General features: G+C 50.1%; 2 protein-coding genes across 2 annotated transcripts; both read left to right on the forward strand.

Annotated features, from left to right (window-relative positions):
• The first annotated feature begins 331 nt into the window (after positions 1 to 331).
• LOC140076283 (microfibril-associated glycoprotein 4-like) lies at positions 332 to 39,895 on the forward strand. Its single transcript, XM_072122842.1, has 6 exons — positions 332 to 485; positions 565 to 658; positions 21,246 to 21,397; positions 21,481 to 21,577; positions 38,815 to 38,997; positions 39,261 to 39,895. Exons 1-6 carry the CDS (start codon positions 480 to 482, stop codon positions 39,506 to 39,508), a joined length of 780 nt encoding a protein of 259 aa, XP_071978943.1. The 5' UTR covers positions 332 to 479; the 3' UTR covers positions 39,509 to 39,895.
• A 10,725-nt stretch (positions 39,896 to 50,620) lies between these two features.
• Positions 50,621 to 52,434, forward strand: LOC140076284 (microfibril-associated glycoprotein 4-like). Its single transcript, XM_072122844.1, has 6 exons — positions 50,621 to 50,711; positions 50,824 to 50,917; positions 51,039 to 51,196; positions 51,494 to 51,590; positions 51,676 to 51,870; positions 52,083 to 52,434. Exons 2-6 carry the CDS (start codon positions 50,827 to 50,829, stop codon positions 52,343 to 52,345), a joined length of 804 nt encoding a protein of 267 aa, XP_071978945.1. The 5' UTR covers positions 50,621 to 50,711; positions 50,824 to 50,826; the 3' UTR covers positions 52,346 to 52,434.
• Positions 52,435 to 72,089: the final 19,655 nt, after the last annotated feature.

Consider the following 72,089-nt stretch of genomic DNA (forward strand, 5'->3'; position numbering starts at 1 on the left):
CCTTCATTGGAAACTTACCCCTGATATCCGGTATTGGGGAAGAATTGGGTCTTCTTTATACATGGATATATGGTTATCCAGGGGTCCCCCGGTGGGTCAGGCTCTGGCAGCAGAAAACAACCCAATAGCGTCTCGGGTCTGTTCCCTAAGGTTTGGTGGCAGGTGGGACCATGAGTAAGGTTCCCAGGTGGGCCGGTGGGACCCTGCACAGTGATTCCATAACTTGGTGATGCCCTTCCAGGATGTTTTCTATTATTTTGTGGTCCCCTCCTTTCCTGGCTGGCAGCCTGAGGCTTGGGTTATCTGCTGCAGAGGATACATGTGTATAGCGGGTAGAAGGTAGTGACCCAGCCCTGTATCCTGTGCACTCCCCCTCCTCATTCCTCCCCTCACCAGCTGCAGCCGGAGGAGGGCGACCGGCCGCTCCATATAAATACAGGACCTGATCCAGCAGCCGCACACTACACAGGACAGCGGACATGGAGGTAAGGGGGGGCTCCGGGACCCTCAGGTGGGGACCCTCAGAGGGGCTGTGTGGCTGACCAGTGATGTGTTGTGTTGCAGACTGCAAGGCGCCTCGGACACCTCCTCCTCCTGCTGCTGGTGGTCCTACGCTCGGTGGGGAGTCAGTCCACAGTGAAACAGACAGAAGAACATTGTAAGTTTCTCCATCATCCCATAGGACAAGGCTCCGGGGACTGTACCTAACTCTGTGCTGATGTAGCAGAGCTGAATCTGTCATTACAATGTTTACAGCTAAATTGTCATTCCTCATTATACATCGCTACGACTTGGTGGCGCCATATCTGACAAACTCAGCTTCACTACATTAGACAAGTGTAGTCGTCCTAGATGACACAACTCTGCTACCTACATGTCACACACAGCTCTGCTACCTACATGTCACACACAGCTCTGCTACCTACATGTGACACACAGCTCTGCTACCTACATGTGACACACAGCTCTGCTACCTACATGTCACACACAGCTCTGCTACCTACATGTCACACACAGCTCTGCTACCTACATGTGACACACAGCTCTGCTACCTACATGTCACACACAGCTCTGCTACCTACATGTCACACACAGCTCAGCTACCTACATGTGACACACAGCTCTGCTACCTACATGTGACACACAGCTCTGCTACCTACATGTCACACACAGCACTGCTACCTACATGTCACACACAGCTCTGCTACCTACATGTCACACACAGCTCTGCTACCTACATGTCACACACAGCTCTGCTACCTACATGTCACACACAGCTCTGCTACCTACATGTCACACACAGCTCTGCTACCTACATGTCACACACAGCTCTGCTACCTACATGTCACACACAGCTCTGCTACCTACATGTCACACACAACTCTGTACCTACATGTCACACACAGCTCTGCTACCTACATGTCACACACAGCTCTGCTACCTACATGTCACACACAGCTCTGCTACCTACATGTCACACACAGCTCTGCTACCTACATGTCACACACAGCTCTGCTACCTACATGTCACACACAGCTCTGCTACCTACATGTCACACACAGCTCTGCTACCTACATGTCACACACAACTCTGCTACCTACATGTCACACACAGCTCTGCTACCTACATGTCACACACAGCTCTGCTACCTACATGTCACACACAGCTCTGCTACCTACATGTCACACACAGCTCTGCTACCTACATGTCACACACAGCTCTGCTACCTACATGTCACACACAACTCTGCTACCTACATGTCACACACAGCTCTGCTACCTACATGTCACACACAGCTCTGCTACCTACATGTCACACACAGCTCTGCTACCTACATGTCACACACAGCTCTGCTACCTACATGTCACACACAGCTCTGCTACCTACATGTCACACACAGCTCTGCTACCTACATGTCACACACAGCTCTGCTACCTACATGTCACACACAGCTCTGCTACCTACATGTCACACACAGCTCTGCTACCTACATGTCACACACAGCTCTGCTACCTACATGTCACACACAGCTCTGCTACCTACATGTCACACACAGCTCTGCTACCTACATGTCACACACAGCTCTGCTACCTACATGTCACACACAGCTCTGCTACCTACATGTCACACACAGCTCTGCTACCTACATGTCACACACAGCTCTGCTACCTACATGTCACACACAGCTCTGCTACCTACATGTCACACACAGCTCTGCTACCTACATGTCACACACAGCTCTGCTACCTACATGTCACACACAGCTCTGCTACCTACATGTCACACACAGCTCTGCTACCTACATGTCACACACAGCTCTGCTACCTACATGTCACACACAGCTCTGCTACCTACATGTCACACACAGCTCTGCTACCTACATGTCACACACAGCTCTGCTACCTACATGTCACACACAGCTCTGCTACCTACATGTCACACACAGCTCTGCTACCTACATGTCACACACAGCTCTGCTACCTACATGTCACACACAGCTCTGCTACCTACATGTCACACACAGCTCTGCTACCTACATGTCACACACAGCTCTGCTACCTACATGTCACACACAGCTCTGCTACCTACATGTCACACACAAGCTCTGCTACCTACATGTCACACACAGCTCTGCTACCTACATGTCACACACAGCTCTGCTACCTACATGTCACACACAGCTCTGCTACCTACATGTCACACACAGCTCTGCTACCTACATGTCACACACAGCTCTGCTACCTACATGTCACACACAGCTCTGCTACCTACATGTCACACACAGCTCTGCTACCTACATGTCACACACAGCTCTGCTACCTACATGTCACACACAGCTCTGCTACCTACATGTCACACACAGCTCTGCTACCTACATGTCACACACAGCTCTGCTACCTACATGTCACACACAGCTCTGCTACCTACATGTCACACACAGCTCTGCTACCTACATGTCACACACAGCTCTGCTACCTACATGTCACACACAGCTCTGCTACCTACATGTCACACACAGCTCTGCTACCTACATGTCACACACAGCTCTGCTACCCACATGTCACACACAGCTCTGCTACCTACATGTCACACACAGCTCTGCTACCTACATGTCACACACAGCTCTGCTACCTACATGTCACACACAACTCTGCTACCTACATGTCACACACAACTCTGTACCTACATGTCACACACAGCTCTGCTACCTACATGTCACACACAGCTCTGCTACCTACATGTCACACACAGCTCTGCTACCTACATGTCACACACAGCTCTGCTACCTACATGTCACACACAGCTCTGCTACCTACATGTCACACACAACTCTGTACCTACATGTCACACACAGCTCTGCTACCTACATGTCACACACAGCTCTGCTACCTACATGTCACACACAGCTCTGCTACCTACATGTCACACACAGCTCTGCTACCTACATGTCACACACAGCTCTGCTACCTACATGTCACACACAACTCTGTACCTACATGTCACACACAGCTCTGCTACCTACATGTCACACACAGCTCTGCTACCTACATGTCACACACAGCTCTGCTACCTACATGTCACACACAGCTCTGCTACCTACATGTCACACACAGCTCTGCTACCTACATGTCACACAGAGCTCTGCTACCTACATGTCACACACAGCTCTGCTACCTACATGTCACACACAGCTCTGCTACCTACATGTCACACACAGCTCTGCTGCATCTGGTAAAGCTCTGACACATGTATCTTCTATGAGCAGAATGATGGGAGTTGTAATCACAGGAGTAGGTGAGTAGTAGTCCAGGCCAGACATGGGATGTAGCAGAGCTGGGACTCGGGGTAATGGGATCTCACTATGACCTCATACTCGTCACTCACATCTGTGCAGGGGAGAGACGCTCTGCAGCCAAATTCCAGCACATCGCAGCATAAGCCTGACACAGAGCGTTCCCTACCTGAGCCCCCGGCGGGGCGGGAGGTTTGGGGGGCCCAGACTTTCCTTGTACCTCCCCGGCCCCCGCACCTGTTCTCCTGTCCCCAGTCATAGAGTATTTATCCAGTGAGGTCATGGCTGGATTTCGAGGGCTCGTCCATCTCACTCAGGTTTATTATTTGTTACATTGGGATTATTGTATCCGCAGGGGTGGGGGAGATGGCCCCGGGGTGTAGGGATATTATGGCCCCTACAAGTCTGGAGTCACCTCCTGCATCCGGGACTAGAATCAGCTTCCTGGGGAAATGGAGGATGAGGCCCTTCTGCTGCTTTCAATCTGCAGGTGTAGGACCTTTGGAGGTCCTCAAATGCCTCTTGTGTACATGTCTGTTCAGAGCAGGAACCGATGTGAAACTTTCTGTATTATAATCCACTAATGCTGCCACCAGCTAACTACATGGAGCCTCCACCACTGAAGAGTGAGTATCATCGTGCTATAGTCACTACCAAAGCTGCATCCACAGTCTGGATCATAGAGAGGAAGACTGCAGCCAGTGTTATGTACTGTCCCTGGAGAGATGTGTAATTAGACCTCACACTGCTGTGCTCTGTGCTCTCTGCAGCCAGTGTTATGTATTGTCCCTGGAGAGATGTGTAATCAGACCTCACACTGCTGTGCGCTGCGCTCTCTGCAGCCAGTGTTATGTATTGTCCCTGGAGAGATGTGTAATCATACCTCACACTGCTATGCTCTGTGCTCTCTGCAGCCAGTGTTATGTAGTGTCCCTGGAGAGATGTGTAATCAGACCTCACACTGCTATGCTCTGTGCTCTCTGCAGCCAGTGTTATGTATTGTCCCTGGAGAGATGTGTAATCATACCTCACACTGCTGTGCTCTGTGCTCTCTGCAGCCAGTGTTATGTACTGTCCATGGAGAGATGTGTAATCAGACCTCACACTGCTGTGCTCTGTGCTATCTGCAGCCAGTGTTATGTATTGTCCCTGGAGAGATGTGTAATCAGACCTCACACTGCTGTGCTCTGTGCTCTCTGCAACGAGTGTTATGTATTGTCCCTGGAGAGATGTGTAATTAGACCTCACACTGCTGTGCTCTGTGCTCTCTGCAGCCAGTGTTATGTATTGTCCCTGGAGAGATGTGTAATCAGACCTCACACTGCTGTGCTCTGTGCTCTCTGCAGCCAGTGTTATGTATTGTCCCTGGAGAGATGTGTAATCATACCTCACACTGCTGTGCTCTGTGCTCTGTGCAGCCAGTGTTATGTATTGTCCCTGGAGAGATCTGTAATCAGACCTCACACTGCTGTGCTCTGTGCTCTCTGCAGCCAGTGTTATGTATTGTCCCTGGAGAGATGTGTAATCAGACCACACACTGCTGTGCTCTGTGCTCTCTGCAGCCAGTGTTATGTATTGTCCCTGGAGAGATGTGTAATCAGACCTCACACTGCTGTGCTCTGTGCTCTCTGCAGCCAGTGTTATGTATTGTCCCTGGAGAGATGTGTAATCAGACCTCACACTGCTGTGCTCTCTGCAGCCAGTGTTATGTATTATCCCTGGAGAGATGTGTAATCAGACCTCACACTGCTGTGCTCTGTGCTCTCTGCAGCCAGTGTAATGTATTGTCCCTGGAGAGATGTGTAATCAGACCTCACACTGCTGTGCTCTGTGCTCTCTGCAGCCAGTGTTATGTATTGTCCCTGGAGAGATGTGTAATCATACCTCACACTGCTGTGCTCTGTGCTCTCTGCAGCCAGTGTTATGTATTGTCCCTGGAGAGATGTGTAATCAGACCACACACTGCTGTGCTCTGTGCTCTCTGCAGCCAGTGTTATGTATTGTCCCTGGAGAGATGTGTCATCAGACCACACACTGCTGTGCTCTGTGCTCTCTGCAGCCAGTGTTATGTATTGTCCCTGGAGAGATGTGTAATCAGACCTCACACTGCTGTGCTCTGTGCTCTCTGCAGCCAGTGTTATGTATTGTCCTAGGAGAGATGTGTAATCAGACCTCACACTGCTGTGCTCTGTGCTCTCTGCAGCCAGTGTTATGTATTATCCCTGGAGAGATGTGTAATCAGACCTCACACTGCTGTGCTCTGTGCTCTGTGCAGCCAGTGTAATGTATTGTCCCTGGAGAGATGTGTAATCAGACCTCACACTGCTGTGCTCTGTGCTCTCTGCAGCCAGTGTTATGTATTGTCCCTGGAGAGATGTGTAATCATACCTCACACTGCTGTGCTCTGTGCTCTCTGCAGCCAGTGTTATGTATTGTCCCTGGAGAGATGTGTAATCAGACCACACACTGCTGTGCTCTGTGCTCTCTGCAGCCAGTGTTATGTATTGTCCCTGGAGAGGTGTGTAATCAGACCTCACACTGCTGTGCCCTGTGCTCTCTGCAGCCATTGTTATGTAGTGTCCCTGGAGAGGTGTGTAATCAGACCTCACACTGCTGTGCTCTGTGCTCCCTGCAGCCAGTGTTATGTACTGGGGAGATGTGTAATCATACCGCACACTGCTGTGCTCTGTGCTCTCTGCAGCCATTGTTATGTAGTGTCCCTGGAGAGATGTGTAATCAGACCTCACACTGCTGTGCTCTGTGCTCTCTGCAGCCAGTGTTATGTACTGGGGAGATGTGTAATCATACCGCACACTGCTGTGCTCTGTGCTCTCTGCAGCCAGTGTTATGTATTGTCCCTGGAGAGATGTGTAATCAGACCTCACACTGCTGTGCTCTGTGCTCTCTGCAGCCATTGTTATGTAGTGTCCCTGGAGAGATGTGTAATCAGACCTCACACTGCTGTGCTCTGTGCTCTCTGCAGCCAGTGTTATGTACTGTCCCTGGGGAGATGTGTAATCAGACCTCACACTGCTGTGCTCTGTGCTCTCTGCAGCCAGCGTTATGTATTGTGCATAGAGAGATGTGTAATCATACCTCACACTGCTGTGCTCTGTGCTCTCTGCAGCCAGTGTTATGTAATGTCCCTGGAGAGTTGTGTAATTAGACCTCACACTGCTGTGCTCTGTGCTCTCTGCAGCCATTGTTATGTAGTGTCCCTGGAGAGATGTGTAATCAGACCTCACACTGCTGTGCTCTGTGCTCTCTGCAGCCAGTGTTATGTATTATCCCTAGAGAGATGTGTAATCAGACCTCACACTGCTGTGCTCTGTGCTCTCTGCAGCCAGTGTTATGTATTGTCCCTGGAGAGATGTGTAATCAGACCTCACACTGCTGTGCTCTTTGCTCTCTGCATCCAGTGTTATGTATTGTCCCTGGAGAGATGTGTAATCAGACCTCACACTGCTGTGCTCTGTGCTCTCTGCAGCCAGTGTTATGTATTGTCCCTGGAGAGATGTGTAATCAGACCTCACACTGCTGTGCTCTGTGCTCTCTGCAGCCAGTGTTATGTATTGTCCCTGGAGAGATATGTAATCAGACCTCACACTGCTGTGCTCTTTGCTCTCTGCAGCCAGTGTTATGTATTGTCCTAGGAGAGATGTGTAATCAGACCTCACACTGCTGTGCTTTGTGCTCTCTGCAGCCGTGTCATGTATTGTCCCTGGAGAGATGTGTAATCAGACCTCACACTGCTGTGCCCTGTGCAGCCAGTGTTATGTATTGTCCCTGGAGAGATGTGTAATCAGAACTCACACTGCTGTGCTCTGTGCAGCCAGTGTTATGTATTGTCCCTGGAGAGATGTGTAATCAGACCTCACACTGCTGTGCTCTGTGCTCTCTGCAGCCAGTGTTATGTATTGTCCCTGGAGAGATGTGTAATCATACCTCACACTGCTGTGCTCTGTGCTCTCTTCAGCCAGTGTTCTGTACTGTCCCTGGAGAGATGTGTAATCAGCCCTCACACTGCTGTGCTCTGTGCTCTCTGCAGCCAGTGTTATGTATTGTCCCTGGAGAGATGTGTAATCAGACCTCACACTGCTGTGCTCTGTGCTCTCTGCAGCCAGTGTTATGTACTGTCCCTGGAGAGATGTGTAATCATACCTCACACTGCTGTGCTCTGTGCTCTCTGCAGCCAGTGTTATGTATTGTCCCTGGAGAGATGTGTAATCAGACCTCACACTGCTGTGCTCTGTGCTCTCTGCAGCCAGTGTTATGTATTGTCCCTGAATAGATGTGTCATCAGACCTCACACTGCTGTGCTCTGTGCTCTCTGCAGCCAGTGTTATGTAGTGTCCCTGGAGAGATGTGTAATCAGACGTCACACTGCTGTGCTCTGTGCTCTCTGCAGCCATTGTTATGTAGTGTCCCTGGAGAGATGTGTAATCAGACGTCACACTGCTGTGCTCTGTGCTCTCTGCAGCCAGTGTTATGTATTGTCCCTGGAAAGATGTGTAATTAGACCTCACACTGCTGTGCTCTGTGCTCTCTGCAGCCAGTGTTATGTAGTGTCCCTGGAGAGGTGTGTAATCAGACCTCACACTGCTGTGCTCTGTGCTCTCTGCAGCCAGTGTTATGTAGTGTCCCTGGAGAGGTGTGTAATCAGACCTCACACTGCTGTGCTCTGTGCAGCCAGTGTTATGTATTGTCCCTGGAGAGATGTGTAATCAGACCTCACACTGCTGTGCTCTGTGCTCTCTGCAGCCATTGTTATGTAGTGTCCCTGGAGAGATGTGTAATCAGACCTCACACTGCTGTGCTCTGTGCTCTCTGCAGCCAGTGTTATGTACTGGGGAGATGTGTAATCATACCGCACACTGCTGTGCTCTGTGCTCTCTGCAGCCAGTGTTATGTATTGTCCCTGGAGAGATGTGTAATCAGACCTCACACTGCTGTGCTCTGTGCTCTCTGCAGCCAGTGTTATGTACTGTCCCTGGGGAGATGTGTAATCAGACCTCACACTGCTGTGCTCTGTGCTCTCTGCAGCCAGCGTTATGTATTGTGCATAGAGAGATGTGTAATCATACCTCACACTGCTGTGCTCTGTGCTCTCTGCAGCCAGTGTTATGTAATGTCCCTGGAGAGTTGTGTAATTAGACCTCACACTGCTGTGCTCTGTGATCTCTGCAGCCATTGTTATGTAGTGTCCCTGGAGAGATGTGTAATCAGACCTCACACTGCTGTGCTCTGTGCTCTCTGCAGCCCGTGTCATGTATTGTCCCTGGAGAGATGTGTAATCATACCTTACACTGCTGTGCTCTGTGCTCTCTGCAGCCAGTGTTATGTATTATCCCTAGAGAGATGTGTAATCAGACCTCACACTGCTGTGCTCTGTGCAGCCAGTGTTATGTATTGTCCCTGGAGAGATGTGTAATCAGACCTCGCACTGCTGTGCTCTGTGCTCTCTGCATCCAGTGTTATGTATTGTCCCTGGAGAGATGTGTAATCAGACCTCACACTGCTGTGCTCTGTGCTCTCTGCAGCCAGTGTTATGTATTGTCCCTGGAGAGATGTGTAATCAGACCTCACACTGCTGTGCTCTGTGCTCTCTGCAGCCAGTGTTATGTATTGTCCCTAGAGAGATGTGTAATCATACCTCACACTGCTGTGCTCTGTGCTCTCTGCAGCCAGTGTTATGTATTGTCCCTGGAGAGATGTGTAATCAGACCTCACACTGCTGTGCTCTGTGCTCTCTGCAGCCAGTGTTATGTATTGTCCCTGGAGAGATGTGTAATCAGACCTCACACTGCTGTGCTCTGTGCTCTCTGCAGCCAGTGTTATGTATTGTCCCTGGAGAGATGTGTAATCAGACCTCACACTGCTGTGCTCTGTGCTCTCTGCAGCCAGTGTTATGTATTGTCCCTGGAGAGATGTGTAATCAGACCTCACACTGCTGTGCTCTGTGCTCTCTGCAGCCAGTACTATGTACTGTCCCTGGAGAGATGTGTAATCAGACCTCACACTGCTGTGCTCTGTGCTCTCTGCAGCCAGTGTTATGTATTGTCCCTGGAGAGATGTGTAATCAGACCTCACACTGCTGTGCTCTGTGCTCTCTGCAGCCAGTGTTATGTATTGTCCCTGGAGAGATATGTAATCAGACCTCACACTGCTGTGCTCTTTGCTCTCTGCAGCCAGTGTTATGTATTGTCCCTGGAGAGATGTGTAATCAGACCTCACACTGCTGTGCTTTGCGCTCTCTGCAGCCGTGTCATGTATTGTCCCTGGAGAGATGTGTAATCAGACCTCACACTGCTGTGCTCTGTGCAGCCAGTGTTATGTATTGTCCCTGGAGAGATGTGTAATCAGACCTCACACTGCTGTGCTCTGTGCTCTCTGCAGCCAGTGTTATGTATTGTCCCTGGAGAGATGTGTAATCAGACCTCACACTGCTGTGCTCTGTGCTCTCTGCAGCCAGTGTTATGTATTGTCCCTGGCGAGATATGTAATCAGACCTCACACTGCTGTGCTCTTTGCTCTCTGCAGCCAGTGTTATGTATTGTCCCTGGAGAGATGTGTAATCAGACCTCACACTGCTGTGCTCTGTGCTCTCTGCAGCCAGTGTTATGTATTATCCCTGGAGAGATGTGTAATCAGACCTCACACTGCTGTGCTCTGTGCTCTCTGCAGCCGTGTCATGTATTGTCCCTGGAGAGATGTGTAATCAGACCTCACACTGCTGTGCTCTGTGCAGCCAGTGTTATGTATTGTCCCTGGAGAGATGTGTAATCAGACCTCACACTGCTGTGCTCTGCGCTCTCTGCAGCCAGTGTTATGTACTGTCCCTGGAGAGATGTGTAATCAGACCTCACACTGCTGTGCTCTGTGCTCTCTGCAGCCAGTGTTATGTATTATCCCTGGAGAGATGTGTAATCAGACCTCACACTGCTGTGCTCTGTGCTCTCTGCAGCCAGTGTTATGTACTGTCCCTGGAGAGGTGTGTAATCAGACGTCACACTGCTGTGCTCTGTGCTCTCTGCAGCCATTGTTATGTAGTGTCCCTGGAGAGATGTGTAATTAGACCTCACACTGCTGTGCTCTGTGCTCTCTGCAGCCAGTGTTATGTATTGTCCTGGAGAGATGTTTAATCAGACCTCACACTGCTGTGCTCTGTGCTCTCTGCAGCCAGTGTTATGTAGTGTCCCTGGAGAGGTGTGTAATCAGAACTCACACTGCTGTGCTCTGTGCAGCCAGTGTTATGTATTGTCCCTGGAGAGATGTGTAATCAGACCTCACACTGCTGTGCTCTGTGCTCTCTGCAGCCAGTGTTATGTATTGTTCCTGGAGAGATGTGTAATCAGACCTCACACTGCTGTGCTCTGTGCTCTCTGCAGCCAGTGTTATGTAGTGTCCCTGGAGAGATGTGCAATCATACCTCACACTGCTGTGCTCTGTGCTCTCTGCAGCCAGTGTTCTGTATTGTCCCTGGAGAGATGTGTAATCAGCCCTCACACTGCTGTGCTCTGTGCTCTCTGCAGCCAGTGTTATGTATTGTCCCTGGAGAGATGTGTAATCAGACCTCACACTGCTGTGCTCTGTGCTCTCTGCAGCCAGTGTTATGTACTGTCCCTGGAGAGGTGTGTAATCAGACGTCACACTGCTGTGCTCTGTGCTCTCTGCAGCCATTGTTTTGTAGTGTCCCTGGAGAGATGTGTAATCAGACCTCACACTGCTGTGCTCTGTGCTCTCTGCAGCCAGTGTTATGTATTGTCCCTGGAGAGATGTGTAATCAGACCTCACACTGCTGTGCTCTGTGCTCTCTGCAGCCAGTGTTATGTATTGTCCCTGGAGAGGTGTGTAATCAGACCTCACACTGCTGTGCTCTGTGCTCTGTGCAGCCAGTGTTATGTAGTGTCCCTGGAGAGGTGTGTAATCAGACCTCACACTGCTGTGCTCTGTGCTCTGTGCAGCCAGTGTTATGTAGTGTCCCTGGAGAGGTGTGTAATCAGACGTCACACTGCTGTGCTCTGTGCAGCCAGTGTTATGTATTGTCCCTGGAGAGATGTGTAATCAGACCTCACACTGCTGTGCTCTGTGCTCTCTGCAGCCAGTGTTATGTAGTGTCCCTGGAGAGGTGTGTAATCAGACCTCACACTGCTGTGCTCTGTGCTCTCTGCAGCCAGTGTTATGTAGTGTCCCTGGAGAGATGTGTAATCAGACGTCACACTGCTGTGCTCTGTGCAGCCAGTGTTATGTATTGTCCCTGGAGAGATGTGTAATCATACCTCACACTGCTGTGCTCTGTGCTCTCTGCAGCCAGTGTTATGTACTGTCCCTGGAGAGATGTGTAATCAGACCTCACACTGCTGTGCTCTGCGCTCTCTGCAGCCAGTGTTATGTATTGTCCCTGGAGAGATGTGTAATCATACGTCACACTGCTGTGCTCTGTGCTCTCTGCAGCCAGTGTTATGTATTGTCCCTGGAGAGATGTGTAATGATACCTCACACTGCTGTGCTCTGTGCTCTCTGCAGCCATTGTTATGTATTATCCCTGGAGAGATGTGTAATCATACCTCACACTGCTGTGTCCTGTGCTCTCTGCAGCCAGTGTTATGTATTGTCCCTGGAGAGATGTGTAATCAGACCTCACACTGCTGTGCTCTGCGCTCTCTGCAGCCAGTGTTATGTATTGTCCAAGGAGAGATGTGTCATCAGACCACACACTGCTGTGCTCTGTGCTCTCTGCAGCCAGTGTTATGTATTGTCCCTGGAGAGATGTGTAATCAGACCTCACACTGCTGTGCTCTGTGCTCTCTGCAGCCAGTGTTATGTATTGTCCCTGGAGAGATGTGTAATCAGACCTCACACTGCTGTGCTCTGTGCTCTCTGCAGCCAGTGTTATGTACTGGGGAGATGTGTAATCATACCGCACACTGCTGTGCTCTGTGCTCTCTGCAGCCAGTGTTATGTATTGTCCCTGGAGAGATGTGTAATCAGACCTCACACTGCTGTGCTCTGTGCTCTCTGCAGCCAGTGTTATGTACTGTCCCTGGGGAGATGTGTAATCAGACCTCACACTGCTGTGCTCTGTGCTCTCTGCAGCCAGCGTTATGTATTGTGCATAGAGAGATGTGTAATGAGACCTCACACTGCTGTGCCATGTGCTCTCTGCAGCCAGTGTTACGTATTGTCCTGGAGAGATGTGTAATCAGACCTCACACTGCTGTGCTCTGTGCTCTCTGCAGCCAGTGTTATGTAATGTCCCTGGAGAGTTGTGTAATTAGAACTCACACTGCTGTGCTCTGTGCTCTCTGCAGCCATTGTTATGTAGTGTCCCTGGAGAGATGTGTAATCAGACCTCACACTGCTGTGCTCTGTGCTCTCTGCAGCCCGTGTCATGTATTGTCCCTGGAGAGATGTGTAATCATACCTTACACTGCTGTGCTCTGTGCTCTCTGCAGCCAGTGTTATGTATCATCCCTAGAGAGATGTGTAATCAGACCCCACACTGCTGTGCTCTGTGCTCTCTGCAGCCAGTGTTATGTATTGTCCCTGGAGAGATGTGTAATCATACCTCACACTGCTGTGCTCTGTGCTCTCTGCAGCCAGTGTTATGTATTGTCCCTGGAGAGATGTGTAATCAGACCTCACACTGCTGTGCTCTGTGCTCTGTGCAGCCAGTGTTATGTATTGTCCCTGGAGAGATGTGTAATCAGACCTCACACTGCTGTGCTCTGTGCTCTCTGCAGCCAGTGTTATGTATCATCCCTAGAGAGATGTGTAATCAGACCTCACACTGCTGTGCTCTGTGCTCTGTGCAGCCAGTGTTATGTATTGTCCCTGGAGAGATGTGTAATCAGACCTCACACTGCTGTGCTCTGTGCTCTCTGCATCCAGTGTTATGTATTGTCCCTGGAGAGATGTGTAATCAGACCTCACACTGCTGTGCTCTGTGCTCTCTGCAGCCAGTGTTATGTATTGTCCCTGGAGAGATGTGTAATCAGACCTCACACTGCTGTGCTCTGTGCTCTCTGCAGCCAGTGTTATGTATTGTCCCTGGAGAGATGTGTAATCAGACCACACACTGCTGTGCTCTGTGCTCTCTGCAGCCAGTGTTATGTATTGTCCCTGGAGAGATGTGTAATCAGACCTCACACTGCTGTGCTCTGTGCTCTCTGCAGCCAGTGTTATGTACTGTCCCTGGAGAGATGTGTAATCAGACCTCACACTGCTGTGCTTTGTGCTCTCTGCAGCCAGTGTTATGTATTGTCCTAGGAGAGATGTGTAATCAGACCTCACACTGCTGTGCTTTGTGGTCTCTGCAGCCGTGTCATGTATTGTCCCTGAAGAGATGTGTAATCAGACCTCACACTGCTGTGCTCTGTGCAGCCAGTGTTATGTATTGTCCCTGGAGAGATGTGTAATCAGACCTCACACTGCTGTGCTCTGTGCTCTCTGCAGCCAGTGTTATGTACTGTCCCTGGAGAGGTGTGTAATCAGACGTCACACTGCTGTGCTCTGTGCTCTCTGCAGCCATTGTTATGTAGTGTCCCTGGAGAGGTGTGTAATCAGACCTCACACTGCTGTGCTCTGTGCTCTCTGCAGCCAGTGTTATGCATTGTCCCTGGAGAGATGTGTAATCAGACCTCACACTGCTGTGCTCTGTGCTCTCTGCAGCCAGTGGTATGTATTGTCCCTGTAGAGATGTGTAATCAGACCTCACACTGCTGTACTCTGTGCTCTCTGCAGCCAGTGCTAAGTTTTGTCCCTGGAGAGATGTGTAATCATACCTCACACTGCTGTGCTCTGTGCTCTGTGCAGCCAGTGTTATGTATTGTCCCTGGAGAGATGTGTAATCAGACCTCACACTGCTGTGCTCTGTGCTCTCTGCAGCCAGTGTTATGTATTGTCCCTGGAGAGATGTGTAATCAGACCTCACACTGCTGTGCTCTGTTCTCTCTGCAGCCAGTGGTATGTAGTGTCCCTGGAGAGATGTGTAATCATACCTCACACTGCTGTGCGCTGTGCTCTCTGCAGCCAGTGTTCTGTATTGTCCCTGGAGAGATGTGTAATCAGACCTCACACTGCTGTGCTCTGTGCTCTCTACAGCCAGTGTTATGTACTGTCCCTAAAGAGTTGTGTAATCAGACGTCACACTGCTGTGCTCTGTGCTCTCTGCAGCCAGTGTTATGTAGTGTCCCTGGAGAGATGTGTAATCAGCCCTCACACTGCTGTGCTCTGTGCTCTCTGCAGCCAGTGTTATGTATTGTCCCTGGAGAGATGTGTAATTAGACCTCACACTGCTGTGCTCTGTGCTCTCTGCAGCCAGTGTTATGTAGTGTCCCTGGAGAGGTGTGTAATCAGACCTCACACTGCTGTGCTCTGTGCTCTCTGCAGCCAGTGTTATGTATTGTCCCTGGAGAGATGTGTAATTACACCTCACACTGCTGTGCTCTGTGCTCTCTGCATCCAGTGTTATGTAGTGTCCCTGGAGAGGTGTGTAATCAGACCTCACACTGCTGTGCTCTGTGCAGCCAGTGTTATGTATTGTCCCTGGAGAGATGTGTAATCAGACCTCACACTGCTGTGCTCTGTGCTCTCTGCATCCAGGGTTATGTATTGTCCCTGGAGAGATGTGTAATCATACCTCACACTGCTGTGCTCTGTGCTCTCTGCAGCCAGTGTTATGTATTGTCCCTGGAGAGATGTGTAATCATACCTCACACTGCTGTGCTCTGTGCTCTCTGCAGCCAGTGTTATGTATTGTCCCTGGAGAGATGTGTAATCAGACCTCACACTGCTGTGCTCTGTGCTCTCTGCAGCCAGTGTTATGTACTGTCCCTGGAGAGGTGTGTAATCAGACGTCACACTGCTGTGCTCTGTGCTCTCTGCAGCCATTGTTATGTAGTGTCCCTGGAGAGATGTGTAATCAGACCTCACACTGCTGTGCTCTGTGCTCTGTGCAGCCAGTGTTATGTATTGTCCCTGGAGAGATGTGTAATCAGACCTCACACTGCTGTGCTCTGTGCTCCCTGCAGCCAGTGTTATGTACTGGGGAGATGTGTAATCAGAAGTCACACTGCTGTGCTCTGTGCTCTCTGCAGCCAGTGTTATGTATTGTCCCTGGAGAGATGTGTAATCAGACCTCACACTGCTGTGCTCTGTGCTCTCTGCAGCCAGTGTTATGTATTGTCCCTGGAGAGATGTGTAATCAGACCTCACACTGCTGTGCTCTGTGCTCTGTGCAGCCAGTGTTATGTATTGTCCCTGGAGAGATGTGTCCCTTCAGACCTCGCACTGCTGTGCTCTGTGCTCTCTGCATCCAGGGTTATGTATTGTCCCTGGAGAGATGTGTAATCAGACCTCACACTGCTGTGCTCTGTGCTCTCTGCAGCCATTGTTATGTAGTGTCCCTGGAGAGATGTGTAATCAGACCTCACACTGCTGTGCTCTGTGCTCTCTGCAGCCAGTGTTATGTACTGTCCCTGGAGAGGTGTGTAATCAGACGTCACACTGCTGTGCTCTGTGCTCTCTGCAGCCATTGTTATGTAGTGTCCCTGGAGAGATGTGTAATCTGAAATCACACTGCTGTGCTCTGTGCTCTCTGCAGCCAGTGTTATGTATTGTCCCTGGAGAGATGTGTAATCAGACCTCACACTGCTGTGCTCTGTGCTATCTGCAGCCAGTGTTATGTATTGTCCCTGGAGAGATGTGTAATTAGACCTCACACTGCTGTGCTCTGTGCTCTCTGCAGCCAGTGTTATGTACTGTCCCTGGAGAGGTGTGTAATCAGACCTCACACTGCTGTGCTCTGTGCTCTCTGCAGCCATTGTTATGTAGTGTCCCTGGAGAGATGTGTAATGAGACCTCACACTGCTGTGCTCTGTGCTCTCTGCAGCCAGTGTTATGTATTGTGCATAGAGAGATGTGTAATGAGACCTCACACTGCTGTGCTCTGTGCTCTCTGCAGCCATTGTTATGTAGTGTCCCTGGAGAGATGTGTAATCAGACCTCACACTGCTGTGCTCTGTGCTTTCTGCAGCCAGTGTTATGTATTGTCCAAGGAGAGATGTGTAATCAGACCTCACACTGCTGTGCTCTGTGCTCTCTGCAGCCAGTGTTATGTATTGTCCTTGGAGAGATGTGTAATTAGACCTCACACTGCTGTGCTCTGTGCTCTCTGCAGCCAGTGTTATGTAGTGTCCCTGGAGAGATGTGTAATCAGACCTCACACTGCTGTGCTCTGTGCAGCCAGTGTTATGTATTGTCCCTGGAGAGATGTGTAATCAGACCTCGCACTGCTGTGCTCTGTGCTCTCTGCATCCAGGGTTATGTATTGTCCCTGGAGAGATGTGTAATCAGACCTCACACTGCTGTGCTCTGTGCTCTCTGCAGCCATTGTTATGTAGTGTCCCTGGAGAGATGTGTAATCAGACCTCACACTGCTGTGCTCTGTGCTCTCTGCAGCCAGTGTTATGTACTGTCCCTGGAGAGGTGTGTAATCAGACGTCACACTGCTGTGCTCTGTGCTCTCTGCAGCCATTGTTATGTAGTGTCCCTGGAGAGATGTGTAATCAGACCTCACACTGCTGTGCTCTGTGCTCTCTGCAGCCAGTGTTATGTATTGTCCCTGGAGAGATGTGTAATCAGACCTCACACTGCTGTGCTCTGTGCTATCTGCAGCCAGTGTTATGTATTGTCCCTGGAGAGATGTGTAATTAGACCTCACACTGCTGTGCTCTGTGCTCTCTGCAGCCAGTGTTATGTACTGTCCCTGGAGAGGTGTGTAATCAGACCTCACACTGCTGTGCTCTGTGCTCTCTGCAGCCATTGTTATGTAGTGTCCCTGGAGAGATGTGTAATGAGACCTCACACTGCTGTGCTCTGTGCTCTCTGCAGCCAGTGTTATGTATTGTGCATAGAGAGATGTGTAATGAGACCTCACACTGCTGTGCTCTGTGCTCTCTGCAGCCATTGTTATGTAGTGTCCCTGGAGAGATGTGTAATCAGACCTCACACTGCTGTGCTCTGTGCTTTCTGCAGCCAGTGTTATGTATTGTCCAAGGAGAGATGTGTAATCAGACCTCACACTGCTGTGCTCTGTGCTCTCTGCAGCCAGTGTTATGTATTGTCCTTGGAGAGATGTGTAATTAGACCTCACACTGCTGTGCTCTGTGCTCTCTGCAGCCAGTGTTATGTAGTGTCCCTGGAGAGATGTGTAATCAGACCTCACACTGCTGTGCTCTGTGCAGCCAGTGTTATGTATTGTCCCTGGAGAGATGTGTAATCAGACCTCGCACTGCTGTGCTCTGTGCTCTCTGCATCCAGGGTTATGTATTGTCCCTGGAGAGATGTGTAATCAGACCTCACACTGCTGTGCTCTGTACTCTCTGCAGCCAGTGTTATGTATTGTCCCTGGAGAGATGTGTAATCATACCTCACACTGCTGTGCTCTGTGCTCTCTGCAGCCAGTGTTATGTATTGTCCCTGGAGAGATGTGTAATCAGACCACACACTGCTGTGCTCTGTGCTCTCTGCAGCCAGTGTTATGTATTGTCCCTGGAGAGATGTGTAATCAGACCTCACACTGCTGTGCTCTGTGCTCCCTGCAGCCAGTGTTATGTACTGGGGAGATGTGTAATCTGAAATCACACTGCTGTGCTCTGTGCTCTCCGCAGCCAGTGTTATGTATTGTCCCTGGACAGATGTATAATCAGACCTCACACTGCTGTGCTCTGTGCTCTCTGCAGCCAGTGTTATGTATTGTCCCTGGAGAGATGTGTAATCACACCTCACACTGCTGTGCTCTGTGCTCTCTGCAGCCAGTGTTATGTATTGTCCCTGGAGAGATGTGTAATCAGACCTCACACTGCTGTGCTCTGTTGTCTCTGCAGCCAGTGTTATGTATTGTCCCTGGAGAGATGTGTAATCACACCTCACACTGCTGTGCTCTGTGCTCTCTGCAGCCAGTGTTATGTATTGTCCCTGGAGAGATGTGTAATCAGACCTCACACTGCTGTGCTCTGTGCTCTCTGCAGCCAGTGTTATGTATTGTTCCTGGAGAGATGTGTAATCAGACCTCACACTGCTGTGCTCTGTGCTATCTGCAGTCAGTGTTATGTATTGTCCCTGGAGAGATGTGTAATTAGACCTCACACTGCTGTGCTCTGTGCTCTCTGCAGCCAGTGTTATGTACTGTCCCTGGAGAGGTGTGTAATCAGACCTCACACTGCTGTGCTCTGTGCTCTCTGCAGCCATTGTTATGTAGTGTCCCTGGAGAGATGTGTAATCAGACCTCACACTGCTGTGCTCTGTGCTCTCTGCAGCCAGTGTTATGTATTGTGCATAGAGAGATGTGTAATGAGACCTCACACTGCTGTGCTCTGTGCTCTCTGCAGCCATTGTTATGTAGTGTCCCTGGAGAGATGTGTAATCATACCTCACACTGCTGTGCTCTGTGCTCTGTGCAGCCAGTGTTATGTATTGTCCCTGGAGAGATGTGTAATCATACCTCACACTGCTGTGCTCTGAGCTCTCTGCAGCCAGTGTTATGTAGTGTCCCTGGAGAGGTGTGTAATCAGACCTCACACTGCTGTGCTCTGTGCTCTCTGCAGCCAGTGTTATGTAGTGTCCCTGGAGAGATGTGTAATCAGACCTCACACTGCTGTGCTCTGTGCTCTCTGCAGCCAGTGTTATGTAGTGTCCCTGGAGAGGTGTGTAATCAGACCTCACACTGCTGTGCTCTGTGCAGCCAGTGTTATGTATTGTCCCTGGAGAGATGTGTAATCAGACCTCGCACTGCTGTGCTCTGTGCTCTCTGCAGCCAGTGTTATGTATTGTCCCTGGAGAGATGTGTAATTAGACCTCACACTGCTGTGCTCTGTGCTCTCTGCAGCCAGTGTTATGTAGTGTCCCTGGAGAGGTGTGTAATCAGACCTCACACTGCTGTGCTCTGTGCAGCCAGTGTTATGTATTGTCCCTGGAGAGATGTGTAATCAGACCTCACACTGCTGTGCTCTGTGCTCTCTGCAGCCAGTGTTATGTATTGTCCCTGGAGAGATGTGTAATTAGACCTCACACTGCTGTGCTCTGTGCTCTCTGCAGCCAGTGTTATGTAGTGTCCCTGGAGAGGTGTGTAATCAGACCTCACACTGCTGTGCTCTGTGCTCTCTGCAGCCAGTGTTATGTATTGTCCCTGGAGAGATGTGTAATCAGACCTCGCACTGCTGTGCTCTGTGCTCTCTGCATCCAGGGTTATGTATTGTCCCTGGAGAGATGTGTAATCAGACCTCACACTGCTGTGCTCTGTACTCTCTGCAGCCAGTGTTATGTATTGTCCCTGGAGAGATGTGTAATCATACCTCACACTGCTGTGCTCTGTGCTCTCTGCAGCCAGTGTTATGTATTGTCCCTGGAGAGATGTGTAATCAGACCTCACACTGCTGTGCTCTGTGCTCTCTGCAGCCAGTGTTATGTACTGTCCCTGGAGAGGTGTGTAATCAGACGTCACACTGCTGTGCTCTGTGCTCTCTGCAGCCATTGTTATGTAGTGTCCCTGGAGAGATGTGTAATCAGACCACACACTGCTGTGCTCTGTGCTCTCTGCAGCCATTGTTATGTAGTGTCCCTGGAGAGATGTGTAATCATACCTCACACTGCTGTGCTCTGTGCAGCCAGTGTTATGTATTGTCCCTGGAGAGATGTGTAATCATACCTCACACTGCTGTGCTCTGAGCTCTCTGCAGCCAGTGTTATGTATTATCCCTGGAGAGATGTGTAATCAGACCTCACACTGCTGTGCTCTGTGCTCTCTGCAGCCAGTGTTATGTAGTGTCCCTGGAGAGATGTGTAATCATACCTCACACTGCTGTGCTCTGTGCTCTCTGCAGCCAGTGTTATGTATTGTCCCTGGAGAGATGTGTAATTAGACCTCACACTGCTGTGCTCTGTGCTCTCTGCAGCCAGTGTTATGTATTGTCCCCGGAGAGATGTGTAATCATACCTCACACTGCTGTGCTCTGAGCTCTCTGCAGCCAGTGTTATGTATTGTCCCTGGAGAGATGTGTAATCAGACCTCACACTGCTCTGCTCTGTGCTCTCTGCAGCCAGTGTTATGTAGTGTCCCTGGAGAGATGTGTAATCAGACCTCACACTGCTGTGCTCTGTGCTCTCTGCAGCCAGTGTTATGTCCCTGGAGAGATGTGTAATCAGACCTCACACTGCTGTGCTCTGTGCTCTGTGCAGCCAGTGTTATGTATTGTCCCTCCACTTCTCTCCGCTCTGAGTGATTACTGTACATTTTAACAAGAAGCTTTTACTTAGAGCCGAAGTGAGGGCCAGGGAAGTAGTTGAATGCAGAGAGCACAGAGCACATCAGTGTGAGGAACGCTCCTAGAGATGACCTGTGTGACCTCTTGGCCTCTGTCTGGTGAGTGTCGCCCCCTGCTTGTCGTTGCAGTATGTTCCACCACTGACCAGTATCCTGTAGATTGTGAAGACGTCTGTGAGAACGGGGATGAGGAGAGCGGCCCCTACATCATCTACCCTGCTGGGCCGGGGGTGGCCGTGCCCGTCTACTGTGACATGTCCACCGATGGTGGCAAGTGGACGGTGAGTTTCCATGGACATTACTAGTCGCCCTCTACGTCTGTCCTGATATAACTCCTCTCTTGTGGGGTCCTGGGGGGCTGCAGGTCCTACAGAAGAGGTTCAATGGTTCCCTCAGCTTCTTCCGGGGCTGGAGCGACTATAAGTTGGGCTTCGGAAGAGCGGATGGCGAGTACTGGCTAGGTAAGTGACCGTCCACCTTCTGCTTGGAGACAACCACCAGTATGGCTGCCATCCCCACCGTCCTCCCTGGGTGCTCCCCAGAGGCTTTCTGTCCTCTGAGATGGGGGAAGTTAAAGAGCAAAGCAAACCCCATAATGCATCAGGAAAACAAGCAAAACATTACCCCACGTCAGAGAAGATACCCCAGAGCATCGCTCCATCCCCAGAGCATTATCCAGAGCATCGCTCCATCCCCAGAGCATCTCTCCATCCCCAGAGCATCGCTCCATCCCCAGAGCATCTCTCCATCCCCAGAGCATCTCTCCATCCCCAGAGCATCTCTCCATCCCCAGAGCATCGCTCCATCCCCAGAGCATCTCTCCATCCCCAGAGCATCGCTCCATCCCCAGAGCATCGCTCCATCCCCAGAGCATCGCTCCATCCCCAGAGCATCTCTCCATCCCCAGAGCATCGCTCCATCCCCAGAGCATCTCTCCATCCCCAGAGCATCTCTCCATCCCCAGAGCATCTCTCCATCCCCAGAGCATCGCTCCATCCCCAGAGCATCGCTCCATCCCCAGAGCATCGCTCCATCCCCAGAGCATCTCTCCATCCCCAGAGCATCTCTCCATCCCCAGAGCATCGCTCCATCCCCAGAGCATCGCTCCATCCCCAGAGCATTATCCAGAGCATCGCTCCATCCCCAGAGCATCTCTCCATCCCCAGAGCATCTCTCCATCCCCAGAGCATCACTCCATCCCCAGAGCATTATCCAGAGCATCTCTCCATCCCCAGAGCATCTCTCCATCCCCAGAGCATCGCTCCATCCCCAGAGCATCGCTCCATCCCCAGAGCATCTCTCCATCCCCAGAGGATCACTCCATCCCCAGAGCATCTCTCCATCCCCAGAGCATCGCTCCATCCCCAGAGCATCGCTCCATCCCCAGAGCATCTCTCCATCCCCAGAGCATCTCTCCATCCCCAGAGCATCGCTCCATCCCCAGAGCATCGCTCCATCCCCAGAGCATCGCTCCATCCCCAGAGCATCTCTCCATCCCCAGAGCATCGCTCCATCCCCAGAGCATTATCCAGAGCATCGCTCCATCCCCAGAGCATCTCTCCATCCCCAGAGCATCTCTCCATCCCCAGAGCATCACTCCATCAACAGAGCATTATCCAGAGCATCTCTCCATCCCCAGAGCATCTCTCCATCCCCAGAGCATCGCTCCATCCCCAGAGCATCGCTCCATCCCGAGAGCATCTCTCCATCCCCAGAGCATCTCTCCATCCCCAGAGCATCTCTCCATCCCCAGAGCATCGCTCCATCCCCAGAGCATCTCTCCATCCCCAGAGCATCTCTCCATCCCCAGAGCATCTCTCCATCCCCAGAGCATCGCTCCATCCCCAGAGCATCGCTCCATCCCCAGAGCATCATCCAGAGCATTGCTCCATCCCCAGAGCATCACACAGAGCATCACTTCATCCCCAGAGCATCGCTCCATCCCCAGAGCATCGCTCCATCCCCAGAGCATTATCCAGAGCATCGCTCCATCCCCAGAGCATCTCTCCATCCCCAGAGCATCTCTCCATCCCCAGAGCATCACTCCATCAACAGAGCATTATCCAGAGCATCTCTCCATCCCCAGAGCATCTCTCCATCCCCAGAGCATCGCTCCATCCCCAGAGCATCGCTCCATCCCGAGAGCATCTCTCCATCCCCAGAGCATCTCTCCATCCCCAGAGCATCTCTCCATCCCCAGAGCATCGCTCCATCCCCAGAGCATCTCTCCATCCCCAGAGCATCTCTCCATCCCCAGAGCATCTCTCCATCCCCAGAGCATCGCTCCATCCCCAGAGCATCGCTCCATCCCCAGAGCATCATCCAGAGCATTGCTCCATCCCCAGAGCATCACACAGAGCATCACTTCATCCCCAGAGCATCGCTCCATCCCCAGAGCATCGCTCCATCCCCAGAGCATCTCTCCATCCCCAGAGCATCTCTCCATCCCCAGAGCATCACCCAGAGCATCACTTCATCCCCGGAGCAACATCCAGAGCATCACTCCATCCCCAGAGCATCGCTCCATCCCCAGAGCATCATCCAGAGCATCTCTCCATCCCCAGAGCATCGCTCCATCCCCAGAGCATCATCCAGAGCATCGCTCCATCCCCAGAGCATCTCTCCATCCCCAGAGCATCTCTCCATCCCCAGAGCATCTCTCCATCCCCAGAGCATCATCCAGAGCATCTCTCCATCCCCAGAGCATCGCTCCATCCCCAGAGCATCATCCAGAGCATCGCTCCATCCCCAGAGCATCGCTCCATCCCCAGAGCATCATCCAGAGCATCGCTCCATCCCCAGAGCATCGCTCCATCCCCAGAGCATCATCCAGAGCATTGCTCCATCCCCAGAGCAACATCCAGAGCATCACTCCATCCCAAGAGCATCTCTCCATCCCCAGAGCATCATCCAGAGCATCGCTCCATCCCCAGAGCATCGCTCCATCCCCAGAGCATCATCCAGAGCATCGCTCCATCCCCAGAGCATCTCTCCATCCCCAGATCATCACCCAGAACATCACTTCATCCCCAGAGCGACATCCAGAGCATCGCTCCATCCCAAGAGCATCTCTCCATCCCCAGAGCAACATCCAGAGCATCGCTCCATCCCCAGAGCATCGCTCCATCCCCAGAGCATCATCCAGAGCATCGCTCCATCCCCAGAGCATCGCTTCATCCCCAGAGCATCATCCAGAGCATTGCTCAATCCCCAGAGCATCTCTCCATCCCCAGAGCATCACCCAGAGCATCGCTCCATCCCCAGAGCAACATCCAGAGCATCGCTCCATCCCAAGAGCATCTCTCCATTCCCAGAGCATCTCTCCATCCCCAGAGCATCATCGAGAGCATCTCTCCATCCCCAGAGCATCGCTCCATCCCCAGAGCATCTCTCCATCCCCAGAGCATCTCTCCATCCCCAGAGCATCTCTCCATCCCCAGAGCATCGCTTCATCCCCAGAGCATCGCTCCATCCCCAAAAGCATCATCCAGAGCATCTCTCCATCCCCAGAGCATCGCTCCATCCCCAGAGCATCATCCAGAGCATCGCTCCATCCCCAGAGCATCTCTCCATCCCCAGAGCATCTCTCCATCCCCAGAGCATCTCTCCATCCCCAGAGCATCATCCAGAGCATCTCTCCATCCCCAGAGCATCGCTCCATCCCCAGAGCATCATCCAGAGCATCGCTCCATCTCCAGAGCATCGCTCCATCCCCAGAGCATCATCCAGAGCATCGCTCTATCCCCAGAGCATCGCTCCATTCCCAGAGCATCATCCAGAGCATTGCTCCATCCCCAGAGCAACATCCAGAGCATCACTCCATCCCAAGAGCATCTCTCCATCCCCAGAGCATCATCCAGAGCATCGCTCCATCCCCAGAGCATCATCCAGAGCATCGCTCCATCCCCAGAGCTTCTCTCCATCCCCAGATCATCACCCAGAACATCACTTCATCCCCAGAGCAACATCCAGAGCATCGCTCCATCCCAAGAGCATCTCTCCATCCCCAGGGCAACATCCAGAGCATCGCTCCATCCCCAGAGCATCGCTCCATCCCCAGAGCATCATCCAGAGCATCGCTCCATCCCCAGAGCATTGCTCCATCCCCAGAGCATCATTCAGAGCATTGCTCAATCCCCAGAGCATCTCTCCATCCCCAGAGCATCACCCAGAGCATCGCTCCATCCCCAGAGCAACATCCAGAGCATCGCTCCATCCCAAGAGCATCTCTCCATCCCCAGAGCATCTCTCCATCCCCAGAGCATCATCCAGAGCATCCCTCCATTCCCAGAGCATCGCTCCATCCCCAGAGCATCGCTCCATCCCAAGAGCATCATCCAGAGCATCGCTCCATCCCCAGAGCATCTCTCCATCTCCAGAGCATCACCCAGAGCATCAATTCATCCCCAGAGCAACATCCAGAGCATCGCTCCATCCCCAGAGCATCACCCAGAGCATCACTTCATCCCCGGAGCAACATCCAGAGCATCACTTCATCCCCAGAGCAACATCCAGAGCATCGCTCCATCCCAAGAGCATCATCCAGAGCATCGCTCCATCCCCAGAGCATCACCCAGAGCATCACTTCATCCCCAGAGCAACATCCAGAGCATCGCTCCATCCCCAGAGCATCACTTCATCCCCGGAGCAACATCCAGAGCATCACTTCATCCCCAGAGCAACATCTAGAGCATCGCTCCATCCCAAGAGCATCATCCAGAGCATCGCTCCATCCCCAGAGCATCGCTCCATCCCCAGAGCATCGCTCCATCCCCAGAGAATCTCTCCATCCCCAGAGCATCGCTCCATCCCCAGAGCATCTTTCCATCCCCAGAGCATCTCTCCATCCCCATAGCATCACCCAGAGCATCACTTCATCCCCGGAGCAACATCCAGAGCATTTCTCCATCCCCAGAGCATCTCTCCATCCCCAGAGCATCTCCCCTTCCCCAGAGCATCACCCAGAGCATCACTTCATCCCCGGTGCAACATCCAGAGCATCACTCCATCCCCAGAGCATCGCTTCATCCCCAGAGCATCATCCAGAGAATCTCTCCATCCCCAGAACATCTCTCCATCCCCAGAGCATCTCTCCATCCCCAGAGCATCACTTCATTCCCAGAGCAACATCCAGAGCATTGCTCAATCCCCAGAGCATCTCTCCATCCCCAGAGCATCACCCAGAGCATCTCTCCATCCCAAGAGCATCACCCAGAGCATCATTTCATCCCCGGAGCAACATCCAGAGCATCACTCCATCCCCAGAGCATCGCTCCATCCCCAGAGCATCGCTCCATCCCCAGAGCATCTCTCCATCCCCAGAGCATCGCTCCATCCCCAGAGCATCTTTCCATCCCCAGAGCATCTCTCCATCCCCATAGCATCACACAGAGCATCACTTCATCCCCGGAGCAACATCCAGAGCATTTCTCCATCCCCAGAGCATCTCTCCATCCCCAGAGCATCTCCCCTTCCCCAGAGCATCACCCAGAGCATCACTTCATCCCCGGTGCAACATCCAGAGCATCACTCCATCCCCAGAGCATCGCTTCATCCCCAGAGCATCATCCAGAGAATCTCTCCATCCCCAGAGCATCTCTCCATCCCCAGAGCATCTCCCCTTCCCCAGAGCATCACCCAGAGCATCACTTCATCCCCGGTGCAACATCCAGAGCATCACTCCATCCCCAGAGCATCGCTTCATCCCCAGAGCATCATCCAGAGAATCTCTCCATCCCCAGAGCATCTCTCCATCCCCAGAGCATCTCTCCATCCCCAGAGCATCACTTCATTCCCAGAGCAACATCCAGAGCATTGCTCAATCCCCAGAGCATCTCTCCATCCCCAGAGCATCACCCAGAGCATCTCTCCATCCCAAGAGCATCACCCAGAGCATCATTTCATCCCCAGAGCAACATCCAGAGCATCTCTCCATCCCCAGAGCATCTCTCCACCCCCAGAGCATCACTCCATCCCCAGAGCATCACTCCATCCCCAGAGCATCGCTCCATCCCCAGAGCATCATCCAGAGTATCGCTCTATCCCCAGAGCATCGCTCCATCCCCAGAGCATCTCTCCATCCCCAGAGCATCACTCCATCCCCAGAGCATCATCCAGAGCATCGCTCCATCCATAGAGCAACATCTAGAGCATCTCTCCATCCCCAGAGCATTGCTCCATCCCCAGAGCATCTCTCCATCCCCAGAGCATCGCTCCATTCCCAGAGCATCGCTCCATTCCCAGAGCATCACTCTATCCCCAGAGCATCGCTCCATTCCCAGAGCATCACTTCATCCCTGGAGCAACATCCAGAGCATCACTCCATCCCCAGAGCATCACTCCATCCCCAGAGCATCTCCCAGAGCATCTCTCCATCCCCAGAGCATCTCTCCATCCCCAGAGCATCGCTCCATCCCCAGAGCATCGCTCCATCCCCAGAGCATCATCCAGAGCATCGCTCCATCCCCAGAGCATCTCTCCATCCCCAGAGCATCACCCAGAGCATCACTTCATCCCCAGAGCAACATCCAGAGCATCGCTCCATCCCAAGAGCATCATCCAGAGCATCGCTCCATCCCCAGAGCATCGCTCCATCCCCAGAGCATCGCTCCATCCCCAGAGCATCACCCAGAGCATCACTTCATCCCCGGAGCAACATCCAGAGCATCTCTCCATCCCCAGAGCATCTCTCCATCCCCAGAGCATCACCCAGAGCATCACTTCATCCCCGGAGCAACATCCAGAGCATCACTCCATCCCCAGAGCATCGCTCCATCCCCAGAGCATCATCCAGAGCATTGCTCCATCCCCAGAGCAACATCCAGAGCATCACTCCATCCCAAGAGCATCTCTCCATCCCCAGAGCATCATCCAGAGCATCGCTCCATCCCCAGAGCATCGCTCCATCCCCAGAGCATCATCCAGAGCATCGCTCCATCCCCAGAGCAACATCCAGAGCATCACTCCATCCCAAGAGCATCTCTCCATCCCCAGAGCATCATCCAGAGCATCGCTCCATCCCCAGAGCATCGCTCCATCCCCAGAGCATCATCCAGAGCATCGCTCCATCCCCAGAACATCTCTCCATCCCCAGATCATCACCCAGAACATCACTTCATCCCCAGAGCAACATCCAGAGCATCGCTCCATCCCAAGAGCATCTCTCCATCCCCAGAGCAACATCCAGAGCATCGCTCCATCCCCAGAGCATCGCTCCATCCCCAGAGCATCGCTCCATCCCCAGAGCATCATCCAGAGAATCGCTCCATCCCCAGAGCATTGCTCCATCCCCAGAGCATCATCCAGAGCATTGCTCAATCCCCAGGGCATCTCTCCATCCCCAGAGCATCACCCAGAGCATCGCTCCATCCCCAGAGCAACATCCAGAGCATCGCTCCATCCCAAGAGCATCTCTCCATCCCCAGAGCATCTCTCCATCCCCAGAGCATCATCCAGAGCATCGCTCCATCCCCAGAGCATCGCTCCATCCCCAGAGCATCGCTCCATCCCCAGAGCATCATCCAGAGCATCGCTCCATCCCCAGAGCATCTCTCCATCCCCAGAGCATCACCCAGAGCATCACTTCATCCCCAGAGCAACATCCAGAGCATCGCTCCATCCCAAGAGCATCATCCAGAGCATCGCTCCATCCCCAGAGCATCGCTCCATCCCCAGAGCATCACCCAGAGCATCACTTCATCCCCGGAGCAACATCCAGAGCATCTCTCCATCCCCAGAGCATCTCTCCATCCCCAGAGCATCTCTCCATCCCCAGAGCATCACCCAGAGCATCACTTCATCCCCGGAGCAACATCCAGAGCATCACTTCATCCCCAGAGCAACATCCAGAGCATCGCTCCATCCCAAGAGCATCATCCAGAGCATCGCTCCATCCCCAGAGCATCGCTCCATCCCCAGAGCATCACCCAGAGCATCACTTCATCCCCGGAGCAACATCCAGAGCATCTCTCCATCCCCAGAGCATCTCTCCATCCCCAGAGCATCTCTCCATCCCCAGAGCATCACCCAGAGCATCACTTCATCCCCGGAGCAACATCCAGAGCATCACTCCATCCCCAGAGCATCGCTCCATCCCCAGAGCATCATCCAGAGCATCTCTCCATCCCCAGAGCATCTCTCCATCCCCAGAGCATCGCTCCATCCCCAGAGCATCTTTCCATCCCCAGAGCATTTCTCCATCCCCATAGCATCACCCAGAGCATCACTTCATCCCCGGAGCAACATCCAGAGCATTTCTCCATCCCCAGAGCATCTCTCCCTCCCCAGAGCATCTCCCCTTCCCCAGAGCATCACCCAGAGCATCACTTCATCCCCGGTGCAACATCGAGAGCATCACTCCATCCCCAGAGCATCGCTCCATCCCCAGAGCATCATCCAGAGAATCTCTCCATCCCCAGAGCATCTCTCCATCCCCAGAGCATCTCTCCATCCCCAGAGCATCACTTCATCCCCAGAGCAACATCCAGAGCATCGCTCAATCCCCAGAGCATCTCTCCATCCCCAGAGCATCACCCAGAGCATCTCTCCATCCCAAGAGCATCACCCAGAGCATCGCTCCATCCCCAGGGCATCATCCAGAGTATCGCTCTATCCCCAGAGCATCGCTCCATCCCCAGAGCATCTCTCCATCCCCAGAGCATCACTCCATCCCCAGAGCATCATCCAGAGCATCGCTCCATCCATAGAGCAACATCTAGAGCATCTCTCCATCCCCAGAGCATTGCTCCATCCCCAGAGCATCTCTCCATCCCCAGAGCATCGCTCCATTCCCAGAGCATCGCTCCATTCCCAGAGCATCACTCTATCCCCAGAGCATCGCTCCATTCCCAGAGCATCACTTCATCCCTGGAGCAACATCCAGAGCATCACTCCATCCCCAGAGCATCACTCCATCCCCAGAGCATCTCCCAGAGCATCTCTCCATCCCCAGAGCATCTCTCCATCCCCAGAGCATCGCTCCATCCCCAGAGCATCGCTCCATCCCCAGAGCATCGCTCCATCCCCAGAGCATCATCCAGAGCATCGATCCATCCACAGAGCATCTCTCCATCCCCAGAGCATCACCCAGAGCATCACTTCATCCCCAGAGCAACATCCAGAGCATCGCTCCATCCCAAGAGCATCATCCAGAGCATCGCTCCATCCCCAGAGCATCGCTCCATCCCCAGAGCATCGCTCCATCCCCAGAGCATCAACCAGAGCATCACTTCATCCCCGGAGCAACATCCAGAGCATCTCTCCATCCCCAGAGCATCTCTCCATCCCCAGAGCATCACCCAGAGCATCACTTCATCCCCGGAGCAACATCCAGAGCATCACTCCATCCCCAGAGCATCGCTCCATCCCCAGAGCATCATCCATAGCATCTCTCCATCCCCAGAGCATCTCTCCATCCCCAGAGCATCGCTCCATCCCCAGAGCATCTTTCCATCCCCAGAGCATCTCTCCATCCCCATAGCATCACCCAGAGCATCACTTCATCCCCGGAGCAACATCCAGAGCATTTCTCCATCCCCAGAGCATCTCTCCATCCCCAGAGCATCTCTCCATCCCCAGAGCATCACCCAGAGCATCACTTCATCCCCGGTGCAACATCCAGAGCATCACTCCATCCCCAGAGCATCGCTCCATCCCCAGAGCATCATCCAGAGAATCTCTCCATCCCCAGAGCATCTCTCCATCCCCAGAGCATCTCTCCATCCCCAGAGCATCACTTCATCCCCAGAGCAACATCCAGAGCATCTCTCCATCCCCAGAGCATCTCTCCATCCCCAGAGCATCACCCAGAGCATCACTTCATCCCCGGAGCAACATCCAGAGCATCACTCCATCCCCAGAGCATCGCTCCATCCCCAGAGCATCATCCATAGCATCTCTCCATCCCCAGAGCATCTCTCCATCCCCAGAGCATCGCTCCATCCCCAGAGCATCTTTCCATCCCCAGAGCATCTCTCCATCCCCATAGCATCACCCAGAGCATCACTTCATCCCCGGAGCAACATCCAGAGCATTTCTCCATCCCCAGAGCATCTCTCCATCCCCAGAGCATCTCTCCATCCCCAGAGCATCACCCAGAGCATCACTTCATCCCCGGTGCAACATCCAGAGCATCACTCCATCCCCAGAGCATCGCTCCATCCCCAGAGCATCATCCAGAGAATCTCTCCATCCCCAGAGCATCTCTCCATCCCCAGAGCATCTCTCCATCCCCAGAGCATCACTTCATCCCCAGAGCAACATCCAGAGTATCGCTCTATCCCCAGAGCATCGCTGAATCCCCAGAGCATCTCTCCATCCCCAGAGCCTCACTTCATCCCCAGAGCATCATCCAGAGCATCGCTCCATCCATAGAGCAAAATCTAGAGCATCTCTCCATCCCCAGAGCATTGCTCCATCCCCAGAGCATCTCTCCATCCCCAGAGCATCGCTCCATTCCCAGAGCATCGCTCCATTCCCAGAGCATCACTCTATCCCCAGAGCATCGCTCCATTCCAAGAGCATCACTTCATCCCTGGAGCAACATCCAGAGCATCACTCCATCCCCAGAGCATCACTCCATCCCCAGAGCATCTCCCAGAGCATCTCTCCATCCCCAGAGCATCTCTCCATCCCCAGAGCATCTCTCCATCCCCAGAGCATCGTTCCATCCCCAGAGCATCTCTCCATCCCCAGAGCATCTCTCCATCCCCAGAGCATCTCCCAGAGCATCGCTCCATCCCCAGAGCATCGCTCCATCCCCAGAGCATCGCTCCATCCCCAGAGCATCGCTCCATCCCCAGAGCATTGCTCCATCCCCAGAGCATTGCTCCATCCCCAGAGCATCGCTCTATTCCCAGAGCATCACCCAGAGCATCACTTCATCCCCGGAGCAACATCCAGAGCATCGCTCCATCCCCAGAGCATCACTCCATCCCCAGAGCATCTCCCAGAGCATCGCTCCATCCCCAGAGCATCTCTCCATCCCCAGAGCATCTCCCAGAGCATCGCTCCATCCCCAGAGCATCGCTCCATCCCCAGAGGATCGCTCCATCCCCAGAGCATCGCTCCATCCCCAGAGCATCGCTCCATCCCCAGAGCATCTCCCAGAGCATCACTCCATCCCCAGAACATCTCCCAGAGCATCGCTCCATCCCCAGAGCATCGCTCCATCTCCAGAGCATCTCTCCATCCCCAGAGCATCTCTCCATCCCCAGAGCATCACTCCATCCCCAGAGCATCTCCCAGAGCATCGCTCCATCCCCAGAGCATCTCTCCATCCCCAGAGCATCGCTCCATCCCCAGAGCATCTCTCCATCCCCAGAGCATCTCTCCATCCCCAGAGCATCACTCTATTCCCAGACTATCACTCTATTCCCAAATCATCACTCCATCCCCAGATCATCACTCCATCCCCAGAGCATCGCTCCGTCCCCAGTTCATCGCTCCGTACCCAGGGCATCACCCAGAGCATCACTCCATCCCCAGAGCATCTCTCCATCCCCAGAGCATCTCTCCATCCCCAGAGCATCGCTCCATCCCCAGAGCATCGCTCCATCCCCAGAGCATCTCTCCATCCCCAGAGCATCGCTCCATCCCCAGAGCATTATCCAGAGCATCGCTCCATCCCCAGAGCATCTCTCCATCCCCAGAGCATCTCTCCATCCCCAGAGCATCACTCAATCCCCAGAGCATTATCCAGAGCATCTCTCCATCCCCAGAGCATCTCTCCATCCCCAGAGCATCACTCCATCCCCAGAGCATCTCTCCATCCCCAGAGCATCTCTCCATCCCCAGAGCATCTCTCCATCCTCAGAGCATCTCTCCATCCCCAGAGCATCGCTCCATCCCCAGAGCATCGCTCCATCACCAGAGCATCTCTCCATCCCCAGAGCATCACTCCATCCCCAGAGCATTATCCAGAGCATCGCTCCATCCCCAGAGCATCTCTCCATCCCCAGAGCATCTCTCCATCCCCAGAGCATTGCTCCATTCCCAGAGCATCGCTCCATCCCCGGGGCATCACCCAGAGCATCGATCCATCCCCAGAGCATCTCCCAGAGCATCGCTCCACCCCCAGAGCATCGCTCCATCCCCAGAGCATCATCCAGAGCATCGCTCCATCCCCAGAGCATCATCCAGAGCATCGCTCCATCCCCAGAGCATCTCTCCATCCCCAGAGCATCGCTCCATCCCCAGGGCATCACCCAGAGCATCACTCCATCCCCAGAGCATCTCCCAGAGCATCTCTCCATACCCAGAGCATCTCTCCATCCCCAGAGCATCGCTCCATCCCCAGAGCATCGCTCCATCCCCAGAGCATCACCCAGAGCATCACTCCATCCCCAGAGCATCACCCAGAGAATCACTTCATCCCCAGAGCAACATCCAGAGCATCGCTCCATCCCAAGAGCATCTCTCCATCCCCAGAGCATCATCCAGAGCATCGCTCGATCCCCAGAGCATCGCTCCATCCCCAGAGCATCATCCAGAGCATCGCTCCATCCCCAGAGCATCGCTCCATCCCCAGAGCATCACCCAGAGCATCACTTCATCCCCAGAGCAACATCCAGAGCATCACTCCATCCCAAGAGCATCTCTCCATCACCAGAGCATCATCCAGAGCATCGCTCCATCCCCAGAGCATCACTCCATCCCCAGAGCATCATCCAGAGCATCGCTCCATCCCCAGAGCATCTCTCCATCCCCAGATCATCACCCAGAACATCACTTCATCCCCAGAGCAACATCCAGAGCATCGCTCCATCCCAAGAGCATCTCTCCATCCCCAGAGCAACATCCAGAGCATCGCTCCATCCCCAGAGCATCGCTCCATCCCCAGAGCATCATCCAGAGCATCGCTCCATCCCCAGAGCATCGCTCCATCCCCAGAGCATCATCCAGAGCATTGCTCAATCCCCAGAGCATCTCTACATCCTCAGAGCATCACTCAGAGCATCGCTCCATCCCCAGAGCAACATCCAGAGCATCGCTCCATCCCAAGAGCATCTCTCCATCCCCAGAGCATCTCTCCATCCTCAGAGCATCATCCAGAGCATCGCTCCATCCCCAGAGCATCGCTCCATCCCCAGAGCATCGCTCCATCCCCATTGCATCATCCAGAGCATCGCTCCATCCCCAGAGCATCTCTCCATCCCCAGAGCATCACCCAGAGCATCACTTCATCCCCAGAGCAACATCCAGAGCATCGCTCCATCCCAAGAGCATCATCCAGAGCATCGCTCCATCCCCAGAGCATCGCTCCATCCCCAGAGCATCGCTCCATCCCCAGAGCATCTCTCCATCCCCAGAGCATCACCCAGAGCATCACTTCATCCCCGGAGCAACATCCAGAGCATCTCTCCATCCCCAGAGCATCTCTCCATCCCCAGAGCATCACCCAGAGCATCACTTCATCCCCGGAGCAACATCCAGAGCATCACTCCATCCCCAGAGCATCGCTCCATCCCCAGAGCATCATCCAGAGCATCTCTCCATCCCCAGAGCATCTCTCCATCCCCAGAGCATCGCTCCATCCCCAGAGCATCTTTCCATCCCCAGAGCATCTCTCCATCCTCAGAGCATCACACAGAGCATCACTTCATCCCCGGAGCAACATCCAGAGCATTTCTCCATCCCCAGAGCATCTCTCCATCCCCAGAGCATCTCTCCATCCTCAGAGCATCACCCAGAGCATCACTTCATCCCCGGAGCAACATCCAGAGCATCGCTCCATCCCCAGAGCATCTCTCCATCCCCAGAGCATCTCTACATCCCCAGAGCATCTCTCCATCCCCAGAGCATCTCTCCATCCCCAGAGCATCTCCCAGAGCATCGCTCCATCCCCAGAGCATCTCTCCATCCCCAAAGCATCGCTCCATCCCCAGAGCATCTTTCCATCCCCAGAGCATCTCTCCATCCTCAGAGCATCACCCAGAGCATCACTTCATCCCCGGAGCAACATCCAGAGCATTTCTCCATCCCCAGAGCATCTCTCCATCCCCAGAGCATCACCCAGAGCATCTCTCCATCCCAAGAGCATCACCCAGAGCATCATTTCATCCCCAGAGCAACATCCAAAGCATCTCTCCATCCCCAGAGCATCGCTCCATCCCCAGAGCATCACTCCATCCCCAGAGCATCGCTCCATCCCCAGAGCATCATCCAGAGTATCGCTCTATCCCCAGAGCATCGCTCCATCCCCAGAGCATCTCTCCTTCCCCAGAGCATCACTCCATCCCCAGAGCATCATCCAGAGCATCGCTCCATCCATAGAGCAACATCTAGAGCATCTCTCCATCCCCAGAGCATTGCTCCATCCCCAGAGCATCTCTCCATCCCCAGAGCATCTCTCCATCCCCAGAGCATCTCTCCATCCCCAGAGCATCGCTCCATTCCCAGAGCATCGCTCCATTCCCAGAGCATCACTCTATCCCCAGAGCATTGCTCCATTCCCAGAGCATCACTTCATCCCTGGAGCAACATCCAGAGCATCACTCCATCCCCAGAGCATCACTCCATCCCCAGAGCATCTCCCAGAGCATCTATCCATCCCCAGAGCATCTCTCCATCCCCAGAGCATCTCTACATCCCCAGAGCATCTCTCCATCCCCAGAGCATCTCTCCATCCCCAGAGCATCTCCCAGAGCATCGCTCCATCCCCAGAGCATCTCTCCATCCCCAGAGCATCGCTCCATCCCCAGAGCATCTTTCCATCCCCAGAGCATCTCTCCATCCTCAGAGCATCACCCAGAGCATCACTTCATCCCCGGAGCAACATCCAGAGCATTTCTCCATCCCCAGAGCATCTCTCCATCCCCAGAGCATCTCTCCATCCCCAGAGCATCACCCAGAGCATCACTTCATCCCCGATGCAACATCCAGAGCATCACTCCATCCCCAGAGCATCGCTCCATCCCCAGAGCATCATCCAGAGAATCTCTCCATACCCAGAGCATTTCTCCATCCCCACAGCATCTCTCCATCCCCAGAGCATCACTTCATCCCCAGAGCAACATCCAGAGCATCGCTCCATCCCCAGAGCATCTCTCCATCCCCAGAGCATCACCCAGAGCATCTCTCCATCCTCAGAGCATCACCCAGAGCATCATTTCATCCCCAGAGCAACATCCAAAGCATCTCTCCATCCCCAGAGCATCTCTCCATCCCCAGAGCATCGCTCCATCCCCAGAGCATCATCCAGAGCATCGCTTTATCCCCAGAGCATCGCTCCATCCCCAGAGCATCTCTCCATCCCCAGAGCATCACTCCATCCCCAGAGCATCATCCAGAGTATCGCTCTATCCCCAGAGCATCGCTCCATCCCCAGAGCATCTCTCCATCCCCAGAGCATCACTCCATCCCCAGAGCATCATCCAGAGCATCGCTCCATCCATAGAGCAACATCTAGAGCATCTCTCCATCCCCAGAGCATTGCTCCATCCCCAGAGCATCTCTCCATACCCAGAGCATCTCTCCATCCCCAGAGCATCGCTCCATTCCCAGAGCATCGCTCCATTCCCAGAGCATCACTCTATCCCCAGAGCATCGCTCCATTCCCAGAGCATCACTTCATCCCTGGAGCAACATCCAGAGCATCACTCCATCCCCAGAGCATCACTCCATCCCCAGAGCATCTCCCAGAGCATCTATCCATCCCCAGAGCATCTCTCCATCCCCAGAGCATCTCTACATCCCCAGAGCATCTCTCCATCCCCAGAGCATCTCTCCATCCCCAGAGCATCTCCCAGAGCATCGCTCCATCCCCAGAGCATCGCTCCTTCCCCAGAGCATCTTTCCATCCCCAGAGCATCTCTCCATCCTCAGAGCATCACCCAGAGCATCACTTCATCCCCGGAGCAACATCCAGAGCATTTCTCCATCCCCAGAGCATCTCTCCATCCCCAGAGCATCTCTACATCCCCAGAGCATCTCTCCATCCCCAGAGCATCTCTCCATCCCCAGAGCATCTCCCAGAGCACCGCTCCATCCCCAGAGCATCTCTCCATCCCCAGAGCATTGCTCCATCCCCAGAGCATCTCTCCATCCCCAGAGCATCTCTCCATCCGCAGAGCATCGCTTTATTCCCAGAGCATCGCTCCATTCCCAGAGCATCACTCTATCCCCAGAGCATCGCTCCATTCCCAGAGCATCACTTCATCCCTGGAGCAACATCCAGAGCATCACTCCATCCCCAGAGCATCACTCCATCCCCAGAGCATCTCCCAGAGCATCTATCCATCCCCAGAGCATCTCTCCATCCCCAGAGCATCTCTTCATCCCCAGAGCATCTCTCCATCCCCAGAGCATCTCTCCATCCCCAGAGCATCTCCCAGAGCATCGCTCCATCCCCAGAGCATCGCTCCATCCCCAGAGCATCGCTCCATCCCCAGAGCATCGCTTTATTCCCAGAGCATCACCCAGAGCATCACTTCATCCCCGGAGCAACATCCAGAGCATCGCTCCATCCCCAGAGCATCACTCCATCCCCAGAGCATCTCCCAGAGCATCGCTCCATCCCCAGAGCATCTCTCCATCCCCAGAGCATCTCTCCATCCCCAGAGCATCTCCCCGAGCATCGCTCCATCCCCAGAGCATCGCTCCATCCCCAGAGCATCGCTCCATCCCCAGAGCATCGCTGTCAGGTTCGCTAGGGAGAATGCTGGGACTTCTGGTGGTGCCAGCAGCGTTCTCCGAACCCCGGCGCGTGTCCGCGCAAACTCCACCTCTCGTCATGGGCAGCGGCTGCTAAGATCTCGCGTTGTCTAGGAGTGGCTGGGACTTTGAACCTCTGCTTGGTGCCTGTTGTTCTGCACCGTGAGGGGTTAATTCCCAGATGCTGTCCAGCTCCTATCAGGTTCTGGAGGTGGAGTTCTGGCTGCATAAATTGCAGCTTCACTAGTCACCTGTGCCAGTGTTTGAAATCTCTTTCTCCACTTGCTTGCTGCACTAGGTTGTATTGCTCTGTATCTGTATTGTTGTTACCTCGGCTAGTTTTTGACATTGACTATTTGCTTACTGACTTTGCTATTGACGTACCCTCCCGTTGTGACTCCGGCTAGTTTACGATTCTTTTGTGTTCTATGTTTGTCAGTCTGTTTGTTATTCCCTTCCCCCACTTAAACCAGTGTATTCCGAGTCTTCAAGTAGTCGCCCCACGGTTTAGCGTGGGGGGGCTATAGGAAGGGACAGAGGCTGGGGCAAGCTCAGGGCACACTATCCCCTGTCTTTTGTGTACCCAATCCTAACAATCGCTCCATCCCCAGAGCATCGCTCCATCCCCAGAGCATCGCTCCATCCCCAGAGCATCGCTCCATCCCCAGAGCATCTCTCCATCCCCAGAGCATCTCTCCATCCCCAGAGCATCTCTCCATCCCCAGAGCATCTCTCCATCCCCAGAGCATCGCTCCATCCCCAGAGCATCGCTCCATCCCCAGTTCATCGCTCCGTCCCCAGGGCATCACCCAGAGCATCTCTCCATCCCCAGAGCATCTCTCCATCCCCAGAGCATCTCTCCATCCCCAGAGCATCTCTCCATCCCCAGAGCATCGCTCCGTCCCCAGTTCATCGCTCCGTCCCCAGGGCATCACCCAGAGCATCTCTCCATCCCCAGAGCATCTCTCCATCCCCAGAGCATCGCTCCATCTCCAGAGCATCGCTCCATCCCCAGAGTATTGCTCATATTTTTTGTCTTTCTCTGTAGGATTACATAATATGTATCTCCTGACTCTCCGGAACAAGTATGAACTGAGGGTCGAGCTTGGTGATTTTGACAACAATGTGACTTACGCCAAGTACGCAGAGTTTGCCATTTCTCCATACAGCATCAATCCAGAGGAGGATGGGTACACACTGCATGTGGATGGCTTCAGTGATGGGGGAGCAGGTAATAGGGGCACACCGAAGAGGGGGGAGGATAAAACTACTGGTGCTACACATCAGTAATGTTGGAACCTGAAGCTTCTGGACCCCTTTGATCACTCTTTACCAGGGGCCAATGGACAGAGTCAGGAGACCGCTTTTACCTGGCACCACATATATTATATTATGTTATATTAGCATCCTTGAATCCGGTCTTTTCCCCAATCACAGATGGAAGGGGCAGCCTGGACCACTACATCCTGTACTTATTTCTCCTATTACCCACAGGTGACTCTCTGTCCTACCACAATGGAATGAAGTTCTCCACCTATGACAGTGACCGTGATGTCTATCTACAGAACTGTGCCTCCCTCACCTCCGGCGGCTTCTGGTACCGAGCGTGTCACCTGGCCAACTTGAATGGTCCTTACCTTCGTGGTGCTCACTTGTCTTATGGTAGCGGGATCATCTGGGCTCAGTGGAGAGGCCTTTACTATTCTCTGAAGTCCACTGAAATGAAGATCAGACGCCAGTGATGTCCCTCCTGCTGGTGAAGACTAATCATATCGATGATTGGTAGAACCTGGTGCTAGGATAGTCATGTCATTGTTAACCTAACTCTGAAGCTTCCCGTGACTTGACTGTCTTTATCTATGACCTTTATACCTATGACCTCTGGATGTTGTAGATCCTCTTCTGATCCCTCCACTGACCCCTCTGCTGATCCCTCCACTGACCCCTCTGCTGATCCCTCCATTGACCCCTTTACTTACCCTTTTATAGACCCCTCTGCTGACCCCTCCAGTGACCGTTTTATAGACCCCTCCGTTGAGCCCTTGGCATGTTCCCAGCTCCTTATGTTATGTTGTTTCTCCTGAATTTGTAGTAGATGCTCCTCAATATCAATAAATAGTGATACCACATGATGTCTCCTTGTATAACCCCATCTAGTCTAGATCTTATGAGATGATTGCCCATATTGCTATAACATTTGGGATGACCGTAAGATGCACAAGAGAGTTGTGGTTTGGCACCAAATTATATGAAATGAGGAACAATGAGGAGGAGCCAAAGCTTCCTACTTCCGTATACCTAGAAATGTGTACAAGGAAATAAGAGTCACATCTTCTGTCATCCTGCATCTCGTACAGATACTACAATGAAAACAACACTCAAAGTGCACATAAGTTATAAGAGAACATGTAGTAAAATATGAATTATCGAATCAGCATCATGTATTTACTAGACTGAGAACAGTCATCATAACCGCAATGTCTCCTGCATCTACATGTACCCTACCACATGGTGCACACACAGGAGCTCTGCACCCGTCTCCGGTACCCTGCCACATGGTGCACACACACAGGAGCTCTGCACCCGTCTCCGGTACCCTGCCATATGGTGCGCACACACACAGGAGCTCTGCACCCATCTCCTGTACCCTGCCACATGGTGCACACACACAGGAGCTCGGCACCCGTCTCCGGTACCCTGCCACATGGTGCACACACACAGGAGCTCTGCACCCATCTCCTGTACCCTGCCACATTGTGAACACACACAGGAGCTCTGCACCCGTCTCCTGTACCCTGCCACATGGTGCACACACAGGAGCTCTGCACCCGTCTCCGGTACCCTGCCACATGGTGCACACACACAGGAGCTCTGCACCCATCTCCGGTACCCTGCCACATTGTGCACACACACAGGAGCTCTGCACCCGTCTCCTGTACCCTGCCACATGGTGCACACACACAGGAGCTCTGCACCCGTCTCCGGTACCCTGCCACATGGTGCACACACACAGGAGCTCTGCACCCGTCTCCAGTACCCTGCCACATTGTGCACATACACAGGAGCTCTGAACCCGTCTCCTGTACCCTGCCACATGGTGCACACACACAGGAGCTCTGCACCCATCTCCGGTACCCTGCCACATTGTGCACACACACAGGAGCTCTGCACCCATCTCCGGTACCCTGCCACATTGTGCACACACACAGGAGCTCTGCACCCGTCTCCCGTACCCTGCCACATTGTGCACACACACAGGAGCTCTGAACCCGTCTCCTGTACCCTGCCACATGGTGCATACACACAGGAGCTCTGCACCCGTCTCCGGTACCCTGCCACATGGTGCACACACACAGGAGCTCTGAACCCATCTCCGGTAGCCTGCCACATTGTGCACACACACAGGAGCTCTGCACCCGTCTCCGGTACCCTGCCACATGGTGCACACACACAGGAGCTCTGCACCCATCTCCGGTACCCTGCCACATTGTGCACACACACAGGAGCTCTGCACCCGTCTCCCGTACCCTGCCACATTGTGCACACACACAGGAGCTCTACACCCGTCTCTGCTGCTTTTCTCATAACATTGCCTTCTATATTATTCTCCATTATACAAGATCACTGCACCCCCACAATTCTCAAATGGAGAATGTTCCTGATCAAGATTGTAAAGTTCTGTTCATAGTCTACATCACGTGTAAAGATTATCATTGCTCTCCATGGTACCATGACTTCCAGGAAGAATCTTCCTGAAACTGGACCTTAAAGGAATCTAGAATTGAATCTGTATTTATGTTAGTGGGATCATGAATAAGCACCATGGAGGGGATGTATAATGGAAGCCACCCCCACTCTTCCCATCGTGGCGAATACATGAAAAGGCTTGGACATCTTGATGTATCTGTGGGGCGCTGTAAGGCTCAATTAGACAAGGCCCAACTTGGAGTAGTCTTGTATAAAAACCTGTAAATGTTCACCAGGTTTAGTGAGTACAGCCTCGTCCAAGCCATCCAGTATTTCCAAAGAGGAACAGCCACCATTTATGAGATACAAGGAGGAAGTCAGTGTAGAGTCAACAAACCCAACCAATCTCCAGATACCACACCAATCGTATGCCGCTGCCTATCCCCAATGTAAGATATCACAACAAATACCTAATAAAATGATAAACCACAACAAGTGCCAAGATTAGGATTAGAAGTCATCCCTAGCAAATGATCTGCCTCAGGATTTTACCCTCTCGGATCTTCTTCCCTCTTTACTAATTGTGTTTTACTCTTAGGGTACCAGCATCAGCTGCTCTGGCTGCTTCCAGGATCCAGAATGGACAGAGCTGGGAGGAGAAGGATGCATCTACTGTAGGGAGGTTATTTTGGGTAACTGCAGCTTGGAACCCATTTACGTGAATAGGAGCAGAGCCACAGGACAGATACTAACAGTGGACTGAGCCTCTTGCTGAGCGTAATGGTACTGGGGGCCAAATATAAAGCGGATCAATGAGGGATCTGGGTGTAGAACTCCCACTAATCGCACACTGAGGCACTGCCTACTACGAGAATGGGCTTATTGGACCAGAAAACCTTTTGAAGACGTGTCTTTATTTCTGTAGGTGACTGGGAGGGTGGGTTCTTCCTTGTGAGTCAGGACTTTGCTGTCAAAATTCGTTTCTAAAGACAAGAAAAAGCGAGGAAACCAAACAAAAGGCGAGACTCTCGTGTTAACTGGAACATTCTTCATAAAACATCTGGAGAAAATGATCTCATATCCCAAGTTGTTGGATCTCCTGCACATGCTGGACGTTTGCCAGTATCTTACTGGGGTCCACGACTTACACCGGGAGGAAACTATATTTAGTAACCTGAGACGGGACCTCAGTGTGATGGTCTATCGGTTAGTATGAGGACCATGAGCACTTAGATGGCACAACACGGCTCCAAGGTGATCCAGATGTTCTTCAGCAGAATTAGAGAAGATTAAGATATCATCCAGAGATACAGCAGGGCCACAACATGATTTTCTCTAAAAATCCCAATATTATCATGCTGGGCAGAACATGGAAGCCTCCAGGAGACACAGATATTCATAATGTCCAGTTTTCAGATTTAATTCCCAACTTTCTGGCACAATGATGGGGGTAAAATCCGCCCCATGTTTTGCCAATTTATTTCATCAGAGATAAACTTTTGTGATATAATATTGATGATTGTAGTATTTTATTTTATTAAGGTGACGGGATGAATTAGAAACTTATAGATTAACCCTTGATAAAGCCAAGAGTTTACCAGTAAGTGCCTATTATCTGCCGTGCATTAGATGTATAGGGCCGGATTTACTGTTAGTGAGGCAGTGTACCACATGCCATTTGACTTACTATCATGCTGTGGGTGACACATTCACCAGAGGTCGGTCTTCCTGAATATGGCCTGTGCTACACATGCCCCAAGGGCAGGAACCATATGCACCAGAATTTTTCTGTGTGCACCACATTTTGGTCAGACTTGCACCAGAATGTTGCTTTCTGTGCACAGTATTGTGTTGCGGCGTGCGTCCGGGTAGTGCAGCCACATTACAATACTGGCGCAGACAAGCAGGTTTCACTTGTATGTATGTGCATACTGAATCTGGGCCGTGGTGTCATATAAGAATGTGCACAGTAAGGGATGTCGTATAACTAGGAATATCTCATCCATTTTGGCCTCATGCTGAGGGTTCTGTAATTCTTCATCCTAATTGACCTAAGACTCAACATTAAAAGCCTCATATAAAGGGCTACGAGGAGTTGGTCTAAAGAGAAAGTTTTTTGTTGGGAGAGAAAGGGAGCGCTTCTCTGGTGTAATACCCTTAGAGAATAATCTGTTATTAAATAGAATATAACTGCTCACCTGATAGAGTTGTGCTGGCACGTGTTTTAGTGTATTATTATTTTCATAGAGGAAATACGTTATACATATTACATATAACGTATTTCCTCGATGAACAAGCTCAAACGTGTAGCCTCCATAGAGAATGTTATCAAATGTAACGCAATAGGAGAAGGTTTTATCTGGAAAGGTCAATGTAACATTGAATATGATACAAGGAAAGGTAGAAGGAGGCTCCTAAGTCTTCCCCTATTGTGCCTGGTGCATCTGCATCCCACCCCTTGTTACGGACATACTTAGAGCACATACTCCCAGCACCAAAAAAACGCTCATTATCGTTACGTGCATCCAGTGGATACAAGGAGCTGGGACATCAGGACTGTATAGAGTGACCCAAATGTTGATACAGTCTCCTAGAGCAGTTTGTAGCCGCCCAGTATTATAATAAATCTTGTATGGATTGACTACAGACTCGCCAGATAGTGGGGCACGGCGAGGGGTGAGCACATGTGATCCTCATATAACATCTGTGAGACTGGATGTAATACTCCCAAAGCTACGGAAATTAGGGAATAAATCATTGAACTCGCTGACGGCGATAATGGACTGGATCTTGTTGTCATCTGCTGCTTCTGCCACCAATTTGTGCAATCAACTTGGAGGATACACGAGAAAGAGGTCACATTTTATCCACACTTCCTTTCTATTCTATATTGTAGATGTAGGTACCGTGTTTCCCCGAAAGTAAGACAGTGGGGGTCATTTACTAAGGGCCCGATTTGCTTTTTCCCGACGTGTTACCCAAATATTTCCGATTTGCGCCGGTTCTCCCTGAATTGCCCCGGGATTGTGGCGCACGCGATCGGATTGTGGCGCATCGGCGCCGGTATGCACGCGACGGAAATCGGGGGGCGTGGCCGAACGAAAACCTGACGTATTCGGAAAAACCGCCGCATTTAAAAAAAAATTGTGTCGCGAAAATTTCACTCACCTTCATCCTGGATAGGCCGGTGTATTTCGAGGCATTCCAGCGGACTTCAGCGCAGCAGCGCCACCTGGTGGACGTCGGAGGAACTGCTTTGATGAATCCCGGCCGGACCCGAATCCAGTGCAGAGAACGCGCCGCTGGATCGCGAACGGACCGGGTAAGTAAATCTGCCCCAATGTCTTACATTCTTTTTACCCCCCAAAGTCCCACTATGTCTTACTTTCGGGGTATGTCTTATATTGGAAAAAATTAGTACATTTTTGTTTTAACCATAAAATTAACATTTATTAACAGGCTGAACAGTATGGTATTCACCACCAAACAGTTTTATAAAAGATAGTGCCAAGAATTATACAGTGTGAGGGGGGGAGGAGCATTATACAGTGTGGGAGGTTATACAGTGTAGGGGGGGGGCATTACACAGTGCAGGGAGGTTATACAGTGTAAGGGGGGGCATTATACAGTGTGGGAGGTTATACAGTGTAAGGGGGGGCATTATACAGTGTGGGAGGTTATACAGTGTAAGGGGGGGGCATTATACAGTGTGGGGGGTTATACAGTGTAAGGGGGGGGGCATTATACAACTTCTTCACTTCAATTTGTGCAATCAACTTGGAGGATAATGGAGAAAGAGGTCACATTTTATCCGCACTTCCTTTCTATTCTATATTGTAGATGTAGGTAGGTTGTTCTTCTGACTCAGGGTCATTTTCTGGTTCCAAATCTCAAAATGTCTGGGCCTAAGTTTGATAGTTTAGGAAAGCTACTATGTGTCTAAGCAGGACCCCCTCTTCTGGTCCATGTTCCACAATTCAAGTGTTTACTCAATTACAAGGTTGTAGAGAATTAACTCAGCCAGGAGGAGCTTCAACCTTTGGTTACTCATAGTAGGTGCCAGCAGTGACGTCAGCTGGATACTTGTCTTAGACCCAACTAAACATAAAAGATGGAGGCAGGAGGGAGGTGGTAGGGGCAGAACCGCTCATGAATCAGCTGTAGTTACTGAGCCATTTCATTAGATCTTCCAAAAGTGCTTGTAAATCCTGAGAAGCCGCTCCAAAGACTTTACAAGGTGCTTGGAGTTCAGATGGAAAATATTTTGTCTCCAAACTCCTTGTCATCATAGATAAGCAAACAGCTCAGATTGGTTGTACAAAGCTCCAGACGCACATTTCTGGCACATTCCGTAGTGATGTCTTGAAATGCTGCTTAAAACCTGAAAATCCTACATGAAAATGGAAGAACACAATGAAAAACTGGGAAAATGTGCTCAAAATAAGCTTGAATGGAGACATAGGGGCTCATTTACTTAGGGTCCTAAACCCGCTGTAAAATCTGCTTGGATTTGGGGTGCCAGTTCATGTTAAATTAACAACAATATTCAATGGATCTTTATAGGGGATTTATTAAGGATACAATACAGGGGAATACACATAGAGGGTAAACTAACTAAGGGACAGAGAGATGGTGGGGAAGGAAGTGCTCTCTCTAAAGATCTGTATACCATCTTATATACACACACACATAGCTCACACACATTGCCCATCGTCCCACCTCCACCACTGTCTTGGCCAATCCAATGATGATGTAGAGTCAACACATTCTTATCACACAACTTGCAGGACAAGTAACTTGAGTCTTTGTTTCCCACAGAATCTGGTAGAATCTCCATGGGGCATCTCCAGGGGGCAATGGCCTCCAGGTGTAATAGCACAGTCCATTGTTATCACATGCAGCTGTCTGTGCAATCTTTATTAGGGGTAATGTAGCATTTATGGCTTAGTTCTTCCTCTGTCCACAAAGACCCTTAAACTGTCTCAAGCCACATCATGTCATATTTCCAACACCCGCGATTCCATCAAGTTTTTCCAAATATTTCAGTTTTGAGCCATTTTGCGCCAAATTGCCCCGGGTTTTTTGCCGACGCGATCGGATTGTTGCTCATCGGCGCCGGCTTTTACAGGACAGAAATCAAGGGGCGTGGCCGTCGGACAACCTGACAGATTTGGAAAAACCGCGGAATTTAAAAAACGATTTGTGTCGCAAAATCAGCACTTACATGCAGCTGGAAGAAGCAGGTGAACTCCGTTAGTTAGTAAAGATTCTTTTCCTCCATTACTTAAAGACCTACAAAAAGAGTTAGATTAAGAGTTAGGCAAAACTGAGCCATCGTGGTTAGGCTGGATTCACTTTTTGAGAGCATTGTTCATTCCAATCTCCAAAACGGTGCAACTCCAACACAAATGACAGAGTTTATAAACCAAGGGTCTCGCAAGTGGTGCTTCAGACTCCTGAGCTAAAAGGAGGCCTGGGAGTTCCCAATATTTGGTTATACTACAAAGCCCTTACACTCCAACAGCTAAAAACCCTGGGGAGCTGGATATCTGCACTCTACTGGACGGCTATTGAGTCTAAACTGATGGGCGGGTGCCCCTTAAAATCTTTATTAAATGCCCACGCTGCCTGAAACAAGACACCCCTCCCAATAATTGTCTACAATATTACAATAATAATTGTCTGAACTACAATCGGTTGAGGCTTGGAAGCTTCTCCTCTCATCGAGAAGACTTGGAAGCTTCTTCTCTGGGCGTGGAGGCTTGGATGCTTCTTCTCTCGTCATGGAGGCTTGGAAGCTTCTTCTCTCGTCATGGAGGCTTGGAAGCTTCTTCTCTCGTCAGGGAGGCTTAGAAGCTTCTTCACTTGTTGTGGAGACTTGGAAGCTTCTTCTCTTGTCATGGAGGCTTGGAAGCTTCTCCTCTCGTCGTGGAGACTTGGAAGCTTGTTTTCTCGTCATGGAGGCTTGGAAGCTTCTTCTCTCGTCATGGAGGCTTGGAAGCTTCTTCTCTTGTTGTGGAGGCTTGGAAGCTTTTTCTCTTGTCATGGAGGCTTGGAAGCTTCTTCTCTTGTCGTGGAGGCTTGGAAGCTTCTTCACTTGTCGTGGAGGCTTGGAAGCTTTTTCTCTCGTCGTGGAGACTTGGAAGCTTGTTCTCTCGTCGTGGAGACTTGGAAGCTTGTTCTCTCGTCATGGAGGCTTGGAAGCTTTTTCTCTCGTCATGGAGGCTTGGAAGCTTTTTCTCTCGTCATGGAGGCTTGGAAGCTTCTTCTCTTGTCGTGGAGGCTTGGAAGCTTCTTCTCTTGTCGTGAAGGCTTGGAACCTTCTTCTCTTGTCGTGAAGGCTTGGAAGCTTCTTCTCTTGTCATGGAGGCTTGGAATCTTCTTCTCTTGTCATGGAGGCTTGGAAGCTTCTTCTCTTGTCATGGAGGCTTGGAAGCTTCTTCTCTTGTCATGGAGGCTTGGAAGCTTTTTCTCTCGTCAGGGAGGCTTAGAAGCTTCTTCACTTGTCGTGGAGACTTGGAAGCTTCTTCTCTCGTCATGGAGGCTTGGAAGCTTTTTCTCTCGTCATGGAGGCTTGGAAGCTTCTTCTCTTGTTGTGGAGGCTTGGAAGCTTTTTCTCTTGTTGTGGAGGCTTGGAAGCTTTTTCTCTCGTCATGAAGGCTTGGAAGCTTCTTCTCTTGTCGTGGAGGCTTGGAAGCTTCTTCTCTTGTTGTGAAGGCTTGGAACCTTCTTCTCTTGTCGTGAAGGCTTGGAAGCTTCTTCTCTTGTCGTGGAGGCTTGGAAGCTTCTTCTCTTGTCATGGAGGCTTGGAATCTTCTTCACTTGTTGTGGAGACTTGGAAGCTTCTTCTCTTGTCATGGAGGCTTGGAAGCTTCTCCTCTCGTCGTGGAGACTTGTAAGCTTCTTCTCTTGTCAGGGAGGCTTAGAAGCTTCTTCTCTTGTCATGGAGGCTTGGAAGCTTCTCCTCTCGTCGTGGAGACTTGGAAGCTTGTTCTCTCGTCATGGAGGCTTGGAAGCTTCTTCTCTCGTCATGGAGGCTTGGAAGCTTCTTCTCTTGTTGTGGAGGCTTGGAAGCTTTTTCTCTTGTCATGGAGGCTTGGAAGCTTCTTCTCTTGTCGTGGAGGCTTGGAAGCTTCTTCACTTGTCGTGGAGGCTTGGAAGCTTTTTCTCTTGTCGTGGAGACTTGGAAGCTTGTTCTCTCGTTGTGGAGACTTGGAAGCTTGTTCTCTCGTCATGGAGGCTTGGAAGCTTTTTCTCTCGTAATGGAGGCTTGGAAGCTTCTTCTCTTGTTGTGGAGGCTTGGAAGCTTTTTCTCTCGTCATGGAGGCTTGGAAGCTTCTTCTCGCGTCGTGGAGGCTTGGAAGCTTCTTCTCTTGTCGTGAAGGCTTGGAACCTTCTTCTCTTGTCGTGAAGGCTTGGAAGCTTCTTCGCTTGTCGTGGAGGCTTGGAAGCTTCTTCTCTTGTCGTGGAGGCTTGGAACCTTCTTCTCTTGTCGTGAAGGCTTGGAAGCTTCTTCTCTTGCCGTGGAGGCTTGGAAGCTTCTTCTCTTGTCGTGGAGGCTTGGAAGCTTCTTCTCTTGTCATGGAGGCTTGGAATCTTCTTCACTTGTTGTGGAGGCTTGGAAGCTTCTTCTCTTGTCATGGAGGCTTGGAAGCTTCTTCTCTCGTCGTGGAGGCTTGGAAGCTTCTTCTCTTGAAATGGAGGCTTGGAATCTTCTTCACTTGTCGTGGAGGCTTGGAAGCTTCTTCTCTTGTCGTGGAGGATTGGAAGCTTCTTCTCTTGTCATGGAGGCTTGGAATCTTCTTCACTTGTCGTGGAGGCTTAGAAGCTTCTTCTCTCGTCGTGGAGGCTTGGAAGATTTTACTCTTGTTGCAGTCTTATTCATCCCCCACGAACACAAGGTTGATTCCATTAGAAGTTCTAAGAATTATTAACCCGCACTTATCAATTACTCACTGGTCAACATTCATACTATCAGTGACCTATATGAGGGCGATAACCCTCACTTACCCGCTATCCTTTAAAACCTTGAGTACCAAATATGATCTTTCTGAAGATGACTTCCTACTATTCTCACTAATTAAAGCAATTACATCTAAAATAACCATTCCAATAGTTGTCCTATCAGACCCCTTAATTACAATAAGGGCAAATCTAGCAGAGTATTAAAATCAACCAGGCCGACATATGAAATCCTAAGACAAGAGGGGGCCGGGGATATCCTACCTCACTACCAAAATTACAAAGAAACTAAGGAAAACAGATATCTCAAGTGGGGTGGGGCTCAGCTATGTATTGGGCTTCAAAGGCCTCACACTCAGCGAATTTGATGGAAATCCACCACAAAGTGATAACAAGATGGTACCTGACCCTGAGCTAAAATATATCTAGGCTCCCATGGTAAATGCTGGAGAGGGTGCTCCAAAGAGGGAACCTTGCTCCATACTTTTTGTGGTTGCTCACGATTGAGAGCTTTTAGGGAAGCTGTTTCGGCCTTGTGCTCCAAGGTCACATCTAAGCATATAAAGCTGGATCACGCTTTAGCAGTAATAGGGGTGGGGATGAAGACACCAAAAATGCTCCCGAAAACTGGTAGGTCATATATTACTTTCAGCTAAGCTTTTAATTGCTAGAAAGTGGAAGTCAGACAACCCCCAAATATACATGTCCTCAATGAGATATGAGCTGAACACTGCACATACGAGAGACTTATAGCATATAGAGGATGTAACTCTTCAGCCAAACATCAGCCGCTAGTGGACAACCGGACGTTCATCTGTTCCCTCATGAGAACTTTCAACAGAAGAACAGCCTGACTCTTCGGATCTCTGCTACTAGATGATGACCTGTCTAGTAGAGAAGTCCTCCCCCCCGGCCAGACCTTCTCTTCAGTTCTTCTTTGTGTTCCATCATTGAGAAGCTCCTATGACTCTCCTGCCTTATAGTTATCCTTTGTCTTCATTCAGTGAGATGATGTAACACATAAGAACAAGGAGGTCCAACACGTGGACTAAAAATGTATTTATCTTTAACCGGATGCAGCTCGTTGATTTATGAGGAACAAAAATGTTCATTTGTCCCAATCAGATAAATATCTTCAGGACACGGAAGACATATATGTAAATGTTAGAGTCTTGGTCTATCCAAAGCAAATAATGATGTTTAATGTAGAACAATATATAAAGGGGTAGGAACTGAGCCCTTCATCATCTCCTACTCACCTCAGAGAACTACTACGTGCTCGGACAGAAGAGTCAGGTGTGTAGAGGGGGGGTGGGGTAGACATTGTCTATGGATCTGGGGACTATGGTCCCACCAAGCTTCTCAGCTGAGGTAAGATAAATGTCATGACAGATATTTATTTCTGCAGACGATGTGGCGTCTCCTGAGTCTGGCTGCCTTCCTCTTGCTTCTAGAGAATGGCCAGCAGGCTGTGGACATCTTCCCTGGAAACATGGATAATAGTAGGTTGACTGGGTGGTCGTTAGATCATATAGAGCTTACATTATATTGCATAAAGCTGGAACCCTCTTTAATGAAATGGGGGACCCTGACCTCCTCATAGTGTATGCTTTCTCCTCCTAGTCATTACCTGCACAGACTCCTGCCACCCCCATGACTGCTCGGATGTGTTTGCCCAGGGTCTCACCACGAATGGTGTGTACCTGATATATCCTGGTGGTGTGACCTCTTCTCCTGTACCTGTGTACTGTGATATGACCAGTGCTGGAGGACCCTGGACGGTGAGGACCTGCTGCTGTACTGTCCCCTGATGCTTTATGTTCTATGAGCTCCGAGCCTTTATCTATAGACGATTTACAGAACTTCTAGCAGAATGTGCATTTACTTATGTGTTAAGGTCTTACTGTCATGAATTTAGCGAGCTCCATCTTATAGAAAAATACCATTTACAATCCAGATAAATCTTATGAATGAATAGAGTATTAACCATGATATTAGTCAGGATCAGAGCAGGCAGTGATTCCAGTCCCTCAGGGTGTGATCCAGTGTCTGGAGCTGAGGTCTTCTTCTCCTTGCAGGTCTTTCAGAAGAGGTTTGATGGCAGTGTGCATTTCTATCGAGGTTGGGAAGACTATAGGACTGGGTTTGGCCGAGCCTCTGGAGAATACTGGCTGGGTAACTGCTCCATCATCACTCCGGGACTCTACATCTTGGGATTTGGGATTACACAGTCCTGATGACTTTACATTCATCTCTTCAGGTTTGCAGAACACTCTCTTTTTGACCCAGAAGAGGACGTATCGCCTGCGCATCGACATGGAGGACTTTGACAATGACACACGTCACGTGACTTACGACTCCTTCTCCCTCTCGCCTCTGGCCATCAGCCCCACCGAGGACGGGTACAAACTGCACATTGACGGATTTAAGGAGGGAGATGCCAAGAAACCTGCAGGTAGGTGGCAGAGGGGAGAAGCCATAGATCATGTGTTCTTTGTAGGAGTAAGGCCTGATCTCAATGTAATAACATAATACTGGCCAAATATTACTGGTCATATTGTCCTGATGTGGGGTCGGCCACTGATGACCCTGCCCCATAGAGTGACTGAAGGTGGAGAAACCTGAATATTACCATGTAACTCATTGGTTAAGTTCTGTCATTGACAGGAAATTCTCTGGCTGGTCACAACCGCATGAACTTCTCGACCTACGACCACGATAGAGATACCCATACCATTAACTGTGCAGAGAGGTTTTATGGAGGGTTTTGGTACAGTAATTGTCATGGTGTCAATCTTAATGGGAAATATCAGCATGGCGAGACCAAGGAGTATGCCACCGGCGTTGTGTGGAAGACTTGGAGAGGATATTACTATTCATTGAAGAGGACTGAGATGAAGATTACAAGGACTGTGTCAGCAGAGCAGTAATGGCGGCACATAGTCACATGATCAGTGATGTACCGGCAGAAAGTCATTATCATGTACACAGCATCAATACAATAAATATATCCAGTATATAGGGGGGTATTTTTGATATACACTGGCGCAAAGATGTAGATGGGTTGGACAAAGTGCTTAAATAAGCAAAAAAAAGAGAAAGGAAAAAACCTTCGCTGGTAAGGACAGTGTGTCAGTGTGTCCACTGCTACAAACACTACTTAAGTAAAAAACAAGGATACCTGCGCTGGCTATAAAATTAGGACTATTAGGTTCGGATAAACGCTATACCACTAACGGATCTACAATGATTTAAACATCAGTGTGCACGATGCACTAACCTGTAAGTGGCACCCCTCCTGTGTGGGAAGTTTGATTCCTTCCGTTTAGTGAGGTTTTGTCCCGTAGGTCTCGTAAATCTCATGTAGAGCAATAATCTTTTCGTGAGGTGTATTTCACTTCGGATAGAGTTTCCAAGCCAAGTAGTAATCCACAAAATGCAGATCAGCACGCGAGCCCCGGCCGGTATAAAAAAATAAAAAAACGAATGAGACAGAAAGAGGAAGAAATCATGGAGAAAAAGAGACATAAATTTTCTAGGGACTGGGTACCCCATAATAACACCAACTTAAAGCCCTTAGAAACATCCATTAGTGAAACGCAATTAGATGTTTCACAGGTGAGCTACCACACCTTGGACTATACATCTACGGAGGATAGAAATATAAATAATATCAGTACATATCCCACCACTCAAAATGAAACATCTAATACTCTTGCACTAAATACAGGTGGGGAACATAACCCTGATCATCACGAGTTCCTCAATTGTGAACATAGCCACACCTTGTCCCCCATTCCAACTCAGAATAGATTTGAAACACTGGACATACCAAATGGTAGTATGGAAGAAATTCATCAAAACACTGCACAATTAGGAAATAATCTAAACGCCCAAATAAATAATACTGTTAAGCATACACATATACCATCAAGTATGCCACCGAAGAAAAGTAGAAATAAACAGAATCACATAGGTAGAATGGATACAAGAAATGTCACTAAACATAATCAAAATAGAGACAGAAATATACAAGATTTTTTTCACATAAACCGCACAAAAGGAACAAAAGGGGTTGTAGGGGGGGGGAAACTCTCCAAAAAGAAAAAGACAGTGAACTTAATAACTATTACAGACCCAAAGGAGACTGACACGGGACAAAAAATCTATAATTTGAGTAAACATATTTTGACACCACATGAAAATACTCTATTGAATAAAGGGTTAAAATTTGCACCCACTAACAAATTTGACAAATTTAATGCCTTTATTGGTGTCAAAAAATATATGCGCAATTTAGCTCTAAAAAAATATTTTCTCAAAAAACCCCCAAACATAACGACCCAGACCAATAACAACCAATATATCCACACCTCTTTAAAAAATAAATCTACGTTCCACCCATCAAACGAATATTCAGAGGCCATGAATACTTTCCAACACCTTGTGGTCCGTGATATAAAGAAGATACCAATAACAAAAAAACAGTCTATTTATGGTAATAATTTAACTAGGAAAGAAATTGAAGCCATCAAATCCTTGCAAAGAAATGAACAAATAGTGATACGTCCAGCAGATAAAGGGGGGAGTATTGTTATATTAAATCAAGATGATTACAATAAAGAATTACAACGCATATTAGGGGATAGCCGTACCTATGAAAAATTAAAATCTGACCCAACAAATCAATATAAAAAAGAGTTGGACATTCTCTCCAAAAAAGGTAAATCTCTAGGCATCTTAACTAGAGATGAGCGAACACTAAAATGCTCGGGTACTCGTTATTCGAGACGAACTTTTCCCGATGCTCGAGTGCTCGTCTCGAATAACGAACCCCATTGAAGTCAATGGGAGACTCGAGCATTTTTCAAGGGGACCAAGGCTCTGCACAGGGAAGCTTGGCCAAACACCTGGGAACCTCAGAAAAGGATGGAAACACCACGGAAATGGACAGGAAACAGCAGGGGCAGCATGCATGGATGCCTCTGAGGCTGCATAATCGCACCATTATGCCCAAATTATGGGCAACAGCATGGCCATGACAGAGTGACAGAATGAAGCTAGATAGCATCTAAAACATGCAATAATTGACCCTGACACTATAGGGTACTATGCAGAGGCAGCGGCAGCAGGCTAGAGAGTGTCATGGCGACATACCCTAAATGGACTCAGGCTTCAAACCAATGGGTGGCAGAGAGGAACCAAAGGAGGTGAGCAAGAAGCGCTCAAATAATATCGGTACATGATAAAAGTTTGCCAGTATATTTTGTGGATTACACAGCAGGGTGGCGACAAAGTTAACATGGAAGCCATGAAAACAACCCCAAATTCTGCCTGACACAGCTCGTTTGATAAGGGGACCATGTATGCTTACAGTTCATGCCAGTCGCTGCACTTGCTGCCAGTCTCCTTTCGAATACAGTTTAAAATAATAATAACCCTCATCCATAAAGCTCTGTATAATGCTGCACCCCCCTACCTCTCCTCTCTTATCTCAGTCTATCGCCCAACCCGTGCTCTTAGATCCGCCAGTGATCTTAGATTAACCTCTACCCTAGTGCGGACCTCCCACTCGCGTCTCCAAGACTTCTCTAGAGCTGCACCAATTCTATGGAATGCTCTGCCCCGGACTATCAGACTAATACCTAACCTCCAAAGTTTCAAACGTGCTCTTAAAACCCATTTCTTTAGGCAAGCCTATAACACTCATTAACTGCATGAAGTTTTAACTCTTCTACTAACCCGTCCTGTGTCGTCCTCCCATCTGTTATCCAGCAACCAACAGGCACCAGACTTCTCTGCAGTCCCATTCACCCTGGACCTGGTATATAAGATGACGGCTGAGTGGTTCAAGCGACAGCAATTCCATTTATTATATTTTGTTCTATTCCCTAAGAAGAATGGCTTGACCATTAAATATTCTTTTACCTCGTGTTACCCCATCATCTTCATAAACCGTAAGCTCTGGCGAGCAGGGACCTCACTCCTGTTGTTCCATACAAATGTTGTGCTCTGTTACATTACATTTGTATTTGTTTCCTATGATTTGTAAAGCGCTACAGAATATGATGACGCTATATAAATAAAGATTATTATTATTATGGAGGCAGTGAACTAGTAGTAGATTAAAGGTGCTGCAACTATGTTAGTTGGATCTTGTGATGGAGCTGGCGCTCTGCAGCCAGGCGAGCTTTCGCCAATCCAAGCCCCTGTCTCTAGGCTACTCCCCAAACAGCACTTCTAAGAACCTTTTGTATAAGATCAAGTGTAGTAGCGTTCTTATAAGTTTAGGATATGGCGGGTGAGGGGAATGTAAACAGATGCGCAAGAAGCGCTGAAATAATATCCCTAAATGGTAAAAGTTTGCAAGTATATTTTGTGGATTACACAGCAGGGTGGCGACAAAGTTAACAACTTTGATGTGGAATGCCCTGTAATAGCTCTTGGGCGGTGTGCCTTTTATCGCCTAGGCTCAGCAGTTTCAGCACCGCCTGCTGTCGCTTAGCGACGGCACTGCTGCTGTGCCTAGAGCTACCGACTGATGGCGCCATGCCCACGGATGGTAATTCGGAGGAGGAGGAGGTGGAGGAGGGTTGGGAGGAGGTATAGTAGGCCTTTGAGACCTGGACCGAGGAAGGCCCCGCAATTCTCTGCGTCGGCAGTATATGACCAGCCCCAGGGTCAGACTCGGTCCCAGCCTGCACCAAGTTAAGTGTAGTAGCGTTCTTATAAGTTTGGGATATGGCGGGTGAGGGGAATGTAAACAGATGCGCAAGAAGCGCATGATGCGCATGGAGCTGGCGCTCCGCTGCCAGGCGAGCTTTCGCCAATCCAAGCCCCTGTCTCTAGGCTACTCCCCAAACAGCACTTCTAAGAACCTTTTGTATAAGATCAAGTGTAGTAGCGTTCTTATAAGTTTAGGATATGCCGGGTGAGGGGAATGTAAACAGATGCGCAAGAAGCGCTGAAATAATATCCCTAAATGGTAAAAGTTTGCCAGTATATTTTGTGGATAACACAGCAGGGTGGCGACAAAGTTAACAACTTTGATGTGGAATCCATGAAAACAACCCAAATTTCTGCCTGACACACCTCGTTTGATAAAGGGACGATGTATGGAGGCAGCTATATGGACGACTTTTGGAGGTAGCAATGGAGACAACGTGTGGAGGCTGCTATGGAGACAATTTAATTTGGATAGTGCCTGTATGTGGCAGTCCCAAACATTTTTCAAACCAGAGGAGCAGGTAGGTGGCCCTCCAGTAAAATGGAATAGATTGAGTGCCTGTATGTGGCAGTCCCAAAAATTTTTCAAACCAGAGGAGCAGGTAGGTGGCCCTCCAGTAAAATGGAATAGATTGAGTGCCTGTATGTGGCAGTCCCAAAATTTTTTTAAAACAGAGGACCGGGTAGGTGGCCCTCCAGAAAAATGGAATAGATTGAGTGCCTGTATGTGGCAGTCCCAAAAATTTTTCAAACCAGAGGAGCAGGTAGGTGGCCCTCCAGTAAAATGGAATAGATTGAGTGCCTGTATGTGGCAGTCCCAAAAATGTTTCAAACCAGAGGAGCAGGTAGGTGGCCCTGCAGTAAAATGGAATAGATTGAGTGCCTGTATGTGGCAGTCCCAAAAATTTTTCAAACCAGAGGAGCAGGTAGGTGGCCCTCCAGTAAAATGGAATAGATTGAGTGCCTGTATGTGGCAGTCCCAAAAATGTTTCAAACCAGAGGAGCAGGTAGGTGGCCCTGCAGTAAAATGGAATAGATTGAGTGCCTGTATGTGGCAGTCCCAAAAATTTTTCAAACCAGAGGAGCAGGTAGGTGGCCCTCCAGTAAAATGGAATAGATTGAGTGCCTGTATGTGGCACTCACAAAAATTGTTTCAAACAGAGGACCGGGTAGGTGGCCCTCCAGAAAAATTAAATGCATGAAGTACTATAGCAAGAGCCAGTGGGCCCTGTCAAAAAATAGCCATTTTCCTCTGCTTTACTGTACAAAGAGGAGGAGAAGGAGGAAAATGAGGAGGAGGAGGAGTGGATCAATTATTCAGGTTGAGCTTCCTTCACCTGGTGGAGATTGGAAATTCTGAGAAATCCAGCCTTTATTCATTTTAATAAGCGTCAGCCTGTCAGCGCTGTCAGTCGACAGGCGTGTACGCTTATCGGTGATGATGCCACCAGCTGCACTGAAAACCCGCTCGGACAAGACGCTAGCGGCAGGGCAGGCAAGAACCTCCAAGGCGTACAGCGCCAGTTCGTGCCACATGTCCAGCTTTGAAACCCAGTAGTTGTAGGGAGCTGTGTGATCATTTAGGACGATGGTATGGTCAGCTACGTACTCCCTCACCATCTTTCTGTAAAGATCAGCCCTACTCTGCCGAGACTGGGGACAGGTGACAGTGTCTTGCTGGGGTGACATAAAGCTGGCAAAAGCCTTGTAAAGCGTACCCTTGCCAGTGCTGGACAAGCTGCCTGCTCGCCTACTCTCCCTCGCTACTTGTCCCGCAGAACTACGCACTCTGCCGCTAGCGCTGTCAGAAGGGAAATACTGTTTCAGCTTGTGCACCAGGGCCTGCTGGTATTCATGCATTCTCACACTCCTTTCCTCTGCAGGGATGAGAGTGGGAAGATTTTGCTTGTACCGTGGGTCCAGGAGAGTGAACACCCAGTAATCGGTGCTGGAATAAATTCTTTGAACGCGAGGGTCACGGGATAGGCAGCCTAGCATGAAATCTGCCATATGCGCCAGAGTACCAACGCGTAAGAATTCACTCCCCTCACTGGCCTGACTGTCCATTTCCTCCTCCTCCAACTCCTCTACTTCTGCCCATACACGCTGAACAGTGAAGGACTCAACAATGGTCCCCTCTTGTGTCTCGCCAACATTCTCCTCCTCTTCCTCCTCATCCTCCTCCACCTCCACCTCCTCCGATATGCGCTGAGAAACAGACCTGAGGGTGCTTTGGCTATCAACAAGGGAATATTCTTCCCCTGTCTCTTGTGACGAGCGCAAAGCTTCCGACTTCATGCTGACCAGAGAGTTTTTCAACAGGCCAAGCAGCGGGATGGTGAGGCTGATGATGGCGGCATCGCCACTGACCATCTGTGTTGACTCCTCAAAGTTACTCAGCACCTGACAGATATCAGACATCCACGTCCACTCCTCATTGTAGACTTGAGGAAGCTGACTGACCTGACTACCAGTTCTGGTGGAAGTTGACATCTGGCAGTCTACAATCGCTCTGCGCTGCTGGTAAACTCTGGATAACATGGTCAGTGTTGAATTCCACCTCGTGGGCACGTCGCACAACAGTCGGTGAGCGGGCAGTTGGAGGCGGCGCTGCGCTGCCCTGAGAGTGGCAGCATCTGGCCTGGACTTCCTGAAATGCGCACAGATGCGGCGCACCTTCGTGAGCAAATCAGACAGATTGGGGTATGTCTTGAGGAAACGCTGAACTATCAGATTTAACACATGGGCCAGGCATGGCACATGTGTCAGTCTGCCGAGTTGCAGAGCCGCCACCAGGTTACGGCCGTTGTCACACACAACCATTCCCGGCTTGAGGTTCAGCGGTGCCAGCCACAGATCAGTCTGCGCCGTGATGCCCTGTAATAGCTCTTGGGCGGTGTGCCTTTTGTCGCCTAGGCTCAGCAGTTTGAGCACCGCCTGCTGTCGCTTAGCGACGGCACTGCTGCTGTGCCTAGAGCTACCGACTGATGGCGCCGTGCCCACGGATGGTAGTTCGGAGGAGGAGGTGGAGGAGGGGTGGGAGGAGGAGGAGGCATAGTAGGCCTGAAACACCTGGACCGAGGTAGGCCCCGCAATCCTCGGCGTCGGCAGTATATGACCAGCCCCAGGGTCAGACTCGGTCCCAGCCTCCACCAAGTTAACCCAATGTGCCGTCAGCGATATATAGTGGCCCTGCCCGGCAGCACTCGTCCACGTATCCGTGGTCAGGTGGACCTTGTCAGAAACGGCGTTGGTCAGGGCACGGATGATGTTGTCTGACACGTGCTGGTGCAGGGCTGGGACGGCACATCGGGAAAAGTAGTGGCGGCTGGGTACCGAATACCGAGGGGCGGCCGCCGCCATGAGGTTGCGAAAGGCCTCGGTCTCTACTAGCCTATAGGGCAGCATCTCCAGGCTAAGCAATCTGGAGATGTGCACATTAAGGGCTTGGGCGTGCGGGTGGGTTGCACTATATTTGCGTTTCCGCTCCAGCGTCTGGGGTATGGAGAGCTGAACGCTGGTGGATGCTGTGGAGGATCGTGGAGGCGACGATGGGGTTTTTGTGGCAGGGTCCTGGGCAGGGGGCTGACTAGCAGCTGACACAGGGGAAGGAGCAGTGGTGTGCACGGCCGGAGGTGAACGGGCTTGTTGCCACTGAGTGGGGTGTTTAGCATTCATATGCCTGCGCATACTGGTGGTAGTTAAGCTAGTAGTGGTGGAACCCCTGCTGAGCCTGGTTTGGCAAATGTTGCACACCACAGTCCGTCGGTCATCCGGTGTTTCCTTAAAGAACCTCCAGACTTCTGAAGATCTAGCCCTCGCCGCAAGAGCCCTCGCCACGGGAGCTTCACTAGTTGACACATTTGGCGCTGATGCACCAGCTCTGGCCCTGCCTCTCCGTCTGGCCCCACCACTGCCTCTTCCAACCTGTTCTGGTCGAGGACTCTCCTCCGTCTCAGAAGCACTGTGTTCACCCGGCCTCTCAACCCAGCTTGGGTCTGTCACCTCATCATCCTCCGATCCCTCAGTCTGCTCCCCCCTCGGACTTCCTGCCCTGACAACAACTTCCCCACTGTCTGACAACCGTGTCTCCTCATCGTCGGACACCTCTTTACACACTTCCACTACGTCAAGAAGGTCATCATCACCCACAGACTGTGACTGGTGGAAAACCTGGGCATCGGAAAATTGCTCAGCAGCAACCGGACAAGTGGTTTGTGACTGTGGGAAGGGTCCAGAAAACAGTTCCTCAGAGTATGCCGGTTCAAATGCCAAATTTTCCTGGGAGGGGGCAGACTGGGGGGGAGGAGGCTGAGGTGCAGGAGCTGGAGGAGTGGCGATTTCGGTGACATGGGTGGACTGCGTGGAAGACTGACTGGTGGTGGACAAATTGCTCGAAGCATTGTCAGCAATCCACGACATCACCTGTTCGCACTGTTCTGGCCTCAACAGTGCTCTACCACGAGTCCCAGTAACTTCAGACATGAACCTAGGGAGTGTAGCTCTGCGGCGTTCCCCTGCTCCCTCATCAGCAGGTGGTGTCTCACCCCGCCCAGGACCACGGCCTCTGACCCCTGCAGTAGTTGGACGCCCACGTCCCCGCCCTCGTCCTCTACCCCTAGCCCTCGGGTTAAACATTTTTAAAATGAGAGTTATAACTTTATTTTTTTTTTAACTTTTTTTTGTTTTTTTTTGTGTTTTTTGTTTTTTTTTGAGTTTTTAAAACCAAACAATGCTATCCTATTGCTATGGCTATTTTCTAGCCAAGTATCAAAGCACACTACTATGCCAGATGAGATGACACTGAGTTAGTGCCTAATTGAAATCCAACCCCTACTAAATTTTCCCACTTCGGTCTTTGCTATGGATATGTGCGTCACTAAGCGCAGAACACAGCGGTCGCAAGTCTCACTACAAATTGCTCAGAATTGGCAAGTACATGCACTGCAGAAACTACAGCCACCAGCAGATCAACCAGAAATCAAATATATAGAACGCTACTGTAGGCGTAAGTAAGCTCTTTGTATTCTCCTATGGCTATTTTCTAGCCAAGTATCAAAGCACACTACTATGCCAGATGAGATGACACTGAGTTATTAAACAAAATAAACGTAAAATAAAAAGTAAATGGCAGACTGTGCCTAATTGAAATCCAACCCCTACTAAATTTTCCCACTTCGGTCTTTGCTATGGATATGTGTGCCACTAAGAGCTAAACACAACGGTAGCAAGTCCCCCTGCTAATTCCTCACAAAATGGTACTAGATGCAAATTAAAATAAAAAAAGTAGAACGTTATTGTAGCCCTAAGAAGGGCTGTTGGGTTCTTTGAGAATCACTCCTGCCTAACAGTAAGCTAATAGAACACCCTAACGCTTTCCCTGACCAGCAGCAGCTCTCTCCCTAGCGGCATCCAGACACAGAATGATCCGAGCAGCGCGGGCAGCGGCTAGTCTATCCCAGGGTCACCTGATCTGGCCAGCCAACCACTGCTATCGACGTGTAAGGGTACCACGTCATGCTGGGTGGAGTGCAGAGTCTCCTGGCTTGTGATTGGCTCTGTTTCTGGCCGCCAAAAAGCAAAACGGCGGGAGCTGCCATTTTCTCGAGCGGGCGAAGTATTCGTCCGAGCAACGAGCAGTTTCGAGTACCCTAATGCTCGACCGAGCATCAAGCTCGGACGAGCATGTTCGCTCATCTCTAATCTTAACCAAACAGGAATATGATTTTATTAATAACCAAAACCCGCGTTTAGCGGTATTATATTACTTACCAAAAATCTATAAGTCTTGCACTAATCCACCTGGACGCCCTATTGTATCGGGCATCGATTGCCTAACCTCAAACCTATCTCAATATGTGGACCACCAACTCCAGAAGTATGTATGTATGCTACCAGCATACCTACGAGACACCAAACACATTTTAGAGCAATTAAAGGACATTGTATGGCAACCCCACTATATTTTGGGAACACTAGACATCACATCATTATATACTGTTATTGAACACCTTAAAGGTTGTGAGGCTGTTAAGCATTTTTTACAAAAAACAAATGATCTACCTGAGTCCCAAATCAATTTCATAATCGATTCTATATTATTTATATTACATCATAATTACTTTCTCTATGAGGAAGAATTTTATAAACAAAAATGGGGAACAGCCATGGGGACCAAGTTCGCGCCGAGCTACGCCAATTTATATGTAGGGCGATGGGAGGAAGAAAATATCTACCCTACTGGCGGGCTCGGTGCGAACTTGGTCCTATGGCGCAGGTTTATCGATGATGTCATCTTTATTTGGGCTGGAGGGGAAGAATCCTTAAAAAGATTCTTAAGGGACGCAAATACAAACACCTTCTTTTTGGAGTTCACTTCAACCTACAGCCAGGAAGAAATACACTTTCTGGACCTAACAATTTATGTCGATAAAGGAAAAATTAAAACTAAAACATACAATAAACCAACTGACAGCAATAGCTTGATCCTTAGAAAGAGCTGTCATTTGCCCATATGGCTAGACAACATCCCCAAGAGTCAATTCCTACGTCATCGGAGAAATTGCACTGAATTGGATGATTTCCTGAAAGAAGCGGACCATCTAGAGAATAAATTTATTCAAAAAGGATATGAGCTAGATCCTATCAGGTTAGTACGAACTGAAATAGCTAACATTCCTAGAGACACATTGTTAGCCACTGGGCGAGATAGAAAAAGAAGCCCTCCAAAAGAAAATGGAAAAGATGATATAGCGAGTATCCCAATAATTACACAATTCTCAAAAGATCATTTTATGTTCAAACGAATCATCCAAAAACATTGGAGTATCCTTAAGCAGGATAAAACCATTGGTGAACACATTCCAAAAAAAACAAAATTCGTGTTTAGGAAAGCACAGAATCTGGGAAACATGATAGCACCAACTGTCCAAAATAAAAAGAAAAAACCAACAACTAATTCTGGAACATATAATAACAACTTTCTGAAACAACCAGGTTTTTATCCGTGCAGACACTGTACAGTATGTAAAAGTATAAAAGCAAGATCTATAGTACAGACGTTCGGAAATAAGAACAACTCCTTCCCAATTAAACATCATATCAGCTGCAATACAAAAGGAGTCATATATTGCATACAGTGCCCCTGTGGGAAAAGTTACATTGGAAGGACAAAAAGAAAACTTAACATAAGGATAAAAGAACATTTGCGGAATATAAAAAAACTATTTGATGGCCACCCACTATCACGCCATTATAAGGACAAACACAATGGAAAAATCGAAGGAAGTGTAATATTTGGCATTGAACAAGTGAAAAAGAACTGGAGAGGGGGCAATTATATTAAATGTATGTCAAAGGCAGAAAGCCGATGGATATTCGAGCTAGATACACTAATCCCTAATGGTTTGAACAGCGAGATCGAATTATTTGCATTTTAAGTGGAAGATTTACACTGGTACCCACTGCCCAATTGAAATATACTGATATATATATACTTTTTATTTTTATTTTTATACACATTTTTATATTATAGTTTATGACTATGTATATATATATATATATATATATGTGTGTACTTTTTTAGGAAGACAATTAATTAAAACAGTGGTGGAAACAATGATTTTTTAATATTATGTTTTTAACAATAAATATATATATTTTTTTATAAATTAATAAAATTGTTTTGAGAATGGCATCTTATCTGGGTATAGCGATACAACAGAATTATAAAAAGATGTATTTTAAAACTAAACAGAACGAAACTATTTGTCCAGACCAACCACAAGAACTTGATCAGCTCTCTCCCTAATAATGGCACCGTACCTATAAGACTACCCGCATCAGTGAGATTAGGAATTCAACCCTGAGGAAGAGAGCCGGAGCTCTCGACAACGCGTCGGTGGAAAACCCTTTTGTCTCACCAGACGGACCGTACCTAGGGTGACGTCACCGGTACCTTGTTAGTCAGATACAGCGAAGCCACCGGCCGGGGCTCGCGTGCTGATCTGCATTTTGTGGATTACTACTTGGCTTGGAAACGCTATCCGAAGTGAAATACACCTCACGAAAAGATTATTGCTCTACATGAGATTTACGAGACCTACGGGACAAAACCTCACTAAACGGAAGGAATCAAACTTCCCACACAGGAGGGGTGCCACTTACAGGTTAGTGTATCGTGCACACTGATGTTTAAATCATTGTAGATCCGTTAGTGGTATAGCGTTTATCCGAACCTAATAGTCCTAATTTTATAGCCAGCGCAGGTATCCTTGTTTTTTACTTATCCAGTATATAACTAGATGTTATGTATCTATACGTCACTGCGCTCCAGATCTCTGGGTACAGTCCATCAGAACATTCCGGGTTTACAGCAGGACACTGAACGTCTCTTCTGCCCTTGTCCTGCTCACACAACACATAAGATTGTTACCCCCTGTCCATGTAGATCCTCCTTATGGTGCGCTTACACTTTGTAGGGGTCTCCTTGAAGTATTATTGATGGCCTGTACACAGGATAGATGACCATTGGGTGTCTCCCGCACCCATCAGCTGCTCAGCCTGTATCGGCAGATGGTGCACAGCTGGAAGTCCTTGTAGTGACGGTTTTGAGCCAAAATTTTAACCCCCCGCTTTCCAAAATCCACTTATTACCCGCATATACAGGAGCCATTGTCTGCTGTGGCAGTTGGAAGCTGAGCCGTGATTGGCTGCTGTTCTGCACAGGTCATTCACAAAAAAATAGAAACCATTTATCAGTTTTTCTGCTTCTTCTGAGCCAAAATTATTAAAAATGAATGAACTACATCTCACTCCAGCACAGAGGAAATCAGGAATGAGTCAAACCTTCATAAATTACATCCTACGTCTTCATAGAAATAATATTCTAATGTGAAAATCCACTAAAACTTTAAAGTATCTGTTTCTATTAATGAAATGTAACAGATTCCAGGATTACTGGAGCGGCAAAGTGCGAAGGTTCCGGAAGTATTAAGCAATGTAGTCATGTAACACAAGGTCTACACATAGAAGATCTCCATCCCCCGGGCAGAGCATTAGAAATGTGGGCAGAAAGCTGAGAGGTGGTCACAAAGCCCAGAGCCCATGTTCTGCCGGCCCAATAGACACAACGAGAAGTAAAGGGCGAGTGCCCGGGACCAGTGTGAGGGTCATCACATACAGAGAATATGTATAGATAGACGCTGCGCCGCCCTAATAATAAAACACCCAGAGGTGGAGACATATTCACATCATTGTGTTACTAGAACATACAGATCCCATACTGTCCCAGCTACAGAGATCCCCTATAGTACAATATAACTGACACATCGTCTCCATACAAAGACATTAACATAGAAATCTCTATTAAAGAAAATATACACAATAATATATAATAAAGCTAACGATTCCACCTCAGAGCAGGATTCCTTCCATCCCATTGCACATGTGTCTCTTATCATTAATGACAGTGTCAGGAGTCCACAGAAGGACAAATCTGTCCCATCCCAGTGATCCCAGTCCAGTCCATACTCCGTATTACACTCCTCCCACAGCACAAAACATTTCTGCCACAATTTATCCAGAAAAGCAGAGGGACCGCAATGGGCACCACATTCAGGCCAAACTTCTAATATCTTTAAGTGGACTTTTAATACTGTGTAGGTGGTAAATGTTTTTCAGTATTTCGAGATGCTACATCAGTAATGTCACTTTCATATAGAAGGAGACAGAAGAAGAAGTGGAAGAATCAAAATGTCCACATTTTCCATTTAGATACCTGAGCCATAAATTGCGTTTTTCCGCCGGGTTTTCAGAATTTTACCATTTTGCACCGGCTTGCATGCAACGAAAAACGGGGACGACGGATTTGGAAAAATCGCGCTATTAAAAAAAAAAAGTGTCGCTTGACACGTACTTACATGCACCAGGAATAGGATGGGGAACTCCGGCGGACCTCGGCGCAGCAGCGACACCTGGTGGACATCGGGCGCACGGCCTTAGTGAATCCTGGCAGACCCGAATCCTCGTCGGAGAACTCACCACTGGAGGGCCACAGGACGGGGTAAGTAAATGACCCCCGTTGTCTTCTATACAGAGAATCTTATTTATTTCATCCTCCGTGATTCGTCTCCTCTGTAGTTTTTGGTATTGGAGGTCACATGTCCTCTCCCCGTAGTGTTACGCTTGTATTGGGTTTACAGACAAATCTTTTTGTGTTTTGAAACGAAGGTATTCCAGCACTCAGAATCTTCTTTAAAAAAGTATTTGAATTTTTATTTTGTAAATATTAAAATTGCAAGGTCACATCCTGGCATATCATCCAAAAAAGAAAAGATCTACGCGTTTCGGACAAGTGTGATTATTCATGATCTAAAATATCATTGTGATCCTCCATCTTAAAAAAAGAGGAGGAGGAAAAAGACCAGGTGAATTGGCTTGTAATCAGTTAACCCTTACATAACGGCAGCAGAGATACATTCCATGACAAAACATGCTAGTTCATCAAAGTATACAGATAAACATTCAGACATCATTTACTTTGTGTACAAACCTGCTATTAATGCAACCACATGAAAAAATATATACTAAAATGAACTAAATACATTTGAATATATGTTAACGTCACATGGACGGAAGATTATTTTATGATATTCAGTTGCTTATCATGTTGTTTATAACGTAAATATTCTAACACTATTCAAAAAACACCATAACCTCTTTGTTGTATAAACCCAGCGTTATATTTGTGTACGCTATTAGACTATGTACCTATTCATGACTGCATGGGTCAATGGCCGATGCGTTATAGCACAAAGTTAGAGCGAAAGACTCTTGTGCTATAACGCATCGGCCATTGACCCATGCAGTCATGAATAGGTACATAGTCTAATAGCGTACACAAATATAACGCTGGGTTTATACAACAAAGAGGTTATGGTGTTTTTTGAATAGTGTTAGAATATTTACGTTATAAATAGAGATGAGCGAGCACTAAAATGCTCGGATACTCGTTATTCGAGACGAACTTTTCCCGATGCTCGAGTGCTCGTCTCGAATAACGAGCCCCATTGAAGTCAATGGGAGACGCGAGCATTTTTCAAGGGGACCAAGGCTCTGCACAGGGAAGCTTGGCCAAACACCTGGAAACCTCAGAAAAGGATGGAAACACCACGGAAATGGACAGGAAACAGCAGGGGCAGCATGCATGGATGCCTCTGAGGCTGCCTAATCGCACCATTATGCCAAAATTATGGCCAACAGCATGGCCATGACAGAGTGACCGAATGAGGTTAAATAGCATCTAAAACATCCAATAATTGACCCTGACACTATAGGGGATGGCATGCAGAGGCAGCGGCAGCAGTGGCAGGCTAGAGAGTCTCATGGCGACATACCCTAAATGGACTCAGGTTTCACCAAAGGAGGTGAAATGATTTCCTATGTGAACAAAAGGTTGACGGTATATTTAGTCGATAACACAGCATGGTGGCGACATAGTGACCAAGTTCCATAACGTATCTGGTGAAACACCCGAAAAATGAGCCTGACACAGCTCTTTTGATAAGGGGACGACATGTGGAGGCAGCCATGGAGACGACTTCCATGATTAAGAGCGACAGTATGGGGCATTCATATTGCGCTGCTATGGTTGCAACTTCAGGTCTCCAGCATGGCGGCGACAGATGGGCCGAGTTCCACTATGTATCTGGTGAAACACCTGAAAATTCTGCCTGACACAGCTCGTTTGATAAGGGGATGATGTGCTGCATATCCTCTCGTGCTCCAGCGTCTGGGGTATAGAGAGTTGAAATGAGACATTAGTGGACACTGTGGAGGATCGTGGAGGCAAAATGGACAGGAAACAGCAGGGGCAGCATGCATGGATGCCTCTGAGGCTGCCTAATCTTGGGATGGAGCTGGCGGTCCACTGCCAGGCGAGATTTCGCCTGTCCAAGCCCCTGTCTCTCGGCTCCTCCCCACCCAAAATGGGCCTGGGGGCCAGAAGCGTTTACTTTGAAAAAATTATAATTTTCAAAGCAGGCCGGGTCGTTTGAATATTTCACCTAGGAATAATGGAATAGCATAGTGGTTCTATTTTTAATAGTTTTTATGGAAATGGTTCCATGATTAAGAGCGACAGTATGGGGCATCCATATTGCGCTGCTATGATTGCAACTTCAGGTCTCCAGCATGGCGGCGACAGATGGGCCGAGTTCCACTATGTATCTGGTGAAACACCTGAAAATTCTGCCTGACACAGCTCGTTTGATAAGGAGACCATGTATGGAGGCAGCTATATGGACGACTTTTGGAGGCAGCTATGGCGATGACGTGTGGAGGTAGCAATGGAGACAACGTGTGGAGCCAGCTAAAAAGACGACATGTGGAGGCTGCTATGGAGACAATTTAATTTGGATAGTGCCTGTATGTGGCAGTCCAAAAAAGTTTTCAAACCAGAGGAGCAGGTAGGTGGTCCTCCAGAAAAATTAAATAAATTGAGTGCCTGTAGGTGGCAGTCCAAAAAAGTTTTCAAACCAGAGGAGCAGGTAGGTGGTCCTCCAGAAAAATTAAATAGATTGAGTGCCTGTATGTGGCACTCCCAAAAATTGCTTAAAACAGAGGACCGGGTAGGTGGCCCTCCAGAAAAATTAAATACATAGAGTACTATAGCTAGAGCCAGTTGGCCCTGGCAAAAATAGCCAGTTTCCTCTGCTTTAGTGTACAAAGAGGAGGAGAAGGAGGACAATGAGGAGGAGGAGTGCATACATTATTCAGGTTGAGCTTCTTTCACCTGGTGGAGAATGAAAATCCGGAGAAATCCAAGCTTTATTCATCTTGATAAGCGTCAGCCTGTCAGCGCTGTCAGTCGACAGGCATGTACGCTTATCGGTGATGATGCCACCAGCTGCACTGAAAACCCGCTCGGACAACACGCTAGCGGCAGGGCAGGCAAGGACCTCCAAGGCGTACAGCGCCAGTTCGTGCCACATGTCCAGCTTTGAAACCCAGTAGTTGTAGGGAGCTGCGTGATCATTTAGGACGATGGTATGGTCAGCTACGTACTCCCTCACCATCTTTCTGTAAAGATCAGCCCTACTCTGCCGAGACTGGGGACAGGGGACAGTGTCTTGCTGGGGTGACATAAAACTGGCAAAAGCCTTGTAAAGCGTACCCTTGCCAGTGCTGGACAAGCTGCCTGCTCGCTTACTCTCCCTCGCTACTTGTCCCGCAGAACTACGCACTCTGCCGCTAGCGCTGTCAGAAGGGAAATACTGTTTCAGCTTGTGCACCAGGGCCTGCTGGTATTCATGCATTCTCACACTCCTTTCCTCTGCAGGGATGAGAGTGGAAAGATTTTGCTTGTACCGTGGGTCCAGGAGAGTGAACACCCAGTAATCGGTGCTGGAATAAATTCTTTGAACGCGAGGCTCACGGGATAGGCAGCCTAGCATGAAATCTGCCATATGCGCCAGAGTACCAACGCGTAAGAATTCACTCCCCTCACTGGCCTGACTGTCCATTTCCTCCTCCTCCAACTCCTCCAACTACTCCGCTGAACAGTGAAGGACTGAACAATGGTCCCCTCTTCTGTCTCGCCAACATTCTCCTCCTCTTCCTCCTCATCCTCCTCTTCCTCCTCATCCTCCTCCACCTCCTCCGATATGTGCTGAGAAACAGACCTAAGGGTGCTTTGGCTATCAACAAGGGAATCTTCTTCCCCCGTCTCTTGTGACGAGCGCAAAGCTTCCGACTTCATGCTGACCAGAGAGTTTTTCAACAGGCCAAGCAGCGGGATGGTGAGGCTGATGATGGCGGCATCGCCACTGACCATCTGTGTTGACTCCTCAAAGTTACTCAGACAGATATCAGACATCCACATCCACTCCTCATTGTAGACTTGAGGACGCTGACTGACCTGACTACCAGTTCTGGTGGAAGTTGACATCTGGCAGTCTACAATCGCTCTGCGCTGTTGGTAAACTCTGGATAACATGGTTAATGTTGAATTCCACCTCGTGGGCACGTTGCACAACAGTCGGTGAGCGGGCAGTTGGAGGTGGCGCTGCGCTGCCCTGAGAGTGGCAGCATCTGTGCTTGACTTCCTGAAATGCGCACAGATGCGGCGCACCTTCGTGAGCAAATCAGACAGATTGGGGTATGTCTTGAGGAAACGCTGAACTATGAGATTTAACACATGGGCCAGGCATGGCACATGTGTCAGTCTGCCGAGTTGCAGAGCCGCCACCAGGTTACGGCCGTTGTCACACACAACCATGCCTGGCTTCAGGTTCAGCGGTGCCAGCCACAGATCAGTCTGCGCCGTGATGCCCTGTAATAGCTCTTGGGCGGTGTGCCTTTTATCGCCTAGGCTCAGCAGTTTGAGCACCGCCTGCTGTCGCTTAGCGATGGCACTGCTGCTGTGCCTAGAGCTACCGACTGATGGCGCCATGCCCACGGATGGTAATTCGGAGGAGGAGGTGGAGGAGGGGTGGGAGGAGGAGGAGGCATAGTAGGCCTTTGAGACCTGGACCGAGGTAGGCCCTGCAATCCTCGGCGTCGGCAGTATATGAGAAGCCCCAGGGTCAGACTCGGTCCCAGCCTCCACCAAGTTAACCCAATGTGCCGTCAGCAATACATAGTGGCCCTGCCCGGCAGCACTCGTCCACGTGTCCGTGGTCAGATGGACCTTGTCAGAAACGGCGTTGGTCAGGGCACGGATGATGTTCTCTGACACGTGCTTGTGCAGGGCTGAGACGGCACATCGGGAAAAGTAGTGGCGGCTGGGGACCGAATACCGAGGGGCGGCCGCCGCCATGAGGTTTCGAAAGGCCTCGGTCTCTACCAGCCTATAGGGCAGCATCTCCAGGCTAAGCAACTTGGAGATGTGGACGTTGAGGGCTTGGGCGTGTGGGTGGGTTGCGCTATACTTCCTTTTGCGCTCCAGCGTCTGGGGTATGGAGAGCTGAACGCTGGTGGATGCTGTGGAGGATCGTGGAGGCGAAGATGGGGTTTTCGCATGGGAGGTGTTTGGGCCGTGGTCCTGGGCAGGGGGCTGACTAGCAGATGACACAGGGGAAGGAGCAGTGGTGTGCCCGGCCGGAGGTGAACGGGCTTGGTGCCATTGAGTGGGGTGTTTAGCATTCATATGCCTGCGCATACTGGTGGTAGTAAAGCTAGTAGTGGTGGAACCCCTGCTGATCCTGGTTTGGCAAAGGTTGCACACCACAGTCCGTGGGTCATCCGGTGTTTCTTTAAAGAACCTCCAGACTTCTGAAAATCTAGCCCTCGCCACGGGAGCTTGACTACGGGCAACATTTGGCGCTGATGCACCAGCTATGGCCCCACCACTGCCTCTTCCAACCTGTTCTGCTATAGGACTCGCCTCCATCTCAGAAGCACTGTGTTCACCCGGCCTATCAACCCAGCTTGGGTCTGTCACCTCATCATCCTCCGATCCCTCAGTCTGCTCCCCCCTCGGACTTCCTGCCCTGACAACTTCACCACTGTCTGACAACCGTGTCTCCTCATCGTCCGACACCTCTTTACACACTTCTTCCACTACGTCAATAATGTCATCATCACCCACAGACTGCGACTGGTGGAAAACCTGGGCATCGGAAAATTGCTCAGCAGCAACCGGACAAGTGGCTTGTGACTGTGGGAAGGGTCCAGAAAACAGTTCCTCAGAGTATGCCGGTTCAAATGCCAAATTTTGCTGGGAGGGGGCAGACTGGGGGGAAGGAGGCTGAGGTGGAGGAGCTGGAGGAGTGCTGATTTCGGTGACATGGGTGGACTGCGTGGAAGACTGACTGGTGGACAAATGGCTAGAAGCATTGTCCGCAATCCACGACATCACCTCTTCGCACTGTTCTGGCCTCAACAGTGCCCTACCACGAGTCCCAGTAACTTGAGACATGATGAACCTAGGGAGTGTAGCTCTGCGGC

Source organism: Engystomops pustulosus, chromosome 8 (genome assembly GCF_040894005.1).
Source record: "Engystomops pustulosus chromosome 8, aEngPut4.maternal, whole genome shotgun sequence".
NCBI lineage: Eukaryota > Metazoa > Chordata > Amphibia > Anura > Leptodactylidae > Engystomops > Engystomops pustulosus.

What these genes read in the sequence shown, in the direction of transcription:
- LOC140076283 (XM_072122842.1), top strand. An exon ending in CCGATGGTGGCAAGTGGACG is followed by an intron (nt 21,398 to 21,480) that starts GTGAGTTTCCAT and finishes GGGGGGCTGCAG; the next exon opens with GTCCTACAGAAGAGGTTCAA. An exon ending in GGATGGCGAGTACTGGCTAG is followed by an intron (nt 21,578 to 38,814) that starts GTAAGTGACCGT and finishes CTTTCTCTGTAG; the next exon opens with GATTACATAATATGTATCTC.
- LOC140076284 (XM_072122844.1), top strand. Translation starts at nt 50,827, where the DNA reads ATGTGGCGTCTCCTGAGTCTGGCTGCCTTCCTCTTGCTTCTAGAGAAT. An exon ending in GTGCTGGAGGACCCTGGACG is followed by an intron (nt 51,197 to 51,493) that starts GTGAGGACCTGC and finishes TTCTCCTTGCAG; the next exon opens with GTCTTTCAGAAGAGGTTTGA. An exon ending in AGATGCCAAGAAACCTGCAG is followed by an intron (nt 51,871 to 52,082) that starts GTAGGTGGCAGA and finishes TGTCATTGACAG; the next exon opens with GAAATTCTCTGGCTGGTCAC.